The sequence below is a fragment of the Pinus tabuliformis genome, chromosome 9 (assembly GCF_031772625.1).
Source record: "Pinus tabuliformis cultivar Carrire ecotype Pingquan chromosome 9, CPIR1, whole genome shotgun sequence".
NCBI lineage: Eukaryota > Viridiplantae > Streptophyta > Pinopsida > Pinales > Pinaceae > Pinus > Pinus tabuliformis.
The window spans coordinates 807,187,740-807,259,507 of NC_142307.1; the positions used below are offsets into that span (position 1 = coordinate 807,187,740).

Sequence of the window (71,768 nt, forward strand, 5' to 3'; positions counted from 1 at the left end):
ACCCAAAAATACAAAGTTTTCCTCCAGCAAGTGTCCCAATCAAAAGCAAGCGCGCCGACGCGCTACTCATAGAGCTGAAAAAACTGTTTTTGGGACCAAAAATTTCAAAATGACAAAAATTGCTCAGCCAGCGAAGCCTCGGCCAAAACTCAATGTGGATCTAGCCTCTTTCACCGTTTTAGTGCTTTGCTCAACCTCCTTTTCAAAATCTTCATTTTCGCTTTGCCAACATGCATGCGAGCCCAATAACTCCTTCGCCAACAACTCCTCCAGATGTCGATTGACTTTCTCAAGCCAAAATTGCCGCTCAATAGGTGTCAAATCACCAGGTATTTTTCGGGCTAGCCTTCAGTCTTCACGGATTTGTCGTAGCTCTATAAGTGTATGCTCATCCTCTAGCTGTTTATTGCGCTGCTCCAAGTATTTGATCAGACATTCTGCCTTCAGTAACTTCTCATTCAAGCTGTCAATCTCGACCTTCTGCTCTTGGATGATCTCTTTCAGCTTCGAGCTAGGAGAGCTCCTATCCACATCACTCAATGCAACATCAACATCATGACCACCCGAATGGCCCTCCTCATAAATTGACCTCTTGCCTCTGTCCTGAACCTGTACCTGTACTGAAGAAGAAGGCGAGACCCCTTCCACACCATGTGGAGATAGTACTCGTCGTGTAGTTGCAAATAAGGCCCTGTGGCCTCGCTGATATGTCACATATGCTGGAGCATTTACATGCTCGGTCTCAGGAATGTCAAACTGATGTGAAGGCTCTCCCTCATCATGAACTATCTCGGGAGGGGGCTGTGGTGCTGTGAAAAAGTCACGAGAAATAAAATCCTCCCAAGTAATGCCCTGATGTGCCAACTGATGAACCACTACGATCTTGATCAGCGCCTAAAGATAAATACTTCTATGCTGCTGTGCTGGGGTCTTCCTTTGTACTAAAACAACCATCCTCTCTATGTTGCGAAACATGAAGTATGGAATGTTCATCATACATACCCTTATGAAATGCATCAACAAACGGACATGGTACGCATAAAGACGTGATAATCTGCCCTCACAACTGAAATACCGAATGATGAGTTTCATCAAAGGTGCAAACTGATCACTCAGGTATTGGAAAGGAAAAACCCTGCTCAGGTGCCTCATATATCCAGGTTTGATGTATGGCTCATAGTAGGATTTCTCTAACTGCTGACGCTTATTCCATTTTTCTCCAATATTTGGTATCCTAGTGGCCTCTGCAATAGTCTCTGGTGAAAAAATGAAATCAACTCCGGCGAGGTTTACATGGCCATCATGTAAATGTAGAACAAACAAGCGAGCTAGTTCACGATGATGCTGGATTTGTGAAATTAGCTCACAATAGTGATAGCATGACTGATAGCGAAAACAATCCATTGCAAGCGGGTAAGCCTGCAATTGAACCAAAGAAGTGGGCTCTTCCCTGAGATGCTTACCACCTTTGCCACCTCTGCGAGGCCTCCGTGGCACATTACCCTCTGTTGTGGAATCACTGTCATTCTCTTGCTCATAAACTGAATCTGTGTCTGACATGGCTATGAAAACACAATGTTTGCAATATGTATGTTGATATAGGGGTGGTGAAATCAGAATTTCAATGCATACTCAAAACCCAAATATGTTTACTGAAGCATCATAAGAATTAAGCCATAATGGTAATAACTCTGTTTCAGTGTATTGGCATGAAACAGTCACTGCTTTGATCACAAGGACAATTTTGACAAATGACCAAAAGTGTGAAGTGCACCCTTTGTGATGTTGGCTAAAACTTGACAAATGAGTATGGGACTGTATTTCACCAATGGAGAATGTGAAAATCTTCACAAAGCCACCCACATGTCTTTTTAAAAACCTAAGGAATGATTTTGGTATGAGCATAGGGTTTCATTTTTCTACACTCAAAACATCAAATTCCCACCTCAAACATACTACGAACAATTTAAAATTGACTGAGCAGCCATGAAACACCTACTTGCAAGTTTTGGAGTCGATTTGGCAAGATCAGGTCGCATTAAAAATTTTTTTTTGGTGCTGTGACTGAGTGTGTAGCGCCTGAACCCAACGCGTAGCGCACACCTGTGTGCGTAGCGCCTGTGATTTTTTACACTGGCCAGTGAGGCCCAGTGTGTAGCGTGCACTCTATGCATAGCGCACAGACCCAACGCGTAGCGCACGCCTCCAAACGCTATCCACGAGTATGAAAACACGGTTTCGGCTTTCACAAACTCAAACACGATTTCTACCTTTGGATTTTTGAACAAATGAACTTGTTTGCCCCTTTTATATGTGAAGAAAATATCTCACCAAATTAGATTTGATTTAAATTGGTTCAATAACCCACTTTATAATGTTTGGCACTTTTTCACCTTTGGTCTTTTAATACAATACTGCTTTTTGACTTTCTCTTGCTTTTTCTGAGGTTTGGACTAATAATATTTTGTTGATTTTTGCAGGGATCCGACATTTTGGCTTTGGAAAAGATCAGAGGCTTGCTTTGAAGCTTTTTGAGATAAAACAAATACAATTATTTACAATAACAATTTTTAGTTCCAAAACAGAGTTTTGGACTAAAAATGTTTTAAATGCTTTCTAAGAAAAATATTAAATGAGAATGTTTTGAAACCAACCTCATGGCCTGCAGGCTTTTATTATGTGTATGCAAAGGACTGACAACCCTAGACTCTAGGACTAAAGACTTTTTTAATGAAACTAATCTTTTATGACGATGAATGTAATGATCATGTACTTCGGTGATTTTTGAGAAATTTTTGACTAACCCTGCAGGGACAAGCATGAGGAAACACAAGACAACCAGACCCCCTCGTCAGTCAATGGCATGCCCCTAGCGAAATGCAACGAAGTGGAACGAGCGAGACACCTAAAAATGATATGCAAAAGCGAAAAGATCTTTGACGGAGGGCTGTAAGGACCGACTCTAACACCACCAACTCAAAACTTCAGAGTTCAACTTTGAGGTTTGAATTAGTTAACCTTGGAACTAAACTTAAACCTCAAAATATCAATCTAGGCCTTGGTCTTATGTCAGATGAAAAATCAGCCTTCATACATTTGTTGAAGAAATATAAGAATGTTTTTGCGTGGAACTATGAAGATCTTAAAACATACGCCACTTCTATAATTCAACATACCATCCCCGTGACATTTGATGAAAATCCTATGCAACAAAAATTGAGAAAGATCGATCCCAATTTAGAAAATAAAATAAAATCTGAATTGAATAAACTGCTGAAAGCCAAGATTATTTTCTTTGTCATACATTCTAGGTGGGTCTCCAACCTTGTCCCATTCAGAAAAAAGAATGGTGATATTCAAATATGTATATACTTCCGCAATCTCAACAAATCTTGTCAGAAGGACAACTTTCCGTTGCCTCCTATGGAACAGATATTGCAATCAGTTGTAGGCTCAGAACTAATGTCTTTCCTGGATGGATTTTCAAGTTATAATTAAATTCTAGTACATCCAGATGACCGGCTAAAGACTACATTTAGAACCAAATGGGGCACCTACGCCTATCAGAAGATGGCATTTGGATTAATCAATGTTGGTGCAACATTTCAAAGAGCCATGGACATAGCTTTCAAAGGTTTGGTAAACAAATCAGTGGTAATCTATTTAGATGATATAACTGTATACTCTAAAAAGCGCAGTAATCATCTGAAAGATTTAAAACAAAATCTTTGAGCATTATCAAAGGTATGGAATTTCACTTAATCCCAAGAAATCTTTATTTGTGTTAAGTGAAAGAAAACTCCTTGGATTCATTGTATCCAAAGTAGGGATTCACATTTACCCTCATAGAATAAGAGAAATTTTTGAAATTCCTTTACCTCATAACAAAAAATCTATGCAATCTTTCCTAGGTTAGATAAATTTTGTCAAAAGATTTGTCCCTGAATTTTCACAAATTATTCTACCTCTACAATCCATGATTAAGAAAAAATATCTTTTTAAATGGGGACATATAGAGCATGAAGCCTTTAATCTGATTAAACAAGAAATCATAAATGCTCCCTCTTTAGAAACTCCGAATTTTTCTAATCATTTCATTTTATATATTTTTGCTTTCGAGAAATCATATGTAGCTATATTAACACAGGTCAATGATGATAAAGCCGAAGCACCAATTTCTTTCTTTAGCTCCAATCTACAGGGGGCTGAATTGAACTATTCAGATGTTGAAAAACAATCTTTTTCTATTTTCAAATCAATAAATCATTTCAGACCCTTTCTCCTCAAAACCCACACCAAGGTAGTAGTCCCATTCTCAACAGTGAGAAATATATTAATACAAATGGATGTAGGTGAGAAGAGGGAAAATTGGGTAACAGCACTGCAAGAATATGACATTGAAATCAGACCAACTAAAATCGTAAAAAGTCAAGGTTTTTCAATAATGTTAGCAGGAGCATCCAACTTATCAACACTACAAGATTCAGGTGATGATATACAAGTATACGAGGTAAGCCTTAATGACGCTGAATCAACATATGCTGATATCATCTTTTATTTAAGAAATGGGTGTGCCACTACACAACTAAGGTACAAAAGAAAGAGGGCTTTGAGGCTAAAAGCAAGACAATACCAAATAATCAATAATGTGTTGTTTAGAATAAATTATGATTTTGTCTTGCTTAGATGTCTTGGAAGATCTGAGGCAGAAAAGTTTTTGCAGCAACTCCATGATGAACCAACTGGTGAAAATTTTGGAGGGGAAACAACCACACATAAAATCCTGCATGCTAGCTATTATTATCCAACCTTATTTAAAGATACACACAATTATGTAAGGAGATGTAAGGTTTGTCAAACAACTGTTGGGAGACAGAGGAATCCCGCATTACCATTGCAACCAGTCAACATTGAACAACCATTTGAACAATGGAGACTGGACATAATATGTGAGATCGTTCCTCACTCCTCTAAGCAACATTGATGCATCCTTACAACAATTGATTACTCCACAAAATGTGTGGAAGCAATTCCACTTAAGGTAGCCAATTCTAAAAACATCATTGAATTCAATGATTAGTTTATTATTACCATATTTGGTCTGCCATCTACCCATGTTTGATAATGCATCTTATTTTTCAGGCAACGCTATGACAGGATTTGCTCTTAAAAAAGGTTTTAAACTCAAATACTCTACTAACTATTATCCACAAGGAAATGGCTTAGTCGAATCTACAAACAAAAATCTCATAAGGATTATTAAACGAACCGTTGATCAAAGTTAGAAAAACTAGCATAAATCTTTAATATTTTCTCTATGGGAAAATTGAATAACACAGAAGGCATCAATAGGCACTTCTCCTTTTAATTTGGTCTATGGGAAAGAACTTGTCCTCCCTATAATTGTAGCTATTCCCTCTCTAGTCCTAGTTCAATTTATTGAAGAAACTTCTTCCACTTTTATGAAAGTGAGACAATTACAAATCCTTAAACTTGAAGAAGAAAGGGAAAAGGCCAAAATTACACACGCACATCATCAACAGTTAGTCAAAGATTCCTTTGATGCAAATTCTGTAAGTTCAAAATCCTTTCAGCTTGGAGACCTGATATTGAAATGGGGTAAAGCACAAGAGGAAAAAGTTAAGCATACCAAGTTCCAACGAATGTGGCTTGGCCCGTTTCAGATTGTGGAACAAATAGGCCGATCAACATTTTTATTGCAAAATTTATCAAGCAAGAGAGAATCTCTACCTGTTAATGGGAAGATCCTCAAGAAATATTTTTCATAGAAGATAATCTTTTCTATTCCTTGTATATTATTGCTTTTACTTTTTAGAAAAAACAAAAGTTGAATAGCATTTACTTTTGGCTTTACAAATAATAGTCTCTTTTATATTTTGACTTTTTGCTTGTATAAGTAGAGATTGTTAAGAAGATGACTTTCACATTTGAAACATGGGTTAAGTTCTATTACTCTGAAATTGCTTGTTCTCTGCCGAAATTATTTGTCATTTTCTAAACCTCAACTTTATAAAGAAACATTTGCTCTACCATCAGTCAAGAAAAGTATCTGTAACAAAGCAAATTCTCTCTACAGAAAAGCATCTTTAACTCTACAATTGTCATTCGGAAACTCTTAAGGATTCAATGATTCTCCCCATCTAGTAAGATTTCTTTTTTTAGAGTGTAATTCTAAAATATGCTTAAACTTAAAGGATAAGAGGTCTCATTAAGAGCCATTTTACCATGATCATAGGGAAATAACTAGCTGACATTACCAATACTGCATATAAAAACAGGGTAATGACTTGAGATTGTATCAATCAAAAGACAAGGGGTCTCATCAAATGCCAACTTGTTCAGTTACGTTACAACCAATGAATGGCATTGTCAATTTTGGTCACCAAACCAAGACAATGGCCTTTAAGGAGTAAAATAAAAAATTTATAGAAAAGAGAATTGTTTAGAAAAGAATGAAAAGAATAACAAGTATATAAATCTAAACTTATCTTTAAAGATTGCATTCTTATCTAGATGGGATATTGAATCATTGCTGGTTAAAAGGTAACCCTGTCGAGGCTATGGATGCCTGCTGGCAACAGAGGCTCTACCTATGACAACTGAGTACACCTAAAAGTTGATTTGTGAGAGTCCCCCTGTTTTTATCTTTAAAACCAAGTAATGACTGATGTAGACAAAGCAACTTTCATATTGAAAAGGATGATCAAAAGGATGATAGTTAGGTAGATGTTGTTTTTATTATTCAAAGTAATGTTACTTATCTTATATTTCATGTATTTTTATTTTCTAAACTACCTTTATTTTGGAAGTTTTTAGAAATTTCAAAAAACTATCAGAGATAACTGGTTCTTCCAGTGAATCACCAATTGTAGTGCTATTAAAAAACCCCCCCATTTTGATAAAATAATAGCTAATATTCTATTAATAAATGGGGACCCTTAAAAAATCCTTGCAAATAATAAATTTAGCATTTAGGCATTTTCTTTTTATTTTTGGAATAAAGCAAGATATCAAGATAAACCCTTTGAAATGCTAGAAAATACTCGTCTTTTCGCATATCGCACGATCAAATGTGTCAAAAGCCCTGTTAACAACCAAAACTCATGAAAAACAATCAAAAGGGATTACCTCGCTAAACCTCGAAACTATTAGGATTTTTCATTTGAACTAAGTCCTAAGGCATTTCATATTAAAATAAGGCCCGCATCGCATATTGCCACTTACAAATGGTGCACCCTCATAAAGTAACTTTAACCATGTGATATGCGATATTGCAATGACACGGTCACCCTTATTGCATCACATTGGAAACCCTTAGGAAAGGTCTGAAACCTTACCAACCATGTGATATTGCAAAATGCGTTAGAAGCTCGGACCCAATTGCCAGCTATGATATAAAAAACACTCAAGTCCGCCGCGCAATTAATAAATACTTTATAAAGGAAATCCTATCGAACAAGCTATGCTTTGAAAACAATAAAGAACATCCCGCATTTCGCATCCTGTAGAAACCAAAGGAATGTTAAAGAAAGCGCACACAAGAAATGCAATGATACGATTTGTGATATTGCATCGCAATCGCAAAATTGACATTTTCGCTGTTTAAAAGCTTGCCACCCTAATAAGTTTCTTTCTCGACTTACAATGCAAAACATTTATGAGCAATATGTTGGAAATAATACTGAGAGGGGGGGTGAATCAGTATTATCAGATCAATAAAACTTTTCAAATTTCATGCTCAGAAACATATACGCTACTTCAGTTAAGTGAACCCGCGTGTACACGCTACTGTGTCTAAAGCAACTAGCGTATATCCAGAAATCTTATGATTCAGTTAGCTTATCTTCAGTAAATGCATCAGAACATTATTAACCACATTGGCAGTAAACAGGTGCAGTATAACAGAACAGATCATCACATAAAAGCCACACACATGAACACCATGATATAAGGTGGAAACCCAATGTGGGTGAAAACCACCTGCTGCAATTCGTCTCTTTCTTCTTTAATAAGAAACTTCTTTTACAATGTACTGGTGCAGTCCTTTACCAGTACGCAGGCTAGAAACCTGCAGAGGGCTACAACCCTCTCTCGTTTTCCAACTACTTCTGGAAGGGAGCTACAACCCCCTCATCTCTTGTACTAGCCGATCCATTTACTAGTACGTAGGTGCTGACCCTACAGAAGGCTACAACCTTCTTTCCTACAGGGACCACGTTTCATCAATTTTCAGACTGGATCCATGAGTACAAAACAAACACTGCTGCAATACTATCATCAACTTATACTTGCATCATAATTCTCTAGATCACCCAATACTGAATCACTGAAACCTTGTCATCAAGAACACAGAACACAAACCAGAGCCCAGAACTTTGGAACAAACACCAGAATCAACAGCAACCTGAAATATCAAATCTTATTATGCATACGCTACTTCGCTATACCAAAACCGCGTGTATACGTGCTTTCTCCAAAGGCAACCCGCGTGCAGATCTAGAAATAATTACTTATACCTTCGCTGTCAGATCCGACCCTTGCCAAGCGTCCCGAACAGATAACCAGCAATACCAGATCTTCTCACTTCATCAGACACACCTTTCTTCACACCCTCTTTGCCTAATGATCTTCTCCTTATATAGCCTTAGGCCCTTCACAATACCACGGTCCAAAACCATAGTAACACAATACCATCAACTTCAAAACTAGGGATCGACACGACCATCGAGACACCATGGTCCAAAACCATAGGCACAACTTCCAAGGACTAACCGCCACGGACCAAAGGTACGTTTTCACATGTACGCGCTTTTACTGAAGCCAACCTGCGTGTATACGCTGATTTTCCTTAATGAACCTGCGTATATCTCTTTCTTGTCCTGTTGTACTAAGATCTGTCCTCTGATTGAGTTGCCATCACTTGTACCTGCCTCTGAGTGAGTTGCCATCAAGGAAAACACTTGTATCATAATGCCAACAATCTCCCCCTTTGGACTTGATGGCAACCACCACACCAAGTCACTCTCCCCCTTTGACATCAAGGGCAAAGGGCGGACCAAGATATTCTCCTCTTTGGTATACCTTCTGCTGTCCATACTCCCCCTGAGTACATGCTGAAGTTTCTGATTTGGCTCCCCTTTGTATATGCCAAGTTGTATCAATCCATCCATGCTCCCCGTGAGCAGATGCAGGTTCTAAGACCAGCAATAACTATCATTTATCATATATGATCTGTACCATACGCATAAGCCTGCAATACCATTCCTTTGATCAAACAACAAGATGTATCATTTAGTTTCATCAGCAACTTCTAACCATAATGCCAACAATGAATTATTTGAAGTATATGCTCCCCCTGAGCGTGAGCCAACCATGACCATTTCCTGAGTCTGTTCTGCTGCCCTTTATGCTCCCCCTGAGCTTGAGCCAACCATGACTGAAACATTTCCTGGGTCTGTTCTGCTGCCCTTTCTACATATACGCGACTTTGCAGCCTGTAACTCGCGTATATACGCGACTTGTCTTCATTATATCAGCGTATGCAAGATGGAATACTGAAATTCATCACTTTCAGATTCCCCTGTGTCTGTTGTGTCAGCTGACTGAGTTATGCCACACCTTTCTGTCTCTAATTTTGTCTTCTTCAATTCCTGGAACTGTGATGATGTATGGTCCTCTTGTTTTGAATTTTGAAATCTGCTCCTGCATTCCCTTGCTTTATGCCCATATTTGTTGCATGTATAACATCTTACATATTTCACGTTCCTTCTATTGCAATCAATTGCTTTGTGTCCATATTCATTGCAGGCAAAGCAATATCCTCTGAAATACCTGGGATGCGATGATCTTTTGTAATGGTCTTGAACCATTCTACTTCTACATCTGGCTGCAACATGTCCAAGATTATGACATACATAACATTCAACATTATTCAGAGGAGGAAATAATCTTCTATCACTTCCATAGTTAGGAGTAAAGGATCTTCCTTGAGGAATTTCTTTCCTTGGTTGTTCCTTGTTCAGCATTTCAGATTTCTCATTAGAGTTTCTTGCCTCACCTTGTGAACTAGATTCACCTTCAACATATTCATGAAAACCAAGACCAGTTTTGATAGCAGGAGACCTTTGACTATTAAGAATATCATCCAAGACTTTAGTACTATCTTGAAATCGTAAAAGCTTATCCTTTTCTTCTAATTTACCTTTCAAGATATTTACCTCAACTTGATGTTTTTCTTCCTTTTCCAGATACTGATTCCTTAGGTCTTCTTCAACTTTTCTTCCTTCTTCCACTTGTCGCTTTAGTTTGATCACTTCATGTTCTTGATCTTTAAGAGCTTCTTTGTTCTGTTCTCTTGATTTTTTAAGATCTTCTTTTAGAGAGAGGATCTTTGATTCAAGTCTCTGAATAGTTATGCTCTGATCCTTTACTATATCCTGCAATTGCTCCCTTACCTTGGTTTCTGTCTCCAATTGTTCATTTAATTTGGTAACTTCTTCAGTTTCTGCATTCTTCTGTTCATGTGCCATGAGACTTCTAATATCTTCACTATTATTGGATGAAGCATTCTTCTTTTCATGTGCCATGAGACTTCTAATATCTTCACTATCATTGAATGAACTTTTAATATGGGTATAATAGCTTCTACCATCTTCTTCAGATATCTTTCCTTTGTTATGAGGGCATCTAGCAGCATAGTGACCAACTCTACCACATAGAAAACATTTGAAAGGTAGCTTACCTTTGAACCGTCTAGTTCCCCGTTCAAGATTCTTGACAAAATTTACCTCATCTTCTTCCTCTGATGCTTCGAATGCGGCTTCTGATGGTACCTCTTGTCGCATTTCAAAAGCAGTTAAGATCCCGTGAAGCTGTGACATGGTGATTTTCTGCACATTCTCCTTTTCTTCTATGGCAGATACTTTAGAATCAAATTTAGCAGACAGAGATCTCAAAACCTTTTCAACTAAGACAACTTCCTCAAATTCTTCACCCATATCCCTCATACAATTTACAATCTCATCCATACGCAGGAAATAATTAGTTATGCTTTCACTACTATGCATCTTAAGAGTTTCATACCGGATTCTGAGAGTTTGAAGCTTTGCTCTTTTTACCTGATCATCTCCTTCGTAGCTTGTAACGATTTTGTCCCATATTTCCTTAGCTAATTTGAAATGCATGATCTTCATAAATTCTGATTGTGTCAAACTACTCAATAGGACAGTAACAGCTTTGGCATTGAGCTCATATTGCTTTTTCTCTGCTGGATCTGTAGGAGTTGCTGATGGGAATTTGTATCCTCCTTCTACGATTCCCCAAACTTCTGCTCCAAGTGATTGTAGATATGCAGTGGTTCTTATCTTCCAGTGGGTAAAATTGTTCCCATCAAAGACTGGTGGCCTGATGTGTGCCTCTCTTTCTGGATTAGCCATTCTGATGGATCTTTTCCTTCAAGTGATCAAGCTTCCTCTGAAGGACCTGCTCTGATACCGATTGTTGGAAATAATACTGAGAGGGGGGGGGGGTGAATTAGTATTATCAGATCAATAAAACTTTTCAAATTTCATGCTCAGAAACATATACGCTACTTCAGTTAAGTGAACCCGCGTGTACACGCTACTGTGTCTAAAGCAACTAGCGTATATCCAGAAATCTTATGATTCAGTTAGCTTATCTTCAGTAAATGCATCAGAACATTATTAACCACATTGACAGTAAACAGGTGCAGTATAATAGAACAGATCATCACATAAAAGCCACACACATGAACACCATGATATAAGGTGGAAACCCAATGTGGGTGAAAACCACCTGCTGCAATTCGTCTCTTTCTTCTTTAATAAGAAACTTCTTTTACAATGTACTGGTGCAGTCCTTTACCAGTACGCAGGCTACAACCTGCAGAGGGCTACAACCCTCTCTCGTTTTCCAACTACTTCTGGAAGGGAGCTACAACCCCCTCAGCTCTTGTACTAGCCGATCCATTTACTAGTATGTAGGTGCTGACCCTACAGAAGGCTACAACCTTCTTTCCTACAGGGACCACGTTTCATCAATTTTCAGACTGGATCCATGAGTACAAAACAAACACTGCTGCAATACAATCATCAACTTATACTTGCATCATAATTCTCTAGATCACCCAATACTGAATCACTGAAACCCTGTCATCAAGAACACAGAACACAAACCAGAGCCCAGAACTCTGCAATAAACACCAGAATCAACAGCAACCTGAAATATCAAATCTTATTATGCATACGCTACTTCGCTATACCAAAACCGCGTGCATACGCGCTTTCTCCAAAGGCAACCTGCGTGCAGATCTAGAAATAATTACTTATACCTTCGCTGTCAGATCCGACCCTTGCCAAGCGTCCCGAACAGATAACCAGCAATACCAGATCTTCTCACTTCGTCAGACACACCTTTCTTCACACCCTCTTTGCCTAATGATCTTCTCCTTATATAGCCTTAGGTCCTTCACAATACCACGGTCCAAAACCATAGTAACACAATACCATCAACTTCAAAACTAGGGATCGACACGACCATCGAGACACCATGGTCCAAAACCATAGGCACAGCTTCCAAGGACTAACCGCCACGGACCAAAGGTACGTTTTCACATGTACGCGCTTTACTGAAGCCAACCTGCGTGTATACGCTGATTTTCCTTAATGAACCTGCGTATATCTCTTTCTTGTCCTGCTGTACTAAGATCTGTCCTCTGATTGAGTTTCCATCACTTGTACCTGCCTCTGAGTTAGTTGCCATCAAGGACAACACTTGTATCATAATGCCAACATAATAAAGCTAGGGATAAGGAACCATTAGTGGAAATTTAGCACGGGTTAATGGAATTTACGTTTGAAAATCCGTTCGACGTGATACGATATCTTCTCTTTGTGTTTAATAAAATCTCCTTTCTTGTCACCTTTTCAAGGTTATATGTATGATTCATTCTTATGATAATTCTTACTTATGTCTATCTGATAAATTTTTCTTTGCTCCATTTTTAGGAACAATCCACAGCAAGAGTCATTGGGAGCAATGGAAAAGAGGGGAAAGGTAGTTGCATCTGAAAAATCAGAAATGATCCCTCTATTCTCTGATACTACATGCAACAAAGATGGAGGAACCTCAACATGGGAGGCCATGTATGATTTATTAGAAGAGGAGAAACCAAGACCTCTGGTAACAAAGGCCACAACCGATGGTCATGTTTCCTTCGATGCCTCCTTCTTCGAGACAACATGCTCATTTCTGCACTGCATAGCTGCAAGACTGAAGATAATTCCATATACAGATATGGTTAAGTGGATAATTGATCAGGTGGACGTCTCAGACAGAGAATTCAAGAATAGTAGGCAAGAGGTTATGGGATATTTTTCACCAGACAACCTGTGACTTATGTACAATCTACCAGAGCCACAAAATCTCTACAATAAACAGTTCCTCGAGAAATTTGCTAAGTATAATGAAGACCTAGCAGACGTCATGCAAACCTAGACAGAAAATGAAGGCAAGATAAAAAAGGATAAGATGGGTATGTATTCTACAATATCTATCTCTCCCCCTCATATTTTTGTAGCAGCCATGCTATGTAGTACCAAATTTTCCCTAGAATGGATGTCATTAATAGATGCAGCCATAAACGCAAAAATAATGAATTGGACCCAAATTTTATCTGATAATTTGGCAAAATCTATTATGGAGTATAGGATAAAGAGGAGTATCTATTCAAGGGTTTATCCTCCATTTTTCATGAGTGCCTATATAATGGACGCAATCTGTTTTGGCTCCAAATTTCCTATCATGGGATGGAAGTGGACTGTGCAAGACCCACTTCCTATCCATATATATCATAAGAGTATGTGGGAGTCTCAGTTTCACCCCCATTTTTACAAAAAATTTCAAGGAGTTATGCTGCCTATCCATAAACAAGTCTACAACAGAAATGCCCCTAAGTTTTCTAGAGAAGCTGAAGTAGATATCTTACCTGTAGCCAAATGGTTTGGGGAGGAGACATTGCGTCATCGCAATGTCCTACCATACTATGTCCACGACAAGTTAATGGCTAAGTAGATAGCCTGCCAAACAACCGGGGAAGGTGGGTTGAACAAAGGATTGAAAGAATAGAAAAAGGCCATTTGGCCTACATTTCCATTACAATGTGGTGCATTTTCACTACACGATTTTGGACATGCATGCAAAAAAGAAGAGATTATGAAATCTATGAAATTGACTACATTCCCAGGAAGACAGTATGACCCAAAAGGCATCTCCAAATACTTCACTACTATGGTGAAAGTGAAACCATTCACCCATGAGAAAGATGTCTTCGATGACCTCTTCCTACAAAAGGAGACATTTTCAGAAGTGACGCATATGGCATCACTACTTTTTTCCCTAGATGGTCTTGAAGCCTTCTGTGAATATAGGGAAAGGAGATATTAAAGTTCCCATTGGACCTACTATAGATTGAACCAATAAGGGAGCCAACTCCCAGTGTAAGCTTAAAGGAAAGCTCTAGAGGAAATTCCAAAGAAGATTCTGAAGCAGAGTCCTAGGAGAAGTCTACTCGTGAGTCAGAGCACTCAGAGCAGTAGTCTCAAAATGGGGGCAATAAAAACAAAGAGTCCAAAAGGGACACAACCGAGACTATAGAGAAAACAGTTGAGCAAACCTCGGCAAAGAAACAAGTTGAAATTCACTCTACTTCCACTTAGTCAGAAAAACCCCCAGTTATTGATTTAGAAAAAGAATGGGATCATTTTAATAAGAAGCTCCATATAGAGGAACAAACATCTGAGATACAGACTCCACAACACAAATCAACTCAAGAAATTACAGTGGAGAAAACTGTAAGCACTCAGGATGTGGAGCTCATTCCTGCCACCCCCACTTCAGAAATTATTTTGAGAATTGAGGAAATTCCTCTATTATATGTGCTTTATAGCCCTACCCACAAATTTGTCGTCAAAAGGCAGAGGAAGAAAATAAATTTAGATGTTGCAACTATTACCACTCAAGACAATGAACCATTGGACATTGTTTGGAAAGATTCGCCCATGGACTCATCTGAGAACCTCACAAGACTATCGAAATTTGCAGGACTATGCCACGATAAATATTGATAAAGTGACAAAATTCCAAATGCTGCTAAGAGAAAAGGAAAAAATATTCTGTTGTTGGAACAACAATTAGAGCAGGAAAAATGTAACCAACAGGCAGAATTACAAGTAGCCAAGCTTCAGTAGGAGTTTGAACAGATACAAATAAAACATCAAGCCAGCCTAGCAAAAATATATGCATGGATACAAACTATGACAGATAAGTATAAAGACAGTCCACAAATCGATCAGTTCGTAAAAGAATCACTTAGCCTTAACTCCCAACTAATGCAACAAAATAAATTTCTATGCCAGAAAATCTCGCAAATAAGTCCTTATTGTGATACCAGTGATAAGCTAACAAGCCAAATCGTTGACATGAGGCTTGAGTATGATGAAATCCATAAAAGGATTTCTGACTTTATCACTTGGCAAGAATTAGAAGATGGGAGGAAGGTTGATTTTCCAAAACTGGAGGAATCGCATAAAGAAATTCTATTTATAGACTAGGATTCTCGACTCAAGCAGGCAGAAAGGGCAATAACGGTCGTGGCAGCAGCAGCAAACAACATCATTGAAGCCATTAATGAAAATCTACATGGCGCCAAGTTGGTTGCAGAATCTATACCAATATTTCTTCCAAATGTGAAACAACTAGAGCAACAGTGGAGACAAGCGGCAAAGGAAAGGGAGGAGGTGATCAAGAAAATGAGCAAGATGAACTGGGAAGCATACTGGCAATTCTTAGTCAAACCATACAACCAGTGGATGACCTTGCGATGCTTAACTACCTCCACAAAAAAAATGGTGCTAACACTGATGGGTGTTATATTTACTGGGCATTTGAAATTTGCGATTGGCAAACCGATGTAGCTCAGGTCAATGATAGATATTTGCGATCTTAAGGATCGAATGCAAAGGAGTTAGTCACTTTGTTTTATTTCTATTTTAGTTTTATTTAGCATAATCTAAGGAAGGTCATTTAAACCTCCTCAACTATTTTTTGTAATAATCTATTTTAGGACCTATAGTTTAGTATTTAAACCCCTCTCATGCATTTAGAGAGGGGTCCAGAAATTTTATCAAAAACACTCTTCAAAACATGTACTTTTGTACCTTTGAGGAGGTTCTGATGGAATGAATGGAACATGATCTATTTTATTTTGAATATCTGGCATGCTCTATTAAAATTGAACTTTTGTACTGTTAGATGATGTTGGATTGATTGGAATTAGGTCAATATTGCTGAAACACATGAGCAGAACTTATCCTATATGGTACTTTTATCTTATGATCCAAATGGATCCTAAAACCCTCTAAGTCTTCATATAGTTAAAAACTAGTACAAAAGAAGAACTCTTAGAAATAGCAGATAATACTATCAGGAGTGAAAAACATGAAGAAATAGTGGAAAAATAGAGTATTAGCGGTTTAAAACTACTTTGCACAAGAGTCGTCGGATCTCGCTGATCAACGGTCCAGATCCGATCGGCATATTGCAATCAGCAGAGGCTACCAGAGACTTATTGCGATAGCGATCAACACGGTCAACGAGGACCATCGATCAAGCGCGCAGATCGTTAGCAAACCATAGGGGAGCACTCATAAATGGCCCGAGGTCTATGTGATATGCGATTGCGATCAATCACATCACAATATCGCATCGGAGCAACACAAAGGAGAGGGGCCGATACATGTGATTGAGATAGCCGGACCCGACGAGATTATAAATGGAAGCATATATATTTTGAGTTCCAGAAAACAGGGTTTTCCTTTGTATTTCGTGTTTTTCGTTAAATAAACGAAATAGAAAGAACAAAGCGTCAATGCGATGAAAACAGACCCGTTAGGATTATCAGTGAAATTTGATAATATTTCAAATCCAGTAAAAGGGATTTTTCAATGTAAATCACATTTTTGTTAAATGAACGAAAAACCAAAGAAAACGCCAATAAAGCGATAAACCAAACCCGAAAGGGTTTATACATTTAGGTATATGTTTTTTGAGATCCAAAACAAGCGGGATTTGAGGCAGGTCGTAGGTAGTAAGTGGTTTTGGCCGGGCTCCGCTTGAGCCCATACACTAGCTGCCACATGTCTAGGAGCTCGAGAGAGAAAACCAACCTTTTCGGGCGATTAACCCCTGTACGCTTGAGCCGCTCGAAATGAACCTCAGTCGTTGGATCAAGATCTCTCAGATCAACGGTGGAGATGCGATAAGTGACATAAAGGCAGACCCAATAGGAGTTATAAGGCGGAATTTATACTATTTCAAATCTGATCAACAACAGATTGGTAGATTTTCACAGTTTTATGTGTATTTCTCTATGTAAATAGAGAACGACCATTTTTGGGATTTCAAAGGCATCGATGGACTATTCCATTACAGAACAAGTGGCCACCATCCCTGAAGGTGTTTAACAATGATTGCTAATGCTCAAAAGGGAATTCGAGCGGACAGAGGCTGGGAGCTAGAGAGACTGAGAAGAGGAAACGAACAAACAACACCGATTGGCTTTAAAGCCACAGAAGATAGAAGACATAGGCAAGAAGTGCTAAGACAAAGAGTAAACAGAGACAGAGAGTCAGTGAGGAGAGTCTGTGTACTCAGAAATACTTGGGAGATCCAAGTAAAGCCTTGTTGTTTTGTATCTGTTGTGTGAGACTCAAATTGAGCTCACTTTTGTAAAACTCTATTTTCAAAGACATAATAGAGAGGTCACCGCTGAAGGCTGGACTAGGAGACGTAGACCAGGAGTGTTGGGTGAACTCCTTGATTATCTTGCTTTGTTATGTGTGTCTATTATGTTTCTTTAACTGCTTCATTGTCTATGTTATTCGCAATCTTATCGATCCATTGCACTAATTAATATAGGCAAGTCCATGCACATGAGTCTGTAATACCTTAATAATTGTCTAAGATCTCATTATCAGATCAAGTGGTATCAAAGCTTTAGGTTTGCTAAGGTTAGACAAGCTTGTGTTGGATTGTTGAATGCTAACTAGGTCAAAGCTCAAATTAGGAGAAGGAGAACTGGTTGAGGCTAACCCAGAAATTGGAAGAATCTATCCTAGGAGGAAAATGGTAGAACAAGTCTCATCAGAATTAGACTCTTAGTTCATGGACAATTTCAAGACCATGAGAGCCATGGTGGAAGAGATGTACCGAGAATTTAAGAAAGGTCGAGGTGAAAGTACTTCAACATCCAAACAAGACAAAAGAATAGAGGAACCTCTTCTAGATGGTCATTCAGAAGGCAAAGGGAAAATGGAAGAGCCTTCTCCATCAACACCTCCTTCTAGCCCTAAAAATAAAAAGAAGAAAACATCTTTGATTAAATTAGATGTAAAATTTGATTTTCCAATATATGATGGAGAATTAAATGCAGAAAATCTAGATAACTAGATTAGAAAGATTGATGTATATTGCAGGGTGTAGAACATCGATTCAGAAAGGAGAAAGATTCAGCAGGCCAACCTTCGCCTTGGAGGCACTACCCTAGTGTGGTGGGAAGGCAGGACACAAGCTGATTTGAAGAAGAATGGTAAAATTCTTTCTACCTGGAGTGAAATTGTTTCTGCCATTAAAAAACAATTCTATCCACTAGCTTATATGCAGCAAGCATTGATGAGCTGGCAAACTCTTTGCCAATTAAAGGGGCAAAGTGTACAAAGCTATACTCAGGAATTTAGAAAAAGAGCTTTAATTCTAGGCATTTCTCTAGACTCACCTGAAACTTTGTTGAAGTATATAGGTGGTCTACATAGTTATTTGAGGCACACCATTCTCATTTTTAACCATACTAGCATAGATGAGGTATCAGTTCAGGATACAAATCTAGAGGCTAGAGGCAAGAATGTAAACCCAGAGATTGGGGGATCATCAAAACCCACTGCAAGCAAGAACAAGGAAAATAAGAAGTAGAAATGGAAAGAGAGGAAGGAAAACACTATACAGAAAGACAAACCTCCATGCACTCACTACAAGAAGGATGGACATGATGATGAACATTGTTGGTCTTTTCATAAGGAGCTGAAACCCAAGAAGTTTGGTGGTAAGAAGAAGAAGACTACTGCTGCAATTCAGAAAGATTCGGGGTCAGACTCAGGTGATGAAACAACAGTCACAGCCACAGGTATAAAAGGTAAAAATTCTGAAGCATGTACTAGGAATTCTACACAATCTATTGATAATGAAGAAAATGAGAGGAAAATACATTAGCTTTTTCATATTAGAGTTATTTCCAAGCATCCAAATATTGATACTTTATTTGATAGTGGATCACAAGTAAACTTGATTTCTGAAGCAATTGTAAAGAAGTTGGGACTACTAACCACGCCTCACAAGAAGCCATGTCCATTAGGTTGGGTATGTGATAAAGCAAAGCTACAAGTGACTAGACAATGTAAACTTAGGTTTGCTATTGGGTCAACTTTTGTAGATGAGGTTGAGTTAGATATAGTTCCCCTGGATATATGTGGTATTGTTTTAGGAAGTCCTTACTTGTATGATAGAAAATCCATTTTCTATAGAACTGAAAATAAGTATCAACTCACAAAAGATGGAATAGAATATATTGTAAGAGCTCATCAGCTCAAAAATAACTACACTCTCATAAACTCAGGGCAGATGAAAAGAATTGTAAATTCATGCAAGCAATTTTTACTAATGGTTGTAAAGGAAAAGACCCCTGATAAAACCAATGTATTTGAAGGTTGTGATGCTAAATAGAAAGCTGATTTAGAAAAAGTTGTTTCAGAATATGATATCTTATTTCAAGAACCTAAAGGTCTGCCACCCAAAAGGGAAATAGTACATGATATTCATTTGCAGCAAGATGCTCCATTGCCTAACATCGGAATGTACAGGTTATCCGCTTTAGAAAATGCAGAGATCAAGAAGCAGGTATAGGAGCTGCTCGATAAAGGGTTCATAAATCCAAGCACATAACCATGTGGATCTCCAATTGTGTTAGTGAGAACGAAAGATGGTTCATGGAGGATGTGCATTGATTACAGAGCACTAAATAAAATAACGATCAAGAATTGTTATCCTCTTCCTCACATAGGTGATCTATTAGATCAGTTGAAAGAAGCAGTTTACTTTTCCAAGTTGGACTTGTGTAGTGGCTATCATCAAGTCAGAGTAGAAGAACAAGATGCATGGAAGACTACTTTCAAAACAAAGCAAGGGTTGTATGAATGGCTGGTTATTTCTTTTGGATTAACTAATGCTCCTGTCACTTTTATGAGAGTTATGAATGATGTACTCAGACCCTTGATTAATGATTTTGTAATTGTACATTTAGATGACATTCTTGTTTTCAGTCAAACATGGGAAGAACATTTGAAGCATGTAAAGCACACTGTAGATGTTTTGAAAAGAGAAAATCTCTATGTTAATTTATCAAAATGTGAATTTGGAAAAACATCTTTAATTTATTTGGGTCATATTGTAGGGGGTGGTGAATTGAAGATAGATCCCTCTAAGGTTGAAGTCATTGTGAACTGACCTAAACCCAAATCTACTACAGAAGTTAGGAGCTTCCTAGGAGCAGCACAATATTGGAGAAAGTTTATTTCTTTCCTTGATTGCAGCTCCCTTACATGCTTTGACAGGATTGAACAAGGTGTTTCAGTGGGGAGGCAAACAGCAGAAAGCCTTCAACACCTTGAAAGAAAAAATTAGTACAACACCAGTACTAGCTTTTCCAGATCTTCAAAGACCATTTTAGATTGAAACGGATGCCATTGACTATGCCATGGGAGCAGTGTTGATGCAACATGGTAAAACCATATGTTATCATTCTAAGACATTTAATTCTGTAGTAGTTAATTATCCCACATATGATAAAGAATTGTATGCATTAGTGCAGAGTGTGAAAAAGTGGAAACATTACTTATGGGAAAAGAAACAGTTATACATACTGGTCATCAACCACTTCAATATTTGCACTCACAAACTAAATTGCAGCAATCAAGACACGATAGGTGGATGGGTTTTCTACAAAAATTTCATCTTGTCATCAGATATAAGAAATACATACACAATAAAGTTGCAGATATGTTATCCAGACCAATCATAAACGCATCTACTATATTTAAGCATAACTAGTATTGCATGAAAGCTACATTGAACAATATGCTTAAGATGTAGATTTTAAAGATGTATATGCAACTTTAAGTCATGGAAAACAAGTAGAAGAATTGGATTATCATGTTAAGGCCCAACCCTTATATCATTTGGGAAAGTTATGCATTCCTCAAACTGAAAGAGTTAACATAATCCGAGAAGCACATACTTCTCTAATATCAGGTCATTTTGGTGTAAGTAAAATAGTTGCACAACTGCAAAGATTTTGTTATTGACCAAGAATGCATGAAACAATTTTTAAATATATTAAAGGGTGTACCATGTGTGCTAAAAGCAAGCCCAGAGATAGAAAACTAGGCTTGTACACTCCACTTCCAGTTCCTTCTCATCCTTGGGAAAGTGTTTCCATGGAATTTGTTGGGGGATTGCCAAAATCTAGAAAAGGTCATGATTATTTATATGTTATTGTGGAGAGGTTTAGCAAAATGTGTATTTTAATACCTTGTAACAAGAAAGTTACAGCTAAACAAACAACAAAGTTTTTCTTTCAGCATGTATGGGTTCATTTTGGATTACCCGCTTCTATTGTCTCTGATCGAGATTCCCGATTTGTTGGGAAGTTTTGGTCAAGTCTATGGGAGTTGATGGACACTAGATTGAAAAAGAGCACAACATTTCATCCACAAACAGATGGCCAAACAGAGGTGGTTAACAGGACAGTGATCCAGTTGCTCAAGGACTATTGCAGCAAGCATCCTAAGCTTTGGGATGAACATTTTTGTTATGTGCAACATGCTTACAACCGTGTTAAACACTCTGCTACACAAAGATCTCCTTTTGAGACTTGTTTTGGTTTTACACGAAGGTCTCCCTTGGATTTTGTCTTTAGTAAAGACATAGTAGTTGATGGACACAGTGATGTGGACAAAGCAACCAAGTTCATTGAACAAATCCAAGAAATTCACTAGGCAGTGTAGGAACAACTGGAAAGAAGCCAGGCTAAGTACAAGGCAAGGCATGATAAGCATCGAATTGAGCATAGCTTCCAAGTTGCTGATCAAGTCTGGTTGTACATCAACAAAGACAAAATGCAAGGTGAAGGTAAGAAGCTGAAGCCAATAAGGTATGGGCCTTTAAATATATATGAAAAAATTGGTGAGAATGCTTTTCGACTTGATTTTCCAGATTACATGCATATCTATTCAGTAGTTAATGCAGAGAACTTGAGACTGTTTGAACCTTCATTGATTAAAGATCTCGAAGAGCAAAGTCAGTTGCCTTCTATTGATGATATGTTGCCTAAATATCTCAATGAGTTGCAGGAAGATACAGTTTTGGACAAGAAGGTGAGAACTACATGCAGAGGGGATGTTGAGTACCTAAGAATCAGACTCAAGGGTTCAAAACCAAGCAGTGCAAGATGGATAGAGATTGGACAAGTGAAGAAGTTGTATCATCACTTAATTGATGCTTAAAAACCAACTTTTGGTGGTCCAAAAGCCTTTTTAGTGGGAAGGCGTGATTCAAATGGATCTTAAAACCCTTTAAGTCTTTATATAGTTAAAAACTATCGCAAAAGAATAACTCTTAGAAATAGCGGATAACACTATTAGGAGGTAAAAGCCTTCTATGTTTCAAGTCATCTAAGGCTTAATTTGTCATCAAGCCCTGAATCTTTGAGCTCAATATTTAAAGGTCAAGAATTTATCTCCTATTTGAAGAAATCCTCACTCCATTCTTCCAAGTCAATGGTAGACAATAATAACAATAGTGGTCTTTGTAAGAGTGCGGGAGGATGGACCGTACGCGCAAGGGTTTGGGCTAGGTTAACCGGCGTACCATCGACCTAGGGCACGATACCTGCCTGGTTAGCCTACTCTTCGTCGCGGTCACTAGTCTGGAACCTGCTGCAGCAATCCCGTAGCTACCTTGTCTGTCTCTGTCGGTGCGGTTATCGTGTCAGTTATGGATGCCCCTGAGCTGGATGCGGTGGATTATTCGGCGGACCCATCGCCGGATAAGGTAATCTTTGGTCAGCCCTGTTTTGGTCCCCGTTCGCAGTTTTTACCATCTTCCTCATCAGCTGGTCCCGGGTTCCATTCTCACCTCTCATCTGAAGTGCCCTTTGTTTACCGGAACAGCCCTACCTCCGCCGGAGTTTATCCGTCTGCGCCGCTGCCCTTCGAGGTCCCGCCACTCTCGCCTGGGTCCTTACAGTTTTTGGCCTCTAACACTCCCCCATCTCCCTTTTTCGAACCATCTGCTCCGCCTCTACTCTCGGTTCCTATCCCCCCGCCGTCTGTTAACCCTTCTTCTTTCCCATCTGCACCTGGGTCGCGCCGTTCAGGATGTTTTGAAACCCCCGCGGTCTCTACTCGACCTGCTCCGCCCCCTGCGAGAGAAGGCATCACCAACCCTCTGGTTGATCATCCATCGGCCCCTCGATCTGGTAAGAGGAAGGTTCACTGTGTGCGTGCGACATCTAGGGATATATCAATTAAATTTGACGAATCGAAGCCGTTGGGGGAATATATGGACATTGCGAACACGGTTCTGGTAGGGCACGTCAGGGGCAGAACGTATTCGCGTCAGCGGCTCATATCGTGGGTCAAGGAGATTTGGGGCGGTGTATTGTTTGATCTTCCTGAGGTCCACGTCCTTCCCAGAGGCTAGTTCTCTCTCAAATTTTCCAAGGAGAGTCAGACTGATTTGGTTCTGGGGCGCTATTGGCATATTGAAATGGCCCCTGTTCTTCTTAAGCGCTGGAACCCTCTCTTCGAACCAGAAAAGGAACAGCTTGGTGCGGGGCCGATTTGGGTTCGCCTTCCAGGTCTCCCCCTTCCCTTCTGGGCCGAAGAAGTGTTTATACAGGTCGGCAATGCTCTCGGGACTTATTTAGACTATGATCGCACATTTGTGGAATCTGGAAGCCGATCACTGGCTCGGATTTTGGTTCACCTGGATACCCGAGAAGGTCTTGAGGAGCAAGTTACGCTGCAATGGGGCAGATGCATCAGGGTACAGCTCTTGGACTACGAAGGAGTCCCCTTTCGCTGCAGAAGATGTCATAAAGTTGGACATCTTGCCAAAGACTGCCCTCTCAACAAGAAAGCGGACGATACCCCGAGGCACACCCCGACCTCATCCAGGATGGCTTCACCAAATCCTTAGAGGCCTCCTTCTGCTGGCCCCTCCCCCGTGACTTCAGCATTCATGGAAGCTTCTGGTATCGAGCGTTCATCGCCTCCTATCACACGTGCTCGTTCGGCGGCTGAAGCGGGTATGTCCTCCGAGATCTCTGTTTCTCATGTTCTTTCATCGATTGATGTGATTGAACCCTCATCTCCTGTATCAATGATTCATTGCCCCCTCAGAACTGCTCCCTCTACCTCTGTGGATCCTATCACCACCACTCATCCCCTCTCGGATTGCCCTACCCCGTTTCCATCCTCCCCTCCGCACCCATACTTCCTTCGTCCTCGGAAACCTGCTAAGGACCCCCCTATTAAGTCATCTGGGTTGGGCATTGTTGTTTCAGAAGGGGGGGGGACGTGCACCAGGGGGAGGAAATCTCACCTATCTAAAGCCATTAAGATTGCTGGGGCCGAGGTAGTCTCTGGCAGACAATCGACCATAGATGGGGTCCTTAGAGCAGGGCACACCCCGAGAGGTGTCCCCCCATGAAGTGCCTCTCATTTAATTGTAGAGGACTGGCTAGTTCCTCCAAGAAACTAGCCTTGAAGAGGCTCATCGAATCAGAGCCCTGTGACATTATCATGCTTCAAGAAACGCTCTGTTCAGCTGATCAATGTTCCCTTATTCTGTTGTCTCTGATCCCTGGATGGATTATCTCTGCTAATGATGCCATTGGTCGATCTGGGGGAATAGCCATTGGCATAAACCCCCGAACCATTAAAGTATCTGCTAGCTGGGGGGGGGCTGGCTTTATTGGACTGGACATCTTCTCGGCCGACCTTGGCTTGGACCTTAGAATTGTCAATATCTATGCTCCGTGTTCCCAGCGAGAAGCTTTCTGGCAGAACCTTCTTCATCTCCCCATGTTGAGCGAAGATCATATCATATTGGGAGGTGACCTAAACTTCTCGTTAGGCTTCAGGGAATCATGGGGTTCGGATGGCCATATTGACCCCATCACAGATTTCATGTTCAACCTCCTTGAGCAATCTAACTATATAGATGTCCCAATGCAGCGTCCCCTCCCCACCTGGAGGAATAGAAGAATAGGGGAAGCTGCTCTGGCTCGTAGACTTGACAGATTCCTTCTTAAAGGGTCTCTCATCCAGCGTGTCCATCTGTATCATCAATGGGTTGGATCGGGGGGGCAATCGGACCATAACCCCATTTATCTTGAGATTCAGGGGCCTACTAAGAAGCCCAAAGCTCCTTTCAAATTCAATCATACCTGGCTGAAGGATCCCTCGTATATCAAGCTGGTGCAGGATTACTGGACAGCCCACCCCATCAATGATGATGAATCTTTTGCTAGGAGTTTCTGCAGAAATCTTGCAGAGCTAAAGCATCTCTCCATCCTGTGGGCCAAGGAAAAGCTCGAAAGGGAAAATTTGCAGCTTACCCAAATAGAAGCCGATATCTGTAACCTTACAGACGATCGGGGTTTGGGTTTCACCTCATTGGCTGAAAAGAGCAGACTTATTAACCTGGAAGGACAAAAAGACAGGATCCTCAAAGAGAGGGAGGAGTCTATCCGGCTGAGAAGCAGAGCTCTATGGATTCAAGCAGGGGATGATAACACAAAGTTTTTCCATAGCTATGCTAAGAGCAGGAAGGTGTCTAATACTATATGGAAACTTCCCTTCCCAAATGGTGAGTCTACAGACAACTTTCATAAGCTTGCACACCTCGGCACCACCCACTTCAGGAATTTATACAAGAGTCCAAGGGAAGTCGGACTCCTGGACATCATCCATGTAGCTAACCACTTCCCTAGATTTGTGGAGGATGATGATGTGGCGGATCTCACTGGGCCTGTAACAGCTGATAAACTTGAAGGGGTTATGAAGTGGTTCAAGAAAGACAAAAGTCCCGGCCCAGATGGATGGACAATTGAATTCTATCTTGCTTTCTATGAGGTGCTGGGATAGGATCTGCTGAGGGTGGTGGAGGAGAGTCGTACATCTGGATCTATTTATCATGCTATTAACTCCACATTCATCGCCCTCATCCCCAAATCTGATTCCCCTGAATCCTTTGATGATTACCGACCCATATCGCTTTGCAACTTCTTGTATAAAATCATCTCCAAGACCATAGCAAATCGACTCAGACCTATCCTCTCCAGGGCTATTGCTCCCCAGCAATTTGCGTTCCTAGACTCTCGTCAGATACATGAGGCCATTGGACTCGCCCAAGAGGCCCTTCATTCCATTTGGTCCAAAAATCTGAAAGCCATCCTTCTCAAAATTGACCTCTCCAAAGCTTTCGATCGGGTCAGTTGGCTCTATCTTAAGATGATTCTGATCCATCTGGGGTTTCCACACTCCTATATTACATGGATTATGGCTTGTATCACTTCTCCCTCGTTCAGTGTTCTCATCAATGGCTCGACATCCTCTTTTTTTCACTCTGAGAGAGGTCTGCGACAGGGATGCCCACTATCACCACTACTATTTCTCTTAGTTATGGAAGGACTCAGTCGTCTCACGGAAGCTGCAAAGAGGAATGGGGATATTGGTGGGCTTGGGATATCAGATTTGTGCTATCTTACACATCTACTATTTGTAGATGATGTTCTTATTCTTCTTGATGGAAGTGTCAGAGACTCCCGGAACTTCTTGAAAATCTTGCAAAGATTTTCTGCGGCCACAGGTATGATGCCTAACCAATCGAAATCCACCATCACATGTGCTCGCACCTCTGTCCAAGAGACCAGGATTGCACTACAGGCTTTTCCCTTCTTGGTGCACTCTTTGGATAGAGGTCTAAAATACCTCGGTTTCAATCTGAAACCCTCATGCCAAAGGATTGCTGATTGGGCCTGGTTGATTGCCAAACTTGAAAAGAGGCTACTGGGTTGGAGCCACAGATATCTATCTAGAGCTGGCAGACTAGTGCTCATAAAATCAGTGCTAGAAGCTACCCCAGTCTTCTGGATGGCACTAGCATGGATTCCTAGGACTATCCTGGGGAGGATACAGCAGCTTTGTAACCGTTATCTTTGGAATGGGAATCAGGAGAAACGTACATTTGCTTGGATCAGCTGGAAGAAAATATCATTACCTAAGAAGTGGGGTGGATGGGGCCTCAAGGAGCTCCCTGACTTCGCTAAAGCACTTGCTGCCAAGATGGGATAGATCTTGCTCACTAGACAAAATCTGTGGACTCATGTCACATACCACAAATACATCTGGCCTCAAAATATGATGGACTGGGCACGTCTTCCATCCTGGTCTTCGAAGGGGGGCTCATCTGTATGGAAGGCCTTGATTGACTCCCTCCCTCTCATTCGGGACAACTTGGCATGGCGAATCAATGATGAAATGACAGGCAGGATTGGCCTGGACCCTTGGAGCAACAGTGGAGGTAGACATATATTAAACCAGGAGATTATAGATTATTTACAAGGCCGGGGGATACTACATTTTGCACAGATCGTTGATCCACCTCACACTGATATTTTTTCACAGGCGTGGAAAACTGCCCACTCTTTGGATCTACCTAACCAATGGCACCAGGAATGGGATCAATACATCATGGCACTATCTGAATCCCATATTCGTATTAAGCAAGGGCCTGATGAATTGATCTGGTGCCCAGCCGACCATGGTACATATGTCCCAAAACAAGGCTACTGTGCCCTCATTGCTTACAGATCTCCGGATCAGGTTCACCCTTGGTGGCACTCCATTTGGAAGTTAAGGGCCACTCCTCGATCTAAGCTTTTCTTCTGGTGTGCGCTTCATGGTATCGTTCCTACCGGTGAACAGTTAACCCGCAGAGCCATCCAGGGACCCTCATGGTGCATATTCTGCAAAAATGCATCTGAATACACAGACCACATATTCTTGTTTTGCCCGACGTTTCAAAGCATTTGGAGGAATATCTGTCAACAGTTGGGAATTACGAGAGATTGGAGCGGCGCTGACCTACAGGAGGCTTGGTGCTCATGGGCCCGTAGCCACCCGGAATCCAAACTATTAAACCTCCCCCCTGTGGCCATTTGGTATGCATGGCTTGCTCGAAACAGAGCCATTTTCGAAGATAAACCTTTCTCGGGAAGCCACATTGAAATAGCAGTCATAGCAGCATACCAGGAACTTCCAGAACCGACCCCAACCAGAACCCGTGTTATACAGCCTATGCCTGAGATTGACAGAACAATCCCTTGGGCTTTTTTCGATGGTGCATCGAATCAAACAGGGTGTGGCGGTGGATTTGTCTTGCACATTAACGGAAATCATAGATATCTAGCAAAATTGGGTTTTGGTTTTGGAACGAATAATTTTGCTGAGCTCTCTGCATTATATAATCTACTTCATTTTGCTTTATATCATCATATTACTCAGCTCAACATATTCGGGGACTCAATGGTGGTTGTAAATTGGATTAATAATGTGACAAATTGCCATGTACACATGCTCAGCAATTTATTTCAAAATACTCTTACTCTCAAAGCAGCATTTGAACATTTTACATGTGTGCATATTTACAGAGAACACAATAGCGAGGCTGACAAACTATCCAAAGAGGCCTCGTCACTTCCCTGAGGCAATGGACAAATAGTGGAGCAGAATGGGTCGGAGGAACATCAGTTTTACCACCGGCCATATATAGATCAGAGGATGCAGCGGGACAACAGTCCCAACAGCTAAATAGTGAACAGAGAACAATATGAACTGCTGATATATTTATGAACAGAACTTTTTGTAATAGTAAATAGGCTGTAAAGCACAGATCATGGATGTAACTAGAACTTTTTGTTATGACTCTGAGAACTACCTGAAAAGGTGAATTTTGTATGAACTATGACAGTAATGCCGCGACATCTGCTTATGTAATTTTCAAAATATTAATGAAAGTTACTGATTTTCCCAGGGGAAAAAAACACTATTAGGAGTGAAAAATGTGAAGAAATAGTGGAAAAACAGAGTATCGACGATTTAAAACTACTTTGCACAAGAGCCATCGGATCTGGCCGATCAACGGTCCAGATCTGATCGGCATATCGCAATCGGTAGAGGCTATCGAAGGCTACCATAGACTTATTGTGACAACGGTTGGCACAGTCGACGAGGACCGTCGATCAAGCGTGCAAATCGATAGCCCAAGTTGAATCACAATATCGTGTCGGCAAACCATAGGGGAGTGCTCATAAACGGCCGAGGGTCTATGCGATATGTGATTGTAATCAATTGCATCGCAATATCGCATCGGAGCAACACAAAGGAGTAGGGCCGATACATGCCACTGCGATAGCCATACCCAACGGGATTATAAATGGAAGCATATATATTTTGAGTTCCGAAAAACAGGGTTTTCCTTTGTATTCCACGTTTTTCATTAAATAAACGAAATACAAAGAACAAAGTGTCGATCTGATGAAAACGGACTCAACAAGATTATGGGTGAAATTTGATAATATTTCAAGTCCGGTAAAAGGGATTTTTCAATGTAAATCGCATTTTCTTTAAATGAACAAAAAACCAAAGAAAATGTGAATAAAGTGATAAACCGGACCCGAAAGGGTTTATACATGCAAGTATATATGTTTTGAGATTCGAAACAAGTGGGATTTCGGGCGGGCCATAGGCGATAAGTTGTTTTGGCTGGGCTTTGCCCAAGCCCATACACTGGTTGCCACGTGTCTAGGCGTCGGAGAGAGAAAACCACCCTTTTCGGGCGGTTAACCCCCGTACGTCTGAGCCACTCGAAATGAACCTCAGCCGTTGGATCAAGATCTCTCAGATCAACAGTGGAGATGCGATAAGAGTCATAAAGGCGGACCCGATATGATCCAGATTTAAACAGGAATGCAACAAAATACAGAGATAACCATATACACAAAGATGCAACAGAAATAATACTTCTTTTTATTAATGTAAAATACTAAAATATGCTTACAAACATAAATGGAAATAAACCAACTAGGGCGATGGTAGCTTATCTTTGAGAAGAGATGTGGCGGCTACATGCCTCTGAACTATGTTACAATAAGGTTCAAAGGCCTATTTATCGTTGAGAAACAATGGAAAATCCTTAACATCCCAAAACCTAACACTAGAAGATGAAATGCCAAATTGTGGGCCCCGTTTTTGGTAAGTTAGTACATCAACTTCCTGGGGTCGTAACTTTGGCACCCGATCTTCATTTGACGCGTACAATAGCTTGTTAGAAAAATCTATCTGAGCACTACAACTTTGGGAAGAGCAACATCAGTCCATGGACCCATGTTGCTCTTATATTTCCCAAAAAAATGTCGTTTAGGGCCTCAAAACGACTCCGGAAGTTCAGGACCCGAAAAACTGCTAAAAATAATAAATTGTGCTACAATTACGAAAACTAAAAAAATGAAAGGGACAGTTGTGGGTGTCCAAGTGGGATAGGTGGGTGGCCACCAACATCCATCTGGATCATGATAGGAGTTATAAAGTGGAATTTATACTATATCAAATCTAATAAACAATAGATTGGCAGATTTTCACAGTTTTACATGTATTTCTCTATGTAAACAAAGAACGACCATTTTTGGGATTTCAAAGGCATCAATGGACTATTCTGTTACAGAACAGGTGGCCACCATCCCTAAAGGCGTTTAGCAATGATTGCTAACGCTCAGAAGGGGATTCGAGCAGACAGAGGTCAAGAGCCAAAGAGCCCGAGAAGGGGAAACGAACAGACAACGCTGATTGGCTTTAAAGCCATGGAAGATAAAAGACAGAGGCAAGCAGTGTTGAGACAGAGAGTAAACAAAGATAGAGAATCAGTGAGGAGAGTCTGTGTACTCAGAAAGACTTGGGGGATCCAAGTAAAGCCTTGTTGTTTTGTATCTGTTGTGTGAGACTCAAATTGAGCTCACTTTTGTAAAACTTTGTTTTCAAAGACATAATAGAGAGGTCACCACTGAAGGCTGGACCAGGAGACATAGCCCAGGAGTGTTGGGTGAACTCCTTGATTATCTTGTTGTGTTATGTGTGTCTATTATGTTTCTTTAACTGCTTCATTGTCTATGTTATTCGCAATCTTATCGATCCATTGCACTAAGTAATATAGGAAAATCCATGCACATGAGTGTGTAATACCTTAATAATTGTCTAAGATCTCATTATCAGATCATCTTATGATTATGTTTTATTTATGTATCAGACAATAACTTTTCTTCAATTGTTTTATGTATGAAATTTTGAATTACGGTTAGCATTATTGCACTTTTGTATGGTGTTGGCTTTAACATTACGCTAAATATATGAACGATTCTGTATGTGATATATCTTTCATAATCATTTTACCTAATGATTTATCCAAAACGATTACTGTTAAACGATTTCACTTCTTATTGCAGTTGAACGATCTTTATTACCAATTGCTATAGGGCATTATTGTAGATTGCATACTTTACTTTATTCTCGAGCATAGTTATAGTTTAATAGTGTTCAAACTAGGATATATAACAATGTAAACTTTGATACGAGAACTGATACTGTTACCTATTTCATAGAGATGGCAAAAAAGTGACATGATTTTGAAAAAGGGCGATGCAGAACACATATTTTTTTAGAGCATAGGTTTTGGCACTTTAATTTATTTTTTATTTTTTTTGCTGTACATTACGTTTTAGAATGTTAGTGATTTGCAAGCTAATTTTAGAAAGTGGTGATTCTGCATCAAGCCCTTTTTTTAAAAGACTTATTTTTTACTTTAAATTTTCTAATGTATGGAATGTAAATAATTATTTTATAATTTAACAATTTTTTACACTTTAAATTTTTTAATGTATTAAGTGTGTATGTTTTTTTAAATGTTACATTTTTTTACATTTTAAAATTTTTTATATCAATTTTTTTACATAAAAAAATAAAAATAAAAATAATATATATATATATATATATATATATATATATATATATAAAAGAAGACAAAAAAAACATAAAAAAAAATGTAAAAACAAAAAATTATTTCATAAACCATAAATTTTTTTGGCAAAAAAAAAGAAAAACCTATATAATTAAGTAACTAGAATTTTTTTTAAAAAAAATGTTAACAAAAAACTAAAAGAAAAAAACAAACTAGATTAAAAAAATAGAAAAAATTAATTAAAAAAATCTAAAAAACTATTAAAATCAAGATTATATATATATATATATATATATATATATATATATATATATATATATATATATATATATATATATATATATTCTGGATTAAAATAAAAAACCATTTGAAAAAAAAAACATATTTTCGAGTTTTAAAAAATAAAAGCATTTAAAACTTAAAAAATATATATATTTATGATTAAAACTTTAAAAAACATATATGCACACAGCTCTGCCACCTAGGGCCACGTCCCCACGGGCAACCGGGTGGTGGCTATTCAATTTTGAGAATCGAATAGCCACCCCCACAGGCGGCCGGGCGATGGCTATTTGATTCCGAGAATTAGATAGTGTTGGTACCATCCTATGACCTCCTTTTTCCTCCTAAAACATATCATTTGCCTACTTCTTTCCATCATATATCTCTTAGAACCCTTGGAAATTGATTAGTTAATAGTCCTATAGTTATTAAAATGCATTGAAATTGATTTAGGAGTTTTATGTTAAAGAATTAGGGATTTTTGGTAAAATGGCTACAGGAAGTTCCAACATCCTGTAATTGGTTCATTGTTTGACATGTGGCATGACAGCTGGGCTAGAACGAAGGGTAGGGATGAAAAGTAGAATGTCCAAGCATGGACGAATACCTATCCTACAGCAGAATCGACCTTCCTACATGCGCGGTCAACAATGGTCAAAGTATAGCATGTTGGCGACAAAGGCAGCAACAGCAAAGCATTCTAAATTGATTTAGTTTTGTTCCTTTTTGAAATCAGTTTAGGATAGAAACATTTTAAAAATCTCGACATGATAAAAGCGGCAACAACCATATCATGAATGTACATTCGTTTTCGAAATGTAAGGGTTGTAAAAACATATGTAAATACAGTCCTGTGTAATCAGTATTGGTAATCGTTGTATCGTTTGAAACAGAGTTTGAACTTAATATCAAGAACACAGTTACAGTTACGATCTTTGTCTTGTTGCGTTGATTTGATAATCGGTTGAACCACAGTCCAGTATACCTCTGGAACGTGGAGGGCCCCTGCGTTAAACTGGTATACTGTTATTTCCTTTTCATTTGCAACTTAGGGTATTACATGACATGCACAGTAATTAGAATTGGTTGTTGATTTCAATCGAATGCATATGGTTTATGTTTATGAGATCGCTTGAACTGTTCATCACTGGGATCGTGAATCGTATCCTGTAAGGGATTCGATCCTCTGTTGTCCTCTAAAGAAATGTTATGAACTTTGCTTTCATTTCAAAGTAGGTTTATAATTTCCAGATGTCTTTAGCTTGCATGAATATTAGTGAATGCTGAGTATTTGTTAAACAGGGGTTTTGTGCATGGTGTCTCTGTAAGGAGATTGAAATCTTGGTTTGAAGTGATACATAGTGTTTTAATTTGATAAATGAATTGAGTGACAACGTGGTAATTAGGTAGATTAACTGAGTGACCTAGGTGTTTGGGTGATAGGTAACATACCTCAGTCTTCCGTAAAGAAGTCTTGTGACCTACCATCATAACCACTTAGCTAATAATCCTTTATGTCTATATACTTTAGACGCATGCCTCTAAGTCTACGCATCCTGGTCGATAATAAATATAGCCTAGTCTAGCACCCTAGATAGGACACTACATTTTGGCGCCATTGCCGGGGAGGTGTACTTAAAGGATTTAAAAAGAAAAAATTCAATAAACAAAAACAAACAAAAACACAATTAGAAATCATGTTCATTTATGCCTAGATATAGAGACAGTCAGGGTAGATTTGTAAAAACCCCCCACCATCTAAAAACTAACCCATCATCATCAGGAGCAGACTCTCTAGGGAATACAACACCAGCTGAGGAAGTCATCCAAGCATTAGAAGAAAAACAAAAGTCAGGATAGAGACTTACTCTCATTGAAAGGCAAACTTTATTCACACATAAATCACAAAAGAAGCACTTTCCTAGATCTTCCACACAAGGAGAAAGTAGCACAGTGACCGAAAAATCTTTCTTTAATCTCCTCTATCAAACAAGTGACACTAACACAGAGAGACCCATTAGAATGGCTGAGGAAGGAGCTGGATCAGTACCACATCAAGGACAGGGAGATGAAGAGGAGTCAACTTTTAAGTTTCCTATACATGAACCACAAGAAGATGATGAGATCAAAATGAAAAACATACCCCCATCCGTGCTACCAAACTTTTATGGTATGGCTTCGGAAGATCCAGACTCATTCTTGTTCGAGTTTGACATTGTATGTCAAACATATGGCTATACAGATGATGCCCATAGACTTAGACTCTTCCCAGCGACATTAAAGGCATCAGCCTTAAGATGGTTCATGAGGCTTGGTGAGCATGCTATAGTTGATTGGGATGGCATGAGGAGAATATTTCTAAGGAAATATCAGCCTTATTGCAGATCCAAAGATTCTAAAGATGATATCTTTAGAATGAGCCAGCAAGAGGGTGAAACCTTAGAGGAATACTTAGAACAGTTTGTCTACAACTTACAAAAATCCAAACACCGAACTATGCCTCTTGATCTGATCCGCACAATATTCTTGAAAGGTATTCGAGAGGAATACATGGATGATCTTAACTTGATGGGCAAAGGTGACATTTCTGCCTTACCCTTTGAAGAAATTGCTGAGTTGTGCGAAAAGTATTCAAGGAGCAAAGCTAAAATGGGCAAAAGAACCCTGTCATCCAAAGCCACGAAATCTGCCTCCGCAAGTGTCACAAGGGCTGAAATAGGGAATCTTTTAGAAGAGTTTAAAACAGATCTGTTAAGCACCCTAGGGAACCAAATTGACACTTTAAAAGCTAAGAAGAAACAAGAAGATGAAGATCAGATAATGGCTATCTTCTGCCCAAAATGCCGGAAGAAACATGCATTAAAAGATTGCCCACTAGAAAACATCCAAGTTTGTGCTTTCTGTACAGAACATCATGATATTTTTAACTGTCCTAAAGTTAAGGTTTTGCAGAACTGTAATATGGCAGCCAATGCAGAGATGGAAAACGTGTATTACATGGGCACAAAGAGACCATGGCAGCCAAGGCCAGCACCTCAAGGTATGTTTCCAAATCAAAATTTGCAATTTCCTATAAATGATCAAATGTATGCACAGAACTCATGGAATGTACCCATGCCATGGCAGCACCAAAACCAACCACAGCAACAATGGAGACCGTCTCAACAGTACTCTCAATCTTATCATACATATCCTCAATCATACCCACCATATTCGCAACCATATCAGCAATACCATCAGCTGTATTCATCACATTCTCAACCATACCAGCAGTATCCTCAGCAGGTTGTTTATCAGCCTCAACCTACTCAACAAGCACTACCTGCTCCTCCACCAATAAATCCACCACAACTGCAATTTCCAGCTAACTCACAACCTCCCAGACCCACTCAAATTCCTGCTCAAACTGTCCCAAATCCAAATAATAGAGCAGAGAGGACAGCCTACAATGTAGAAGAGGGAACCTCATATTCCACACTACCCTTGCAAAATATCAACTTGAGATCTGGTAGGGTACTCCACAAAGATTCTCCAATAACAGATAAGCAAGAAGAAAACATAGAAAATGAAAATGAAATGAAAAATCAAAAAAAACCAAACGATGATACCAAAGACAAGCAGATGCAACCACTGCATCCACCTTTTCCAGACCGATTGGTCCAAATAAAACCTCCACTGTCTATACCACAGTTTGATGTCTTAGATAAACTCAAGAATGTCTACATAAAAATTCCACTGCTGCAAGCTATAAAAGACATTCCCATCTATACTAAAGCCATTAAAGACATATGCCTCAAGAAGCCTGCTAGAAAAAGGATTGATCCTCAAACCATTCATGTTATAGGACATTTAGCAGGCCTTATGACCAATACCATCTCCATGGAAAAGTATGTTGATCCTGGCATTCCCAAAGTGACCACCATCATTAACAACATACAAATTCCAAACACTTTGATAGATCTTGGGGCCGCAATCAATGTCATGACTCTTGAAACCATGAGAACACTCCAACTCATAAATTTTCAACATACAACGATTGTTCTAGAACTAGCTGATAGGTCTAAAGTGATTCCTAAAGGGATTTTGGAGGACATAATTGTCTCACTCGACTCTTGCGAGTATCCATTGGATTTCTTAGTTCTTCAACCCAAATCCAATTTAGGAGGTCACCCTATCATCCTTGGTAGACCATGGTTAGCGACTGCTGATGCATTCATAGGATGTCGATCGGGCAACATGATCATTTCAAGAGGGACCGAAAGAAAACAACTCACTCTTTATCCATCCGCACAATCACCAGCAGTAACACACAATTTGTTGCTTGATGATAAATTCAATGATAAAGAAGAAGTACAATCTATTTTTAGCATTGACCAAATCTATGATTTCCAAGAACAAGACAATAATGATTTGGTAGAATTATTCCTTTCTCAACCTGATATGTCCGAAAATTTGAGAAATGACCAATATCATGTTGCAGATGTACTTTTGGCCCAAAACTTTCAGGAAACGTGCACCATTCAATCTTTTCAAACCACATTTCACGACATTTTTCCAGTTCAATCCATCACCAACACACAGAGTCAGATCATAGATATTAGTCCAGGGAAAACTCTGAACATAGGCAATCACCTAGACTCATCTCAACAAGAGAAATTGATTCGACTATTGAGAAAATACCAGAAATCCTTTGCTTGGGACTACACCGATATGCATGGGGTTCACCCCGACACATGCACTCACCATATTTATATGAATAGCACCATTAAACCAGTGAGGCAACCACAGAGAAGAATGAACCCCATGCTCGAAGATATTGTCAGAGAAGAATTGCAAAAAAGTTTTGAGAGTTAATTTCATATATCCTATTTCTGACAGTCAGTGGGTATCCCCATTGGTTATAGTGCCCAAGAAAAATGGTAAGTGGCGCATTTGTGTTGATTACAGACAACTGAACAAAGCAACGCTCAAAGATTATTTCCCACTACCATTTATTGACCAAGTGTTAGACACCCTAGCTGGGAAATCATCATTTTCTTTTCTTGATGGTTTCAGTGGCTACAACCAGATCAGGATAGCCTCAGAAGACCAGGACAAAACCACATTCACCTGTCCTTGGGGCACTTATGCTTACAATGTTTTTCCATTTGGACTTTGCAATGCTCCAGCTACATTTCAGAGAGCTGTGTTAGCTATTTTCGCTGATTTAATTCATGATTGTGTTGAAGTTTACATGGATGATTTTTCAGTATATGGCAATTCATTTGAACATGCATTAGAAAACCTTGAGAGAGTTTTGAAAAGATGTATTGAAGCTAATCTGTCCCTCAGCAATGAAAAGTGCTTCATGATGTTAAATGAAGGGATAGTATTAGGCCACTATATTTCTTTTCAAGGCATCAAAGTTGACCCAGCAAAGATCCAGATCATTGTTGATTTGCCAATTCCACAGAATCAAAGAGAGGTAAGAAGTTTCCTTGGGTATGCAAGCTATTACAGAAGGTTTATTGAACATTTTAGTAAAATAGCTTTACCTTTGTTTAAACTTCTAACCAAAGATGTACTTTTCAACTGGAATGAGAACTGCCAACAAGCATTCGAACTACTCAAAAAGAAGTTATCAACCGCACCAGTCTTGAGAGGGCCTAATTGGAGCCTACCATTTCATATCTTTACAGATGCATCTGACACTGCAATGGGTGCCTCATTAGGCCAAAAAGAAGAATCTTGTAATTATGCCATTTATTTCATTAGCAAAAATCTAACACCTGCAGAGTTAAACTACACAGTCACAGAAAAGGAAACACTTGCCATCATATATGCTGTGAATAAATTCTGACATTATATAACTGGTTATGAGGTCTTTGTACATACTGATCATTCTGCCATTAGACATTTAATGAATAAACCAATAATTAGTGGCAGAGTTACCAGATGGTTATTATTGTTAAAGGAATTTAACATCACAATGTTAGATAGACCAGGCAAAGAGAACCAGGTGCCAGACTTTCTTTCTAGACTGCAAAATCCAGGTGAGGTTGTTCCAGTTGAAGATTCTTTTCCAGATGAAAATTTATTTTCAATTTCCATAGTAAATCCTTGGTATGTTGATTTGGCCAATTATTTGTCTACAGGAAGGACACCTCCACACTTTACTGCAAAGGAAAAGAAGAGACTAGTCAAACAAAGTGCTAGATATTCATGGCTTAATGGCGATTTATTTTACACTGGTTATGATATGATCATTAGAAGATGTGTAAGAAATGATGAGGTAATTGATATTTTAAAATCTTTCCATGATGAACCGTGTGGTGGGAATTTTGCAGCTAAGCGGACAGCATTCAAAGTTCTTACTCTTGGATACTACTGGCCATCCATTTTCAAGGATGCCAAGAAGTATGTAAAGAGTTGTGACAGCTGCCAAAGAATGGGCAGGCCAACAGCTACAGATGAGAAGCCTCTTCAGCCCCAAGTTCACCTAGAGCCATTTGACAAATGGGCTCTAGACTTTATAGGACCCATTAACCCAACCTCCAATGGTAAGAAGTACATCTTAGTATGTACTGATTACGTCACAAAGTGGGCTGAAGCAAAAGCACTGGTTAGAGCCACTGAACACACAGTGGTAAATTTCCTTTTTGAAGAGATTTTTGTAAGGTATGGAGTACCAAGGGAAATAGTGACTGATCAAGGTACTCAATTCACCTCAAAGCTAGTGAAGGACATCACAGACAAATACCAAATCAAGCATAGGAAAAGTACCCCTTACCATCCACAGGCCAATGGGCAGGTGGAATCCACAAACAAAACTTTGGAAGGGATCATTACTAAAACTGTGGCAATGAACAGGAAGAATTGGGAAGAGAAGCTCAAAGATGCACTCTGGGCTTACAGAATTACGTGGAAGGATACTACAGGATTTACACCATATCAGTTGGTGTACGGCAAAGAGGTAATGCTTCCTATTGAGTTTCCAATACATACTTTTAAACTGGCTGCAGATTTGCAAATTGACTTGGACCAAGCACAACAAGAGAGAATTCAGCAGTTAAACCAGCTGGATGAAATGAGGCAGCAAGCAGAGGAAACCACAATCCTCATGCAAAAACAAAGGAAGCAGTGGCATGATGCACATATCAAGAAGAAGCAGTTCAAGGAAGGTGACTGGGCTTTACTTTTTGACTCTAAATTCAAAGATCATAAAGCCAAGTTTACCACCCATTGGATGGACCCATACCAAATTATTCAGGCTTACGACAATGGTTCAGTCAAGCTCAAAACTATTGATGGATAAGGTCATTCATTTACTGTCAATGGTCATCGCCTGAAACTATACACTAAGCCCATCAGCAAGCAAGATTTTCTCCAAACAGTATCTCAGCAAAGAGAGGTTGAGATATTGCAGCCCTCAGCTGCAGTATCCCTGCCTTAGTTCATTTCCTTTCAATTTATAAATTCAAAAAGAAAAAAAAAAGAAAAAAAAAAAAACACAAAACAAAAACTAAATATATATATATATATATATAAATATAAAAAAATTAATAACAATGGGTTAGATGTGAAAACCAGCCTCTGGCACACTCTAACCCCAAATTCCTACTTGAAAACCAATTCATTGGCGGGTAAGAATTATCTTTCTTTTGTTCACTGTTTGATTTATCCACTGAGTAATGACTTGAGGAAAAGTCAAAACTTTAGTCGGGGAGAGAAGCATCAGCATTCTGTTCTCTTATCTCTCCATTGTAAATTCTTAAAGATTTCTTATTTCATCTCCTCACTGTACATCTTCAAAGCAGTTTGTTCCAGCATTCCAGATTTCAATAAATAAGTTGTTTTGTCATTGTTTTATCTCAGAGGGACATGGTTATAAACATTATGCACGGGGACCTGTTCTGTCCAGAGACCATGCTACCGACACCAGCAGTAATGGGACCTGTTTAAGACACATAGAAGGGACCTGTTAAAGAGATTGATACTTCAGGGCTACTTCAACAAAGTTTCATCAAGTTTATACAAGGATTCACAGGTTGCTGGGCATCAAGACTCCATCAAAAACTCAAGCTCAAGGAACCTGTATACATATAAGGAGCTGCATGAACATCTTCAAGATTTCAGAGGGACCTGTTGCATTCGAATCTGTTCAGGGGACCTGTGATGAACAACAAAGAATAGTCAGCAATGCCAATGCCAATGCCAATCCTACTCAGCATGTCAATGCAACAATAACCAACAAAAGTGTAATATGTTCCTTATTCCTAGCATTTAATTTCTTAGATTAATTTTTAATGTTAATTTTAATGACTGTGACTGTTATGATAGATTTCAAGGGCACTACATTTTCCATCATCCCTTATCTCACTGTTAATTCTTATCATCTGTCATACCCCAACCTATTTCATACTTCTAAATCCATTACCCCTTTTCATATCAACCTTGTTATGCCAACCGCACCCTACAGTCATACCAACATCTTCCATTTGGCCGAGTACCAATAGAAACAGGACACGTGGTGGATTGTGTTTTAAAAAAAAAGGGAAGGAAACAAATGTTAAAGCGGGCCTATTCATTGTATTCCACACGACCGAATTATGATTCCACCACCCGACGTAGCCAAATGATTCAGAGGACTCCCTGAAATCATACCCCAGTATTGCATATACGCTTCCAGCGCTCCTATGATGACATCTATACAAGCGGTACAACCATTCCTCTGTTCCAAAGGATGAATACACTATGAAGTAAGTATAGTGGTTATTTCACCATCATTCTCAGTTATTTCATGCTATCATTTGACTCCCGTGACTTCCACAGTAAGGATTGAAAGCAGTGAGCGCCACAACGAGGGAAATATAACCATTTGGTTTCGACAAGGATTGAAGGCAGTGAGCGCCACAAGAGGGAAATATAACCATTCGGTTTCGACTCCCACCAAAGTCACAAGACAGTCGACCGACCGAGCATCATACTGGATATTAAGGGAGTGACACCACCAGGTAACAAATTGAAATTTCTTTGTTGAAATTGCTAGAGCACGACCCTCTGCCAAAATGACCAATAGGGTCGAGCCGAACCTGTTTGACAGTTCTCAATATCATGAAGATTGCATTTCGATTCTCAGAGAGATACAGTGGTTGCCATTTTTAGAGAAATTTCATGGAAGTAATGAAGAGGTTACCAAACAATTTGCCTTCACATTTAATGGAGAGAAAGCCCTGATAGGTAACTTCTCATTCAAGGTTTCAGAGGACACCATAGCCCAGTCAATAGGGATTAGCCCAGAAGGGGAGAAGTACTTTAAAACAAAGCAATTTAAAGAGAAATCGTGGACTCAATTTATGTCTAGATCCAGAGTCTCATTAGTTAACTGGAAGAAAGGTGTTCCAAGGAGTTGGTTGATGCATCCCTGGGATGAGATGGTCTATATTCTCCAAAAATTCGTAACCTGCGAAGGCCGTTATAGTATTGTCTATCTATACCATATTAAGTTACTGCTACACTTGAAAAGGCAATGTGTTATCAACCTACCATATTTTCTATTACAAAGCTTAACCAAGATGTCAAAGACCATACAAAAGCATAAGGGAAATGAGGACAAGAGCCTATATCACTTTGGCTTAATTAAAATTCTTATTGAGCATGAATTGCAGAGAAGAGGGAAACCGTGGAAGGAGTTCTTAGCTGCTAATCAAATTAAAGATGAGGAAAACAAAGAAGAACTGCAGGAGAACTCAGGTTTCATGAAGGATATCGATGAAGAGATCCCAATATCCAAAGCCAGCAAGGTACCTCCACCTATGAGCAGCATAAGGACTAGGAAAATGAGGAAAGAAGATGCTCAGAAGGCAAAGCAAGATAAAATTTTCACCACTTATTCAAGAAGAACAAGGAGAGCACCAAAAGCTCAGTTACAAGAAGACCAACTTGAATCCAATGCACCTATACCAATGGATATTGAGAGTAGTGACCACTCACTACTAGGACCAGGAGCTGATATAGAGGTTGAAAGCCATAACAGGCAAGAAAAAGGTTCACCACCTCCCATTAAGAAACAGAAGAAACTGGAGAAACAAATTGAGAAATTGAAGGAAGAACTCATGGAGGCTAATATGTTAGAAAAGGTTATCAAGAAAGAAAATGAGATGCTCCGAGCGTAGAGTAAAGAGACTCAGCAGAAGAATGAAAAGTTAAGGGAGCGAATCAGTGAACTTGAGGCTGAGCAAACGGATTTTTGTAAATGGGCCACCAAATGGTACAACCAGAAGAAGACCCTCAAAGAAAAATACAAAAGATTAAAGCAGGAGCTCCATGGTTAGAAAGATGCCCAGGTGAAAAAGAATGTGGACACATTACTAAAGGCAGCAGAGATCCAGGTAGGGACAGAGTTCAAGGGAAGCACTTCGGGGTTAGCATGAGGACATGCTAATTCATTAAGTCGGGGAGAGATGTTGGTACCATCATATGACCTCCTTTTTCCTCCTAAAACATATCATTTGCCTACTTCTTTCCATCATATATCTCTTAGAACCCTTGGAAATTGATTAGTTAATAGCCCTATAGTTATTAAAATGCATTGAAATTGATTTAGGAGTTTTATGTTAAAGAATTAGGGATTTTTGGTAAAATGGCTACAGGAAGTTCCAACATCCTGTAATTGGTTCATTGTTTGACATGTGGCATGACAGCTGGGCTAGAACGAAGGGTAGGGATGAAAAGTAGAATGTCCAAGCATGGACGAATACCTATCCTACAGCGGAATCGACCTTCCTACATGCGCGGTCAACAATGGTCAAAGTATAGCATGTTGGCGACAAAGGCAGCAACAGTAAAGCATTCTAAATTGATTTAGTTTTGTTCCTTTTTGAAATCAATTTAGGATAGAAACATTTTAAAAATCTCGACATGATAAAAGCGGCAACAGCCATATCATGAATGTACATTCGTTTTCGAAATGTAAGGGTTGTAAAAACATATGTAAATACAGTCCTGTGTAATCAGTATTGGTAATCGTTGTATCGTTTGAAACAGAGTTTGAACTTAATATCAAGAACACAGTTACAGTTACGATCTTTGTCTTGTTGCGTTAATTTGATAATCGGTTGAACCACAGTCCAGTATACCTTTGGAATGCGGACGGGCCCTGCGTTAAACTGGTATACTGTTATTTCCTTTTCATTTGCAACTTAGGGTATTACATGACATGCACAGTAATTAGAATTGGTTGTTGATTTCAATCGAATGCGTATGGTTTATGTTTATGAGATCGCTTGAACAGTTCATCACTGGGATCGTGAATCGTATCCTGTAAGGGATTCGATCCTCTGTTGTCCTCTAAAGCAATGTTATGAACTCTGCTTTCATTTCAAAGTATGTTTATAATTTCCAGATGTCTTTAGCTTGCATGAATATTAGTGAATGCTGAGTATTTGTTAAACAGGGGTTTCGTGCATGGTGTCTCTGTAAGGAGATTGAAATCTTGGTTTGAAGTGATACACAGTGTTTTAATTTGATAAATGAATTGAGTGACAGCGTGGTAATTAGGTAGATTAACTGAGTGACCTAGGTGTTTGGGTGATATGTAACATACCTCAATCTTCCGTAAAGAAGTCCTGTGACCTACCATCATAACCACTTAGCTAATAATCCTTTATGTCTATATACTTTAGACGCATGCCTCTAAGTCTACGCATCCTGGTCGATAATAAATATAGCCTAGTCTAGCACCCTAGATAGGACACTACAGATAGCCACCACCCGAACTCCCATTCGGGCATGGCCCTGGGTGGCGGAGCTATACGCAGCTCCGTCACCCAGGGTCGTGCCCCCATGGGTCGATTCTCGGAATCAGATAAGCACCGCCCGACTGCCCGTGGGGGTGGCTATCTGATTCTCGTGACCGGATAGCCACCGCTTGGTCAACCGTGGGGGTGGCTATCCGATTCTTAGAATCATATAGCCACCGTAGGACCCACCCATAGGAGTGGCTATTTGATTCTCGGAATCTGATAGCCACCACCCGACTGCCCGTGGGGGTGGTTATCCGATTCTCAGAATCGGATAGCCACCACCCAGCTGTCCGTAGGGGCACGGCTAGGCGGTGGCTATCCAATTCCAAGATTCAGATAGCCACCACCCAGCCGCCCGTGGGGGCGCGGCCCTAAGCGGTGGAACTACATGCAGCTCCGCCACCCAGGGCCGCACCCCCACAGGCGGCCCGACAGTTCTCGATAAAATTGTTTTTTTTTAATTAAAAAAATTATTAAATATGTTAATTATATTTTTAAAAAATAAATAAATTTAAATGTTTATATATATATATATATATATATATATATATATATATATTTTAAATGTTATTTTAAAAAAAATCAAAAATATATTTAGCTTTTTTAATTTTAAATGTTTTTTAATTTTTATTTTTTTAAATCGAAATTTTAAATCAATGTCAAATCAAAATTTTAAATTTTAAATTCTGTAACCTAAAATTTAAATTTTTTTATTTTTATTTTTATTTATTTATTTATTATTTTTTTTTAATAAAAAATATATTAAACAAAGTTTTTCGGTAGAAATCACATGAGAGAATTTTTTGGCCGACGTGTTTCGAACCAACAAGTGTGGTTCATCATCTGGTCCTGATGATGAACCACACTTGTTGGTTTGAAACGCGTCGACCAAAAAATTCTTTCATGTGATTTCTACCAAAAGACTTTATTTAATTCATTATGGATCACAGAAGCTTGAATACAAAAAAATAATAATAATAATAATATAATAATAATATATATAGAAGTTAAGTTTAAATGTTTTTTTTTTTTTTTTTTTTTTTTTCTTAAATTTGAAAATATGTATATTTTAATTTATATATATATGATTTTTAAAAAATGTTTTTAATCTAAATTTTAGTAGTTTTTTATTTTTTTTTTGTTTTTTTCTTTGTTAATTTTCTTCTTTTTTTTAATCTAATTTGTTTTTAATTATTTTTTTATTGTTGATTTGAGGCTTCTGTGATCCATATCAAGTTATGAGAAGATTTTTCATTGTAAATCACATTATGATGTATTTTTCTACGTGTTTCGAACCAAGGAGTGTGGTTCATCATCAGGACAAGTTAAAGAATCAAATCATGACTACATGTTAAATAGGGAGAGCAGATCTTCCAACAGTTAAGTAAATGGATATGGGACTTGACTAGCGACTATATTTGACCATGTAACGGCTAAATTTGACTAGCTAATCAGCTAGACTGGATTAAGAGGGACATGGACCAAGATTCTATTTAATACTATTATTTAATTATAATAAATTTATTCAATGAATTAATACCTATTATTATAATATATTCTGGGTTAAACGTTGAAATAATAATTTTATGAATATTTCTTTTTAATATTATAATGTTTAACTAAACTTACAGTAAGAGTAGTTATAGGTAATATTAATAATTAAGTAGAAAGTTACCATATTTATGTTAAAATGTTAAATAGTATGTATTATTACCCTTAATATCCCTATAACTATAATACTAATATTATAGATTTAATTGAGTTTGTAATATCAATCCCTTGGGTTTATTAATCTAAGCATTTAGGAATCCAACAATTGGACGAGCTCTGGTTCAGCTAAATGATATTGCTAGGGTTCCTACGTAAACCCTGTCGCCCGACTCTGCTGCACACACTGTTTCCTTGACCCTTCCTCTTTGTTGATTCTATCTCCATGAAACTGCCTTCCAGAGGGGCGGGCACAGCCCCCCTTCCCCCCATCAGATCCTCCTCTGTCAACTCTGCAAATGCAGATGCTAACGCCAGTCCTGGCTCTACCCCACTGGCCGCCCAAGCTACCGATCCTACCATTGACAACGCTGACAAATCTGATATAAGCTCCATAGCCGCTACAGACAAGGGCAAAGACCAGAAGGCCTCGATGTCACAGCCAAAGGCGTCCTCAACTACTTGCATCCCTAAGGCTTCAGAAAGAACCAAAATAGATCTCCCCAATCAACGAATCAACAACCAAATCCAATATATGAGGGATCATGCACTCATAGGCAAGTTCTTAGGACTCTGGCCTACTAAAAAGGCCTTGCAAGGATGGATCGCTTCCAAATGGAAGCCTAAGGGACAAGTTACCCTGCAGCTTGGTCCCAAAGGCTTTTTCACTACCATCTTCAACTGCTTGGAGGACAGAACCCGTATCTTTGAGGGAGGCCCGTACTTCTTCAACTCTGCAGGCCTGTACCTTCATGACTGGATAGAGTGATTCAACCCAGACAAAGAAGATTTCAACTGGGCTCCAGTATGGATCCGATTGTACTCTCTTCCCCTGGAATACTGGGATGAGGAAACCTTAAAGGACATAGGCAACGGCCTGGGGGTTTTTATCAAGGTCACTGAGGAAACTAAGCATCGAAGATACACCTCCTATGCTAGGATTTGTGTTCACATGCATCTGGCCAAAGCACTCATGGACTCGGTAAGTTTATTTCATGACGATTTTGAATGGGTTCAAACAATAGACTACGAGCATGTTCCTTTTCGCTACAGGAAATGCCATGAACATGGCCACCTTTTCAGGGATTGCCCACTGAATCTTCAGTCTAAGGCCCCTGTCACTGAGTCTAGCAAAGATGCTGAGGGATTCACAAAAGTTACCAGTCGAAGAAAGCATGCCAAGAAATCTCCAGTCGCCCCAGATAATCTCAAAAATCTTGAAACACGGAACAGCTTCGAAATCCTTACCTCTCAAAACAACTTGGAGGATCACCTTTCTTTCCCTCCTTCTTCAGATCCTCCTCCTACTTCACCCCCTCCTTTCCCAAAACCCTCAGCTCCGCTCTCAGCCTCTGACCTCACCATCATCACCGCCTCTACCTCCTCTGATAATAAAGATCAAGATACAGCCCTTCAAACTTCCAACATGGAGATAGATGCAGCTCTAGCTCTCAGTATCCATCAAAAGCTAAACGAGGAAGAACAGAACATACCAATACACATGGAGGAGGAACCAGAGAGTGTAGATCTGGGAGGTCTGGACATTCTTAGCCTGGAAACAGCATGTCGACAGAAAGAATACAGTGCTATACCCCCCGGGAAATCGAACGTCTTGAAGTAGTTTTAGCCAGAGCACAGCATGACAAAAGCCTTGGTATTCAGGTAGGCAGTCCTTGGGATGGAAAAAAATACTGAAAGACATGAAGGAATGCAGGCGTAAAACAGATCTACAGAGGACCATTATTATTGGAGAAATGCTGGTGGAATCTAGTAGATTCCCTAAGCTGACCAAGTTTTTCAAATCTCTTCCCCACTGTTCCTCATGAAGCTCATCTCATGGAATGTGAGAGGGCTTAACAGCCCTGCAAAACACAGAATGTTAAAAAATATGATCCAGCAAGATAAGCCTTCATTAGTCTATCTACAAGAAACAAAATGCAATAGCACTGTTCTAGAAAAGATTCTAAATAAAGCCTGGTCGGGATGTCGTTCAGTCTCAGTGGATGCTTCAGGGGCTTCCGGAGGGTTGGCAATCATATGGAACCCTCAAGTGCTCTCCCTTCATGATTTTCATGCCTCACACTTCTTTATTCAGACAACTTTCCACCTAATCGGGACCAATATCCATGGTCATCTTTCTAATGTGTATTTCCCACAAGATTTACAAAAAAAGTTGGATCTGCTTGACACTCTCTCAGCTCTCAACTCTGTCAGGAGCTTTCCCCTTTGGATTTGTGGTGGTGACTTCAACATCATCACTGCTTTGGAGGAAAAGTCAGGAGGAAGATCGAGGCTGGAAGGAGATAGCATCGGCTTCAAAGACTTCATCCACAGAAATCAGTTAATGGACCTACAGACCTCCAATGGTATGTATACATGGACCAATAAAAGAAGGGGACCACAGCATATAGCCTCCAGGCTGGATCGATTCCTTATGTCGGATAATGCCATTCATCTGGGTGGGGACTTTCAAGCCTCCATTATGCCTCAAGTGGGCTCTAATCACTGTCCCATAATGCTACAGTGGTCGCGACCAGGCTCTAGGTGTAATAGACCTTTTCACTTCCAATCATTCTGGTTTTCACATCCTAACTTCAAAGATGTATTTAACGATGCCTGGAAATCCTTCACCCCCCCTGAAGGAGCTAAGATGTTTTAGTTTCAACAAAAGTTAAAACACCTCAAACAAGCTCTCAAATCTTGGAACCACACTCAGTTTGGTAACATTTTTTACCATCAGAAAGTGCTGGAGCAGCAAATGAATACACTGCAACAGTTTATTATCACTAAGGGAAGAACGGAAGACTATGCGCAACAGGAGAAGACCCTCTTGACCAAGATTGAAGCACGAAGGCAACAAGAAGAGACCCTGTGGCGTTAAAAATCCAGGGTCAGATGGCTTAAGAATGGGGAGAAAAATACCAATTTTTTTCACAGGTATACCATTCAAAGGAGAATGCGTAATAACATCGCCTTCATTAACAATCGGTAAGGGGAGCATCTGGAGGTGCATGAAGAAGTGGAACAGGAATTCAGAGAGTACTTTCAGGACATTCTTCGAGAGCCTCTGGGCTACAAAACAGGCTATTCGTTCTATTACGGAGCATATTCCAAAAATCATTACGGCAGACCATAACAATATGCTTCTCCAGCCAATCTCTATGCAGGAAGTGGAGGACGCTATGGCCCAACTTAAGGATGGCAAAGCGCCTGGACCAGATGGCTTCACAGCTAATTTCTTCCATGCTTTTTGGGAGCATATCAAAACAGAGGTCTGGGAACTCGTGGAAGAATCGAGATCGATGCATTGGATCCTTCCTTCCCTCAACACGACCTTCATAGTGCTAGTACCTAAAGTGGAAGAATCCAACACTCCGGATAAATATAGGCCCATTGCTCTTTGTAATGTAAGGTAATCTACAAACTCATATCTAAAGTCTTGGCGAACAGGCTCAAACCTCTTCTCCCTCTCCTCATTTCGCCAGAGTAGACAAGTTATGTAGAAGGGCACCAGATTCTGGATGGTATCATTCTCTCACATGAAGTGATCCATTCTCTCAAGGTTCTAAAAAAGCCAGGTATGATTCTCAAGTTAGATCTTTCTAAAGCTTTTGATAAACTAAGCTAGACCTATATTAATCAAATGTTATTAGCATTTGGCTTCAGTGCTACTTGGACACGCTGGCTTATGAATCTTATCTCCTCCCCCTGTTTCTCCATCCTTCTTAATGGTTCTCCTTCCTCGCCTTTTCATCCCACCCGGGGTATTCATCAAGGCGACCCTCTCTCCCTATTCCTTTTTGTACTCATGGCTGAAGGACTTAGTCGCCTTCTTTATTCTGCTATCTCTTCTCACTCCTTAAAGGGCATTTCTCTTCATGGTCAACCCCCCATCTCTCACCAACAGTTTGTCGATGACAATATGCTTTTTCACCATCCATCAGTTCAAGAGGTCTCTACCTTCAAGTCCCTGCTCAATCTCTTCTCAGAAGCTTCTGGCACCACCATCAATGCTTCCAAATCCTAGCTCTTCTTTTTCCATACTCCCATCCTTACTCAGAGAAATATAGCAACGATTTTGGGCTTCCCGATAGCCGTGCTTCCTTCGAAATATCTTGGAGCTCCCCTATTTGACTTAGCCATCAAACATGCTTCCTGGAGAACCCTCTTTGAAAATTTAGAAACAAGGCTCTCTTCCTGGACCTACCACTCGCTCAACATTGCTAGCAAGCTCATCCTAATCAATTCCGTTCTCCAATCCATGCCTCTGTACTTATTTTCCATACTGGTAGCCCCTAAATGGGTTCTTAAAAAAATTCAAAATCTTCAAAGAAATTTCCTTTGGGGTTCCTCATGCCTCAACAGAAAATGGGCTCTTGTCAAATGGACTGAATTTTGTCTTCCAAAGTCAGCTGGTGGGCTTGATCTAAGGGATCCCCTTCACAGAAATAACACCATGGGTGCTTGTATTTGGTGGAACTGGATCTCCAAACCGTACTCTCCTTGGGCACATCTTTGGCAGAAGTCCTTAGGAGGAGCTCATCTGTATCAGCACGACCACCCCTGGCTCGTTAATTTGGAATGAGGCCAAGAAACATAGTGCCTTTATTCAAGCGCACAGCTTTTGGGAAATTCATTCGAGTACCACGGCAAGATTTTGGGAAGACTCCTGGCAACAACTTCCTAAACTTGCCTCTCTCTTCCACAAACCCAAGTGGCAGGCTACTATGCAGCACAATGATCAAATACATGTGCATCAATTTTGGTAGTAGCAATCCCCTCAAGGTTTTCAACTCTGGAGATCAGCAGGCACCTGGCAGGCTAATTGGTAGGAGGAAACTTATGAAGAGATCGATCAAGAGCTCAAACTAAGGAAAATTAAGCTCTCTGATCAGAAGGACAAAGTACGATGGGGATATACACCCAAAGGTATGTTCACTACCAAGGAAGCATACCAACTTCTCTATCATCCCATGCAGATAATAAAGGATCAGCTATGGGATCAGGTTTGGCAACCAAGCATCTGGCCTAAAGTCTCTACTTTCCTTTGGCTTTTAAGCAAACAGCAGATCCTCACTTGGGACAATCTACAAAAGTGAGGATTTACTGGGCCTTGTAGATGTCCCAATTGCAATCTTCATACAGAGACCATCTCGCATCTTTTGGATACCTGCCCATTAGCAGCACAACTTTGGGAGAGAACAACACAGTGCAACAGGAGAACGGGCAGACGTGTGGGAGATATTTTAAACACCATCAGGAACTTGCCTCAGCATCCTTTCCAAAGTTTTCTACTCAATTCCCTCTGGAACCTCTTACCGGGCTTCGTCTATTAGATCATCTAGAAGGAGAGAAATAACAGGATCTTTAAAAATCACAATTTTCCCCTTGACTCCCTATGGCTTCTTCTCAAACAAAACCTTCAAGAAACTCTAGCTCTAAGACAGTGGCAAAACTCGGATTTGCCAGCTTCACCCCAGGAATGCCTCATTCTAGAAAATTGGGACCTGGACCTCACTTCTTTAGCTCAAGTCAAGCCTAGCTCCTCCATCAATTCTGATTCTCCCCAATTCTGGTCTCCTCCTGCCACCCACTCTTATAAAATGAACTTCGACAGTGCTGCTAAGGGAAATCCTAAGTCGGCTGGTTATGGTGGTATTTTCAGAAATGCTGCACATTCTGCTCTGCATATATATCATGGTTCTCTACGAAGAGACACCAACAATGCTGCCGAACTTGAAGGCCTATGGAAGGGCATCTATATAGTAGAAATTGAATATTTTTTCCCTCTAGAGGTAGAAGGGGATTCTCAAATCCGAATAGAGGTAGCTATTCAGATTCACTCAGGAACCTTAGTAGGAAATATCGCTTCAATCTGGCGGCTTCTAAGCAAACTGGAGCAAATTGAAGAATGGCTCAGGGCTACCCGCAACATTACCTTCAAGCACATTCGGTGATCATCCAACAAGGTAGCAGACAAACTTTCTAATCAAGGCGTTAATCAGCAGTTCCCATTCTTCTCTGGTCCACCGAGCAGTTCTAATGATGCATAAATCAAACAAGACTACACTCTCCTGGTGCAACAAGATCTATCTCCCCCGGATGCGGGTGTGTAGTACTGAGCTATGTACAAGGGCGGCTTGGTGGGTTGGTGCGTGGCTTACTACCACTGCCATCTGGCCTCGCATGCTGCCAGCCTTTATGCTCTCTGCAAATACCTTCAATGCTGCGTTAATGCAGCGCGTCCTTCCTTACCAGCCTTCCTGTTCTTCTGTTATGGCGCCCCTTCAACTCCTCAATGCTCCTCCCCTGTGAGTGTATTGCTCCCTCGTTGCCGCAGAGCCCTGCTCTCGGACCAGACCAGGGAATCGTTGCGCTCAGGATTGCGGTGTTGATTCACAGCCGGGATTTCATGTTTTACAAAGTCCTTCCTGCAATTTCAAGTGTCGCTCGTCCTCTGTCATTCTCAGCGCTCCTCTGCGTGCTGAAGCCAGGCCCCTTTCAGTCTCCCTCTGCCTTCACAGTTTTGTTGCCTGTTCAGCTCCTCCTGCTCTTTTCATCATGCCTAAATTGCACCAAAGAATGGGCTGCAAGAGGGGAAGCTCCCATGGGCGTGTTATCCGCCAGCCCTCCTCCTCTACCTCGGACTCCTCGTCTTACTCCTCGGGCTTCTGCTCTGATCGCTATCCCGTTACCAGGAGCGGTCGTGGATGAGGTCGAGGGCAGCATAACATAGCGACGAGCTCTCACAATTCTCACTCTCACACTGCTCGTTTTCAATTCCCCTGCACTCTCAGCAATCACTCCTTCATCGCTTCAGTCACCATTGAGCTGCGCGAGGGTACTGCTGGTCTGGTGGCCGCAACTCCAGGCGTGACTATGGAGATGAGGGCGGAAGACTCGCCTGGCACTTCTCAGTTTAAGGATTCTGGTGGTACTGCTACCCAGGAAATGCAAACTCAAGCTGGTCCGAGTGTCCCTACTGGCGGCGGTTCTTCAAGCAAAGAGGGCCACCCCTCTGAGGATGATGACCCTGACAATTATGGGTGTCGTATTGTTGAAGAGTCACCTTCCACCACTCATGAAGCTTAAACAGGTCTGCGTTCTTTGGTTTTTGGTTCCCTGTTGCTCAAAGTTACGGTTACAGTTTCTTAATGGATCAGATTACAGTTTTGACCTGGGCAGCGCTTCCCTGTTTATATGTATGAGCCCAGAAAATCCGTTTTGGTCCTTGAATTACCTCTGGTCAGTCTACAGTTTTGACAATGGTATATTCTGTTTCTGTGCACTAGTCATGGTCCTGGTCCTAGTAGCTTTTCTGGTTAATCAACAGCAAGTCTTTTTGGTCAGTGTTCAGCTTTGTAATGTGAATATGCCGCCTCTCTGGGCAAGACTTCTCGAGGTCGCTGCCTCTATGTAAAAAAAAAAAATGTATCAATATAGGAGTAGACAAATTTAGAAAAAAAAATATTATAGATTTAATTATTACTTTAAAATTATATTATTATAATATTATTATTACCTAATTATTAATAATAGTATTATCGTAATGTTGTTAATGGATTGTATAACGCATTAGTAGAGCTCAATATTTTTTTTTAGTTTTTGCTAATTCTTTTTAAAATTTTCATATTTTTACTTAATTTTATAGTTTTTTAATTTTTTTTTTATTTTTTTTCCAATTTTTTTTTTATGATTTAAGAGATTAAAAAAATGTTATTTTTTTTTTTTAAATATGTATTTCTTATAATATATTTTTTTATATTTTTTTTAATTTTTTAACTCGTATTTTTTATAGGTTAATTTTTATTTTATTTTTTTCCATTTATGATTGATTTTTTTTATTTTTTTTTTTTTTTTTTTAATTTTTTTATGATTTGTTTTTAATATATATTTTTATTTACGTTTTGCTATTTTTTAAACTTTTTTTTTGTTATTTTTCATTGTTTTAATTTTTTTTTTTTTTTTTTATGTTTTCATTATTCTTTTGAAATTTTAATGTTTTTCGGAGTCATGATAAAATCTTTTACACAATTATTTCAAAATGTTGAAAATTTACCCTAGAAAAAAAAATGTTATTCTAGCATCAACACTTTTCGTTTTGAGGGTGTTTTTTGCACAATTTTTGCACATAAAAATTCGGTTTTACTGGTATTTTTTAAAAATGTTGAAAATTGACCCTAAAATGAAAGTCATCATTCCAGTATCAACACTTTTCATTTTCAGGGTGTTTTTTGCACAAAAAATTCGTTTCCACTGCCATTTTTAAAACATGTTCGAAATTGACCCTAAAAAAAACCATCGTTCCAATATGTATACTTTTTGTTTTTAACACTGTTTTTCATGTTTTTTCAGGGTTTTTTGGCTAGAGTTCCTATTTTGAGTTTATAGTTCCTGTTTCAAAGTTTACATTGTTATATGCGTGTGTTTAATAGTTTAGATTAGATTACACTTAGCTTAATCATTCCCTCGTTACATCATATATCACCTCATCAACACTATCAAAATCTCTTTTGGGAAACTAGTCTCATTATCCCCAGTCGGAGCCACTACATCAAATGAAAAAGGAGTTGCTAACCAAGGTTCGAACTAGGTGGTTTTCCCCCATGTTGTAGTAATGATTTTCGAGGCTTCAACACCTAGTTATAACACCTATTTCGTTATCCTCCTTGATCCATTGAACTCCTAAGAGTATGGTGGTTACTACGCTTATAAGATCTACACTCAAATGGATTGCAAGTCCTCTAACAACAATAGTGGCACTATTTTCTCCCTACGAATTAAGGGCCATGGAAAATTCTTGAGTTATCTCATCATCATAACCCTTTAATTGCTCAAAGAATCTCATCTGCTGATGTCTCAAAAAAATTTCCATAACATGGGGATGCTGATGGATTATTTTTGTGTTTGTGGGTTCTCTTCTGTTGAATCATCATCCCATTTCTTTTACTACTCCTTCTATAGGTTATCTTAGGTGTAGCTTCAATATTTGCCTCTGAGAAGTCTCGGGTACAGATATAGTGGCTAGTTTTCTTTTTGACAGAGGAGGAGAAGGATGATAATTTTTACTATGAAAAAAAACTTTTCTTTCTCCCTAACTTGCCTTCTTATATGATAAATTTTCAAAGGAAATTACTTCAAAATGGTTTCTATAGGATACTCAATTTAAGAAAATTTCTTCATACAGGTGTATGTAGATTAGAGAGGGAGGAGGCCACTTACCCTTTCCAAGCTGGTTCTTTCATGTTGATCCAAATTGGATCTTTAAAACACTCTTAAAGTTTCCTGAACTCTGTAAAACTCATACTGAAGCTTCAAAGTCTTAGGGCTATTGAGCTTATCAGAAATAATATCTAAACAATAGCAATTTGTGGTCAGCATAGAACAACGAGGACCCTCGATCAAAGCGCACAGACCGTTGGCCCATGGTGACCGAGTGTTGGCACAAATTGACAAACGGGAGGTCAAATCGAAAAACGGAGGCAATTTCTGATACGTGATAAGTGCTATCGCAGGGCGTTCCCCTCAGTGAAGGAAAGACCCCAAGCACTCGGTCACGAGGAAAACATAAAACCGTACGAATATCATTGATTCCGTCAGAAGGCGGGTCTCGCGTTAAAGCTGGCAGGATATCGAAAGCGCTTCAAATGGTAAGCAGGTTCAACCGAGTCCTGCCCGATGCCATACATTGGGTCACATGCGTTCAACGGATGAGAGAGAAAATTGCTCACATCGGACGGGTAAAGGTCATGCTACTTACCCGCCTGATATGGACGGAGACCGTAGGATCTGGAGGCTCCAGATCAACGACGAAGAAAATGATTCAATGGATGACTGGATTCGATGGGTAAATAGGTTGAGTCATATGAGATCTGAGGTCTGGAATGACCAGTGAGTTGGCAAAGGAATCAGTTTCACAGGAAATCTTGGAGCAACAGAAATAACGACCATTCAAAGAGAACTAACACTCAGTTCATGAGGAAATAGGTGGCCACCTCTCTGTGAAGCGTTACACAGTGATGATGACATAGAGTAGGGGAATTCCAGTGGATAAAGGCAGGAGATCTAGAGAGCCAGGAAGTGGAGACAAACGGTAAAGAGGATAGAGAAAGAGAGAAACAGAAAGCCGAGAAGCAAGAGAGAAGCAAATTGCAGAGAATAGAGAAGCCGAGCTGACCTGCAGAGCAAAGGTAGCATCGAGCAGACAGAGATAGAGAGAGTCTGAGAATATGTGAACTCCGTAGAAGGATTGAGAGGTTCAAGCAACTGTTCTATGTATACCTGTCAAGTATGAGTGCCAGATTGGATTCATACCAATGAGACCAGTTGAGGTCGAGATTCAGTAAGGTGAGTCTGTGTACTCTAGAGACTTGGGGGATCCAAGTACAATCCTACTAATCATCATCTGTTAAGTGAGACTCAAATTGAGCTCCTTATTGTAAAAACTCTGCTTTAAGACACAATAGAAACGCCACCACTGAAGGCTAGACCAGGAGACGTAACCCGGGAGGATTGGGTGAACTCCTTCTTAAATTTGTTGTGTTTATGTTTTGCTTACTGTGATTCTCTTACTGTTTTAGTGTCTGTGTATTTCACAATCTTATCGGTCTGTTGCATGAAATAACATAGGCACACCCCCAGCACATGAGTCTGTAATACCTTCATTAATTCTCTGAGGTCATTTACGGGTGATTTCAGATCAAGTGGTATCAGAGCTCCTAGGTTGTTAAGGTTAGACAAGCTTGTGCTGGATTTTGTTGTTGATTTCTAACTAGATCAAAGCTTAAATTAGGAGAAGGAGAATTGGCTGAAACTGGTGGGATCCAGTATTGCAGCAATGATGCTACAACTCCTGGGACTCCCTTCTTTACTTTTATCAATCCGGTAGTTCGTAACAAACTTGGAAGCGACGATGCTGTATCCACAAGTACTAGCTCTTATTGCAGGCAGTCACTTGATCAGCTAGCACAAGTTCGCTAGGAGCTCAAGCCAACTTCTATGAGTTCTCAAAAGAAGCTTTTAATCGTGATGGAAGAAAGCTAATCTCAAAAGGGCTATTCTACTTGCAAAAAGAATATGAAAGCTGAAAGGAAACACAAATCCTAGCAAACCCTAGTCTTACCAATTAACCCTACCTTTGCAAGAAAAGGAGAGGAAACCACTGAAATGGATTCCATGGACTACTATCAGTATGAAATGCATGTACTTCAGCTATTTCTGAAGGAAAATGTGGAAGAACCATATTTTTGTATTTTTGAGTAATTTTGCAGAATTATTATGCATGTGCTTTAACTATTTTTTACTGTGCAGGGTTTTATTGGCGAAAAGAAATGGAGTGGGCACTTTCAGGAGGTTGGGAAGGTGAGAAGAGGGCCTAAGGGGTCCCTAGCACCCTTCTGGAGAATTCCACAGTGATCAGATCTTGAAAAACTGCTCACGTGAACTTCTACAGGAAGTCTGCAGGGGTTCTACAGGAAGTTCTACAGGAACAAGCCGAAAGAGGATTTTAGAGGGTTGATGGAGGAAAAACAGTGGGAAAGTGGAAATGAAGGATGGATAAGGATTTTAAGGGGTCTAGGACCTGGTAAATGAAGCTAAGGAGTGATGAAGGTGGTTGGATTTGTTCAAGGATGGAGAGAGCAATGTTGCACAAGAATGTAGAAATTAGGGAAAATTGGGAAAGTGTGGCAAATGAAGGGAAGGAATCTTGGATTAGGGGCTAGAACAAGTTGTATGATGGAGGAAGGGTAGGTAAGGATGTATTACAGGTGCTTTGTACACTATTTTCCAAAACTGATCGAACAAGGACTAGAAAAGCTAGAGATCTATCTATTTTGACCTAATCTGACCTAAAAACCAGAAACATGATGAACAAAAGTTTATAGACAGGAAATCATGCAAGATAGCTATGGAAACTAAGCAAGAAAAAATCTAAACATGCAACCACAACTGATATCAACTTTTTCCAACTTAAAATCTAACACTAGCAATCACATTGGAAGGCAAAAACAATGTTTTTGTGGCAGCAAGTATGCCTTGGTCTCAGCTCATGGTCCCGAGGAGGGACAGATGAGATCAAGGACTGCTTGATGGCCTTTTTTCAAATCTTTTTTGTTACCAAACTATCAAATCAACCTGAAGCATTAAAATCTATCTTTATCATAAAAAAAAACCTAAGTAACAAAGCAACATCTTAACCTAAATAACAGAAATTATTCTATGAATATAAGAAAAACACATAAAAGTACACAAAGGAGGTACTGGCACTTGGGTTAGGCCCAACCCAAAGAGCTACAGCCTCCTAAGAAAGATTAGAGCTGGTGCAAGGCTGGATTCATCTTCATTGATCAAAAAAATAATAGTTACATCCCAAGAACTGTCTACATGAAGAAGCTCGAAAATGTGTTGATACAGAGCTGCACTAAAGTGCGAAAATAGACTAACAAAATGACTAACTTACTCACTAAATCTGACTAAAATCTGACTACCATCTAGCCAACAAAATTAAGGCCTTAAGTCTCTTATTTATACAGTTTGAGGAGCCCAACAGTCCTCCTAAACTTTAGGAACTCGGCTACCAAAACTTGCATTTAACAGCAACTTTACTAGCCTTTGCTCGGCTGCCCTTGTGATAATCGATGTGGTGGCCCTTGAACTCTAAGCTACTGGTGGAGAATTCGAGGTAAGGGCTCATAAATGAAGGGGACACCTTCCTACAAATCCTCTCCCTTGTTCTTCCACGAATTTGGCTGCCAAGTGCTCATTAAAACTTTTGATTTTGTCTCAAAATTGACCAAAAATCTGCATAAAACACACATTAGACTTTTCGGCATAATGACTAGCCCAACTCACTCTATTAGCATAAATATAATAAAAAATATGCAATAAACTAATGAGAATGGTGGATTAAGTCGAATTAGGAGGCTGAATGAGCCCATATAATTACCCATTTCTGGGGCTCATCATCACCCCCCTACTGGAGGTGTTTCTCATCCTCTGAGTAGCTAATCCATCTCCTCATCCTTGCTAAACCTGGTGGCCTCCCTATGATCCCAAGCTTCTGAAGTGGCGTGCTCATGTGTGCCATAAAATTCTGCCTTCTTGTCCATGTCCTTCCACTGCTCCTCCGATTCTGCTTGTTTGAATTCTTGTGCTTTTCCTGGCCTTTAAATATAGGGAGGCCTACCTTTTTCACTTTTCTTTTGTTTTGTAGGCGTGCTTAATACAGCAAGCATGGCTGCTGCTTCCCTTGCCAAAATTTCAGGGGATTTCTCTTTCTATTGTTCTTTTTCTTCACTCCCTGTAGAAATCTCTATGCCCATTGTTTCTGCTTGTGCCACTGATATCTCAGGGTGTGTCTCTTCTTCCTTTTTTTCCTCTTCTTTTGTCTTCTCTGCCTCTGTTAGCTTTGCTTCCTTAAGCTCTGTTTTGGTTTTCTTCTCATCTTGTTTAGTTTCTACCTTCTTTGCTTTAGTCTTTTTCTTTTCTGTTATGGGTCTTCCTTCTCATCTTCTATTTTGATTTCCTCCTCTGTTTCAAGTTCTTCTTTCTCCATTTTGGTTCTTTCCTCTTTTTCTATTTCCTCCTCATCTTCCCCTGCCATATTTCTAAAAATCTCCCTATCATGATGTGTAGTGACTGCTGGAAATGTTTAAGTGAGGAGGGAGAAAACAAACTTTCAAAACCGGAAATAGAGAAATGGCTAAGGTTTGTCTTTCTGGAATCAGGAATTTCTCATATTCTTCTTTTTCATAACATCGATTTGCAATTTTTTTCTTCAAACTGTTTCCAACTTGAATTTGCTTCTCGGTTTTTGAGAAAAATCAATACTTTTGACAGAACAGAGAATATTTATAACACATTGTTTTTTTCTTCAAAGAGTGGGTAGTCTCTTGCAAATTTGGTTTTTCACAGGTTGGCTTCTATGGTTGCATCCCTTTTTTCAGAAGAATGTGAGAAAAAAAAGGCAGATTTTGGATGCAGAGCAGAAAACGAAGAGGCTGTGTAGAACTCAGAGAAGAAAAAAAACACAGGCAGACTCTTAAGCTTCACTTTCCTTTATTTCAACCCAATACTATGTTTTTAATCCTCCACCTTATATAAATATATCCTATGCAAAGTAGTTTCCTAAGCCTACCTCTTTTCAAGCTCGAATTTTGATGAAAATCTCAAATTTTCTGGCTGCAAAACTACTCTCCGCCTTTCTTATAGAAATCTTCCTGTAGACAGTGTTCCTGTAGAATGAAACTGTGCTTCCTGTAGAGCCCGATAAGTGGGAGATTTAAAAAAAACAAGCAGAAATCTGGTGGAGGACAACTGGTTAGCTGCTGTTAAAGTGGTAGATGCGTACTCGAGTCGAGAACGTCGTGAAGGCACAGTGAACAAAGAGTGGTGAATGCGTTAACTGAGTTGTCTTTTAACTGCTAGCGTGATTTGTGGTGAGGAGATGAGGTGGTCGGATGTACGTTGGCCCCATGCAGACTACAGTGCTGTTATGAAACTTCATTTTTTCTACCTATTAATCACTTGACATCATGTGTGCTAGAGTTCAGAACATCTGCCACTACCTGTTTTTTTAAATTTCTCGTGAGTTGACTAGACACATGCACTAGGTGATCTCCGGATGAGTGCAATCAAACCAGCTAAGGGTGTCAGGTTAATTGGCTAGCTTTCTAGCTTAATCCAACCATTTCATTCGTTCATGAAGTTCTTAAATTACATTCATGCAACAAAGGAACGGGTTTAGTCATGTACCTGGAAGTCGAATGCGTTTGCTGTGAGCTGTTGTGGCCTTTCCTTCTGCTACATGCCCGTGTTTCTGTGGATGCATGTTGGTTTGGTTGCTGATACGTGGCTATTTTTATTGTGCAGGTATCCTCTGGCTGGATCTAAGCTACAGGAGTCTGTTTCAACATTCAGATTTGCACCCTCATGCTGTTGATGCTAGATTTTTGCAGGACAGCGATTTGTTTTGCCCATAGCTCCCAAACGATAGACCAGATTGACCTAAAACTTTCTGAGCATGTTTCTATCATCTTTATGCACCTTCAATAGCAAAATTGTGGTCAATGGATGCACGGATTTCGAGAAAAATTGAAAATGGCTGAAGGTCACAAAGGTCAATTTCTCGGAAACCGTGCACTGGAATTGGTTGAAATTGCTTGGGCAGGTTAATATCACCCACATGCATCTCCCCATGAAACATGTTTTTAAATGGATGCACGGATATGGAGAAAATGAAAAAATGGCTTAAGGTGATGGAGGCTGATTTCTTGGAAACCGTGCACTGGAATTAGCTGAAATTGCTTGGTCATGTTGCCATCATCCCTATAAAACTCCCCATGAAACAGCTTTTTGAATGGATGCACGATTTTCAAGTTAGGGAAAAAACAAATTTCTGCTCTATGTATTTTTGTATCAGAGCATTCTGTAGTTTTTGCACAGTAAGGAAAAAATGAGCTTGGGTTGTAATGCAGACTTGGGTCTTGGATGATGAGGAATCTAGATGAAAGGTAACAGATATGGTGAGTGAAAAATTGCTGCTTGACTTGTCATTAAGGAGATTTTGCTGGCAGTATGAAGAAAACAGGATTTCTGTGTGACACTGTGCAGGAACATAAAAAAATGAGTGCAGTGGAGGTGTACGGAGATGGAAAAAGGTGACATATGGCGATGGATGGAAGCAAGGATGTTTATAGGCCTCATAGACATATTCCCAACCTTTGGGTCCTCCTCGAATATCGATCTTGGCTTGTTTGTAAGCTCTACATGATCTTCTTGTAGAAGACACAAAAATTCCTGTAGAAGACATAGAACTTCCTATAGAAGGTGAAATCTCAGTCCGAATGAGACCAAATCTTAGGAAATGGTAGTGGTCATGGAGGAATGGATTGTGAGGGATGCTTGCAGCCTAGTTCTGACCTCTATCTTTGTTTTGTGCAATCTTCCTGCAACTTGCAATTATTCAACAAAAATTAGGTTTATTTTTCTTTTTCTTTTTCTTCTTTCTTTTTCTCTTTTTTTTTTTTGAAAACGACTAGGGTGCTTCATGGAGGTTTTCACCCTAATTGCCTGCCCTGGGCGCCTCCAAGAGAGGTTTTCACCCAGGGATCTTATTCTCTTTTTATTGTGTCTTCTTTCCAACCCATTGACCACCTCATGGAGGTTTTCAATCAATGAGCCAATCTGAGGTGCCTTCGAGGAGGTTTTCACCTTATATTTTTATTTTTTATTTTTTATTTTTTATTTTTTCTTTTTTCCTACCCTACCCTACTTGAAAAACAAAATCATTTTCAAGTATAATAATACTTCCAATGGAGCCATGTGCACATCAAGATGATATACAAAATGATGTGGAGGCTTGAAATGCATGCTTTGGCAGGTATCCAGATTTCAGAAACCAAATTATTTGACTTTGAAGGGATCAAGCATAGCTGAGGAAGAGAGTAATGCTACAACTTAGTGACCGTCTGGAACCATATCTCAATATAGCTCTGATATCCTTGGTCCTTTTGCTGATCTGGATCATTCTTTATGTCCCATTCTACCATGACCTTCATATCTTCCTCTTTTTGTTGATTTTCTCTTGATTACATGGAGGATTTGATGGTAACCATGAGGGAACTCTCTCGATCTCTGATTTTGATGTCTTCTCTTCATCAAGTGTAGCCCATGGTCCTTTGATCTCCTCTTTCGAATCTTCTTTTGCTGGATGTGGTCCTTCAATGCTATCAATATAATCTCTTTTTTGCAATACTCTTCCTGAGCTATGGTGAATATCATTGAGCTCAAGAGGATTTGTTTGGAAGTGTTGTACCTCAACTTTTCAATTGGGTTGAGCTACTCCAATGTGCGGGTTTGGAAATGGTGGTACGGGTTGTTGAGTGGGGGTGTATATTTGAGATGGATGTGGATTGGGTTGTGGTTGGGCAGGTGGTTTCCCACTATATACTTGCTGAGCCTACCTGTTATTTGGGTTCGAGTTCGGTTGAGCAGGCATTTAGGGTTGCCTTGGTGGAGCAGGAGGTAATGGTTGTGGTTGAGCAGGTGGTGGAGGCAAAGGAGTGGGAGGAGAGTTGTACTGGGGCCTCCACCCCTGATGAGGTGCATTCCACTAAGGTTGTGGCTGAGCATAGGGGTGAAATGGATGAGTAGCTGGTTGAGCATGATATTGAGATGGATACGACCAAGGAGGGGGTGTGGACCAGGAAGGATGAGCAAGGGGACCCTAAGGAGGCATGGAAGTGGCTTGATAGGGGTTCTAATAGGTCTGGGATGTCCCTTGCATTCCTTGATGGTAAGTTCTAGGTCCATGCGGCCTCCTTAGGTTCATGAAATAGAGTGATTCAGTGGTTCCTTTGGCCCTCTGATATGCAGCTTTAATTCCGGGCAAGGAAGGGCACTGGTTCGTAGGATGGTCTCTTTCACAGACAAAACACACTTCTATGGAGTGCAATGGACATTCGTTCCGAGGATGATTTCTAGTGCACCTAGGACAAAAGATGGCCAAAGCCCTCTCGACTTCCTCTTGCTTCTTTTGGATCTACAAGGTATCCATTTGCATGGCAAACATCTGCCTCACCTTGCTCTTGAAATCTTCCATCAAATTTTCACATTCACCTCTAAGGATTGAGTTGGAAGAAAAGGTACTACTCCCAACATTTCTGTTTTCAGCCTTTTGCTCCAGAGGAATGTTTTCTTCTTCTTCTCCCCTAGAGTTTATTCAAATATGTCTTGCAGTCCACATAAGGGTTCTTCTTAATCACAACCATCGAAGAAGAGAGAAGGTTGGCTGTGTGAAGCAGTGGGGGCATTGTGCAAACATTTTTCTGAATTATCTCTACTCCTACAAGGCATGAAGTGTTTCTTTTTCTGCTTGTACCTGCAAAAACTAAAATATATTGAACTGCAACTAACTAAAATCTATATTGCTAAAATGAAAATGTAGAATTGAAATGAAAGCAGGAAAGGACTAATCTATGTTGCTAAAATGAGATTTTGGAACTGAAATGAAAGAAGGAAATTCTAATCTACGCTTGTTGAAATGAAATTGCGGAATTGAAATGAAAATGCAGAATTGAAATGAAAGCAAGAAAGGACTAATCTATATTGCTAAAATGAGATTGCAGAATTGAAATGAAAGCAGGAAATGCTAATCTACGCTTGCTGAAATGAAATTGTGGAATTGAAATGAAAGCAGGAAATGCTAATCTACGCTTGCTGAAATGAAATTGTGGAATTGAAATGAAAGTAGGAAATAGCTAATCTACGCTTGCTGAAATGAAATTGCAGAATTGAAATGAAAGCAGGAAATGTCTAATCTACACTTGCTGAAATGAAAATTGCAGAATTTGAATTGAAATAAACTACTTAGCAGAATGTTGTAGAAAAGAAAATAGAAGAAAGCAGTAATCACAAATACTCTGACGCTTCCCCGGCAATGGCGCCAAAAAGATGGTGGGCTCCAGTATTGCAGCAATGATGCTGCAACTCCTAGGACTCCCTTATTTACTTTTATCAACCCGGTAGTTCGTAACAAACTTGGAAGCGACGGTGTTGTATGCACAAGTACTAGCTCTTACTGCAGGCTGTCACTTGATCAGCTGGCACAAGTTCGCTAGGAGCTCAAGCCAACTTCTATGAGTTCTCAGAAGAAGCTTTTAATCGTGATGGAAGAAAGCTAATCTCAAAAGGGCTATTCTACTTGCAGAAAGAAGATGAAAGCTGAAAGGAAACACAAACCCTAGCAAACCCTAGTTTTACCCATTAACCCTACTTTTGCAAGAAAAGGAGAGGAAACCACTGAAATGGATGCCATGGACTACTGTCAATATGAAATGCATGTACTTAAGCTATTTCTGAAGGAAAATGTGGAAGAACCATCTTTTTTTATTTTTGAGTAATTTTGCAGAATTATTATGCATGTGCTTTAACTATTTTTTACTGTGCAGGGGTTTATTGGCGAAAGGAAATGGAGTGGGCACTTGTAGGAGGTTGGGAAGGTGAGAAGAGGGCCTAAGGGGCCCCTATCACCCTTCTGGAGAATTCCACAATGATCAGATCTCGAAAAACTGCTCACGTGAACTTCTACAGGAAGTCTGCAGGGGTTCTACAGGAAGTTCTACAGGAACAGGCCGAAAGAGGATTTTAGAGGGTTGATGGAGGAAAAAATGTGGGAAAATGGAAATGGAGGATGGATAAGGATGTTAAGGGGTCTAGGACCTGGTAAATGAAGCTAAGGAGTGATGAAGGTGGTTGGATTTGTTCAAGGATGGAGAGAGCAATGTTGCAGAAGAATGTAGAAATTAGAGCAAATTGGGAAAGTGTGGCAAATAAAGGGAAGGAATCTTGGATTAGGGGCTGGAATAGGTTTTATGATGGAGGAAGGGTAGGTAGGGATGTATTACAAGTGCTCTGTACACTATTTTCCAAAACTGATCGAACAAGGACTAGAAAAACCAGAGATCTATCTATTTTGACCTAATCTGACCTAAAAACCAGAGACATGATGAACATAAGTTTATATACAGTAAATCATGCAAGATAGCTATGGAAACTAAGCAAGAACAGATCTAAACATGCAACCACAACTGATATCAACTTTTTCCAACTTAAAATCTAACACTAGCAATTGCATTGGAAGGCAAAAACAATATTTTTGTGGCAGCAAGTATGCCTTGGTCTCAGCTCATGGTCCCGAGGAGGGAGAGATGAGATCAAGGATTGCTTGATGGCCTTTTTCTAGATCTTTTATGTTATCAAACTATCAAATCAACCCGAAGCATGAAAAGTTATCTTGATCATCAAAAACAACCTAAGTAACAAAGCAAGATCTTAACCTAAATAACATAAATTATTCTATGAATGCAAAAAAAACACATAAAAGTACACAAAGGAGGTACTGGCACTTGGGTTGGGCCCAACCCCAAGAGCTACAGCCTCCTAAGAAAGATTAGAGCTGGTGCAAGGTTGGATTCATCTTCATTGATAAAAAAAATAATAGTTACATCCCAAGAACTGTCTACAAGAAGAAGCTCGAAAATGTGTTGATACAAAGCTGCACTAAAGTACCAAAATAGACTAAAAAAATGACTAACCTACTGACTAAAATCTAACTAACATCTGACTACCATCTAACCAACAAAATTAAGGCCCTAAGCCTCTTATTTATACAAATTGAGGACCCCAACAGTCCTCCTAAACTTTAGGAACTCAGCTGCCAAAACTTGCAGTTAATAGCAACTTTACTAGCCCTTGCTCGGCTGCCCTTGTGATAATCGATGTGTTGGCCCTTGAACTCCGACCTGCTGGTGGAGAATTCGAGGTAAGGGCTCATAAATGAAGGGGACACCTTCCTACAAATCCTCTCCCTTGTTCTTCCACGAATTTGGCTGCCAAGTGCTCATTAAAACCTTTGATTTTGTCTCAAAATTGACCAAAAATCTACATAAAGCACACATTAGACTTTTTGGCATAATGACTAAACCAATTCACTCTATTAGTATAAATATAATAAAAAAAATGCAATAAACTAATGAGAATGGTGGATTAAGTTGAATTAGGATGTTGAATGAGCCCATATAATTACCCATTTCTGGGGCTCATCATAAACTAACCCAGAAATTGGAAGAGTTTATCCTAAGAAGAAAATGTTAGAAGAAGAAAGTCCCTTAGGACTAGACCCCCAATTCATAGATAGTTTCCTGGACATGAGGTCCATAGTAGAGGAAATGTATAGCGAGTTTAAGAAAGGTAAAGATGCAGATGCCTCACACTCCAAAGATAAAGGAGAAGAAGAGTCTCTCCTCCATGACCACTCAAAAGACAAAGGGAAAGAAGAAAACTTTCTCACACCTCCTAATAGCCCTGAACATAAAAAGAAGACATCTTTGATTAAATTAGATGTTAAATTTGATTTACCAATATGTGATGGAAATTTGAAAGCAGAGAAGTTGGATAATTGTATCAGACAGATTGATGTATATTGTAGAGTGCAGAGTATCGACTCGGACAAGAGTAAGATTCAGCTGGCCAGCCTATGCCTCGGAGGCAGTGCCTTGGTATGGTGGGAAGGTACGACACAAGCTAACATGAAGAAACATGGTAAGATTCTTTCTGTCTGGAGTGAATTTGTTTCTGCAATCAAAAAGCAGTTCTATCCACTAGCTTACATGCAGCAAGCCATGATGAGCTGGAAAACTTTTCGCCAATTGAAAGGCAATGTACAAGGTTACACCCAAGAATTTTGGAAAAGAGCTTTGATTCTAGTCATTAGACTCACCTAAGACTCTATTGAAGTACATAGGTGGTTTACACAGCGACATGAGGCACAATATCCTCATGTTTAATCCCACTAGTATAGATGAGGTATTTGTTCAAGCTACACATCTAGAATCTAGAGGAAAGAATGGGAACCCAGAAGTTGGGGGATCATCCAAACCCACTACAAGCAAGAATAAGGAGAAAAGAAAATAGAAATGGAAAGAGAGGAAGGCCAACACTGCACAAAAATGAAAGTCTTCATGCACTCACTATAAGAAGGATGTGCATGATGATGAGCACTGTTGGATTCTGCATCCAAAGCTAAGACCTAAGAAGTTAAAGGGAAAGAAGAAGAAGATTGTTGCAACTATTCAGAAATATTTGGGGTTAGACTCAGAATATGAAACAACCATTGAAGCCACAAGTATAAAAGGTAAAAATTCTGAAGAATCTACTAGTAATTCTGCACAATCTACTAATAATGAAGAAAATGAGAGGAAAAGACATGAGCTTTTTCATATTCGAGTTATTTCCAAACATCAAAAGGTTGATACTTTGTTTGATAGTGGCTCACAAGTAAATTTAATTTCTGAAGCAATTGTAAAGAAGTTGGGATCACTGACTACACCTCACAAGAAGCCATATCCATTAGGTTGGTTATGTGATAAAGCACAACTACAAGTGACTAGACAATGTAAACTTAAGTTTTCTTTTGGGTCAGCATTTGTAGATGAGGTTGAGTTAGATATAGTTCCTTTGGATATATGTGGAATTGTTTTAGGAAGTCCCTACTTGTATGATAGAAAAGCTATTTTCTATAGAGCTGAGAACAAGTATATACTCATTAAAGATGGAATCGAATATATTGTAAGAGCTCATAAGCTCAAGAATAATTATACTCTCATAAACTCAAGGCAGATGAAACGAATTGTAAATTCATGCAAACAATTTTTACTAATGGTTGTAAAGGAAAAGAAACCCGATAAAACCAATGTATTTGAGGGTTGTGATGCTAAACAAGCAGCTGATTTAGAAAAGGTTGTTTCAGAATATGATGTATTGTTTCAAGAACCTAAAGGTCTGCCACCCAAAAAGGAAATAGTGCATGATATTAATTTGCAGCAAGATGCTCCATTGCCTAACATCGGAATGTACAGATTGTCCGCTTTAGAGAATGCAGAAATCAAGAAGTAGGTACAGGAGCTGCTCGAGAAGGGGTTCATCAGACCTAGCACATCACCATGTGGGTCTCCAATCGTTTTGGTGAAAAAGAAAGATGGCTCATGGAGAATGTGCATTGATTACCGAGCACTGAATAAGATAACGATCAAAAATCGTTATCCCCTTCCTCGCATAGATGATCTATTAGATTAGTTAAAAGAAGTTGTTTATTTTTCCAAATTAGACTTGCATAGTGGCTATCATCAAGTCAGAGTTATAGAACAAGATGCATGGAAGACTGCTTTCAAAACAAATCAGGGATTGTATGAGTGGCTGGTTATGCCTTTTGGCTTAACTAATGCTCTTGCTACTTTCATGAGAGTAATGAATGATGTACACAGACCTTTTCTTGATGATTTTGTTATTGTATATCTAGATGACATTCTTATATTTAGAAAAACGTGGGAAGAACATTTAAAGCATGTTAAGCAGACACTAGATGTTTTGAAAAGAGAAAAAATTTATGTTAAACTCTCAAAATGTGAATTTGGCAAAACATTTTTGAATTATTTGGGACATATAGAAGGGATTGGTGAATTGAAGATAGATCCCTCTAAGGTTGCAGTCATTTTAAACTAGCCTAAACCCAAAACTACTATAGAAGTCAAAGCTTCTTAGGAGCAGCACAATATTGGAGAAAGTATATTTCTAACTTTTCCTTAATTGCAACTCCCTTACATGCTTTAATAGGATTGAACAAGGTGTTTCAGTGGGTAGGCAAACAACAGAAAGCCTTCAACACCTTGAAAGAAAAGATTAGTTCAACACCAGTACTAGCACTGCTTGCTCTTCAAAGACCATTTGAGATCCAAACGGATGCCAGTGACTATGCCATGGGAGCAGTGTTGATACAACATGTAAACCCATATGTTATCATTCTGAGACATTTAATTCTGCAGTAGTTAACTATCCCACATATGATAAAGAATTGTATGCATTAGTACAGAGTGTGAAAAAGTGGAAACATTACTTAATGGGAAAAGATATAGTTATACATACTGATCATCAACGACTTCAATATCTACATTCCCAAACTAAGTTGCAGCAATCAAGACATTATAGATGGATGGTTTTCTATAACAGTTTCATTTATTCATCATATATAAAAAGAGCATACACAATAAAGCTGCAGATATGTTATCTAGACCAATTATAAATGCATCTACTATACTTAAGCATAATTCAATATTGCATGAGAGCTAAATTGAAGAATATGCTCAAGATATAGATTTTAAAGATGTATATGCAACTTTAGGTCAAGGCAAACGAGTAGAAAAATTGGATTATCATATTAAGGACCAACTCTTGTATCATTTTGGGAAGCTATGCATTCCACAAACTGAAGATAATTTGAGAAGCACACACTTCTCTAATATTAGGTCACTTTGGTGTAAGTAAAATGGTTGCATAGCTGCAAAGATTTTTTTATTGGCCAAAAATGAATGAGACAATTTCTAGATATGTAAGAGGGTGTACCATGTGTGCTAAAAGCAAGCCTAGCAATAGAAAACTAGGTTTGTACACTCCACTACCAGTTTCTTCTCATCCTTGGGAAAGTGTTTCCATGGACTTTGTTGGAGGACTGCCTAAATCTAGGAAAGGTCATGACTATTTATATGTTGTTGTGGATAGGTTCAGAAAAATGTGTATTTTGATACCTTGTAACAAACATATTATAGCTTAACAAACTGCAAAGTTGTTCTTTCAACATGTATGGGTTCATTTTGGATTACCCACTTCCAATGTATCTGATCAAGATTCCCGATTTGTTGGGAAGTTTTGGTTGAGTCTGTGGGAACTGATGGACACCAAACTGAAGAAAATCATAGCCTTTCATCCACAGACAGATGGCCAGACAGAAGTGGTCAATAGGACAGTGATCCATTTGCTCAGAGGCTATTGCAGCAAGCATCCCAAACTTTGGGATGAACATTTGTGTTATGTGCAACATGTTTACAATTGAGAAAAACATTCTTCCACATAGAGATCTCCTTTTGAGACCTATTTTGGTTTCACACCAAGGTATCCCTTGGATTTTGTCTTTGGTAAAGACATAGCAGTTGATGGACACAGTGATGTGGACAAGGCAAACAAGTTCATTGAACAAATCCAAGAGATTCACCAGGCAGTACAGGAACAGCTGGAAAAGAGCCAAGCTAAGTATAAGGCAATGCATGACAAGCATTAGATGGAGCATAGTTTCCAAGTTGGTGATCAAGTCTGGTTGTATATCAGCAAAGAAAAAATGCAAGATGAAGGTAAAAAGCTAAAGCTAATAAGGTATGGACCTTTCAAGATACTTGAGAAAATTGGTGAGAATGCTTTCTGTCTTGACTTACCAGCTTACATCCACATCTACTCAGTCATTAATGCAGATAGCTTGAGACTATTTGAACCTTCATTAATTGAAGGTCCTGAAGAGCAGAGTCAATTGCCTTCTATTGATGATCTGTTACCTGAATATCTCAATGAATTACAGGAAGACATAGTTCTCGACAGGAAGGTGAGGACGATGCGCAGGGGAGATGTTGAACACCTCAAGATTGGACTCAAGGGTTCAAAGCCAAGCAGTGAAAAATGGATAGAGATTGGACAAGTGAGACAACTTTACCCTCACTTAGTTGATGCTTGAAAACCAACTTTTGGTGGTCCAAAGGCTTTTTAAGTGGGAAGGTTGTGATCTGAATTGGATCCTTAAAACACTCTTAAAGTTTCCTGAACTCCCTAAAACTCATACCGCAGCTTCAAAGTCTTAGGGATATTGAGCTTATTAGAAATAACCTCTAAACAATAGAAATTTGTGGTCAGCATGGAACAACAAGGACCCTTGGTCAAAGCGCGTAGACCATTGGCCCATGGTGACCATGCCCTGGCACAAATTGACAAACGGGAGGTCAAATCCAAAAATATAGTTAGTTTCTAATACGCGAATAGCACTAAAGTGCTAATCGAGTATCGCAAGGCATCCCCCTCAGTGAAGGAAAACCCCCAAGCGCTCGGTCACGAGGAAAACATAAAACTGTACGAAAATCGTCGATTCCGTCAGAGGGCAGGCCCCATGCTAAAACCGACAGGATATCGGAAGGGCTTCAAGTGATAAGCGGGTTCGACCGAGTCTTGCCCGATGCCATACACTGGGTGACACGCGTCCAACAGATGAGAGAGAAAACCGCTCACATCGGACGGGTAAAGGTCATGCTACTTACCCACCCGATATGGATGGAGACCGTA

The 71,768-nt window shown here is 39.5% G+C and overlaps 2 protein-coding genes across 2 annotated transcripts; both read left to right on the forward strand.

The window, feature by feature from the left end:
- The first annotated feature begins 23,973 nt into the window (after nucleotides 1–23,973).
- LOC149151225 (uncharacterized) lies at nucleotides 23,974–24,405 on the forward strand. Its single transcript, XM_089443096.1, has one exon. It carries the CDS (start codon nucleotides 23,974–23,976, stop codon nucleotides 24,403–24,405), a length of 432 nt encoding a protein of 143 aa, XP_089299222.1.
- Nucleotides 24,406–26,894: 2,489 nt separating this feature from the next.
- On the forward strand, nucleotides 26,895–27,566 carry LOC149151226 (uncharacterized). The gene has a single exon (XM_089443097.1). It carries the CDS (start codon nucleotides 26,895–26,897, stop codon nucleotides 27,564–27,566), a length of 672 nt encoding a protein of 223 aa, XP_089299223.1.
- The last annotated feature ends 44,202 nt before the right edge of the window (nucleotides 27,567–71,768 follow it).

Coding starts and splice junctions, on each gene's coding strand:
- LOC149151226 (XM_089443097.1), top strand. CDS start 26,895: ATGGAAGGACTCAGTCGTCTCACGGAAGCTGCAAAGAGGAATGGGGAT.
- LOC149151225 (XM_089443096.1), top strand. CDS start 23,974: ATGGCCCCTGTTCTTCTTAAGCGCTGGAACCCTCTCTTCGAACCAGAA.